The sequence below is a fragment of the Mesoplodon mirus genome (genome assembly GCF_964341445.2).
Source record: "Mesoplodon mirus genome assembly, chromosome: 2".
In the NCBI taxonomy this organism is placed as follows: domain Eukaryota; kingdom Metazoa; phylum Chordata; class Mammalia; order Artiodactyla; family Ziphiidae; genus Mesoplodon; species Mesoplodon mirus.
Genome location: NC_138977.1, coordinates 48,384,754 through 48,456,842, shown reverse-complemented (window position 1 = coordinate 48,456,842; position 72,089 = coordinate 48,384,754). Strand labels below are relative to the sequence as shown.

The following is a 72,089-nucleotide window of genomic DNA, read 5'->3' as shown; positions in this document are numbered from 1 at the left end:
GAACCCCCAAACTCCACTCAACTGGAGTTTACATGCGATTGAAAGTAAATAAATGAACCCAAGAATTATTTCACATTGAGGGGTTAAATTATTTTGGATGTTCAGAAAAGGCCTTGGTTACATGGTAATGATATTTGAGCTATGAATTGAAGCTATGCACAGCTCTGGGAACAGAGATTTCCAGGCAGAGCACAAGACCCTAAGAACTGAACTTGGCATGTTTGAGGATCAGAAAAAGGCCAACTGAGTGCCATCTGAGATGCAGAGGTGGGCTAGAGTTTGAGAACCCTGAGGGGCTATCATAAGAAGCCATTTAAAAGAGTACTTTATTCTAGTTACAGTAGGAAGTCATGGAAAGTTTTTAAGCAGGGCAGTGATGTGATTTGATTTACCTTTTAAATGATCACCCCTGCTGTTATATCCAGAGAAGAGAAGATGATGTTTGGACTAATGTAGTAGTGGTGAAGATGGAGAAATGCAGACAGGTTTGAGAAGCATTTTGAATGCAAAAGTAAGAGGACTTACTGATGGATAAAATGGCAGTGTGGCAAGAAAGAGAGGAATTGAGGATAGGTTCTTGGTTTTTGACTTGAGCAACTAGGTGGATAATGGTACCATTTAACAAACTGAGGAAGCCTTGGAGATGAGCCAAAGAGGGAGTGGAGGGAGTATCAGGAACTCTGTTTTGGTCAGATGATGCTGGAGAAATCTCCAAGCCTTCCAAGTGAAGAATTACTGCTGACACCTTCCATTTACAGACTATAATATATACTTAAAATTTTTTTATGTGTATAACTAATGGGTAGATTGTATGGGCAGATGGGGAGAGCTGGACAAGAAGGAGACAAGAGTGAAGAGAGGAGGGGCACAGAAGCGTGGAGGAGATGGTGCTCACTCATGTGATTGCTGTTGTTGACTGCCATGCCAGGCAATCCAGCCTTGGCTTTGCCATGTGCCCCTGAGAAGAAATTTACTCCTTTTACTCTCCCATGACTTCTTCAGACCATCTTGCTGGAGACTGAGATGACACATTTCTCAGAAGGAAAATAGCAATTGACTTAAATATTCTTTCTTTTACAATCTTCATTTGCCTTTGAAACTCTATCACACTTCTTGGTTTGTTATTCTAGTTGTCACATTGAGGCTTCATAATCTATGAACTCCTGGGCTCACTGCGTTGTAGGACCCAGGAAGAGAAAACACTTGCTCCTATTGAACAATAGTTCAGCATGTACCTCTTTGATATTTATATGTCAGTAAATATAAGTAACTCAAATGATTCACTTAAAGAAATGTTTTCTAAACCATAAATTAACACTGAAGACACATCTTATCAATGATTTGTTTTCTTTCATACACTCAGTTGCCAACTGAATTTTCAGAGGAATGTTTTTTTTAATTAGCAGATAATATTTATGTCAATGACTATTATACTTAAAATTTTTATTTCAAAATAGATTAATAGGAAATTGCAAAGATAGTACAGAGAAGTCCACTGTACACTTCACCTGGTAGCAACTATTATTTTTAAAAAATCTTAATATATTTGCCTTTAATTAATTTGAAAGGGCAGAGATTCTCTCACAAGTAATTGGGTCTGTGGTGAAAAAATATATATATATTTGCATTTCTGTTGTATATGTATTCAGAGTGAATTACTGGGTCAGAGAGTATGCATATGTTATTTATTTACTTTTTATTTATAAAAGTAATACATGTTCATTATATAACATTTTAATAATACAATAGCAAAAAAATTAAACTACCTATAATCCAAGAACTGAGATACAAGCAACAAAAACTTTGATGTATAAACGTTTCCTATGAGGGTGAGTGAAGAGTGTCCCAGGAAGTGGAACGAGCTTGTATAGAAGTCCAGTGACACAAAGAATGTGTGACTTTTCATAATGGAAAGAAGTTCAATGTGACTGGATCTTAGAGTATAAGCAGGCTGTGTAGGAGAAGACCGTGCAGAACTCTATAGGGGCTTGTTAATGGAGGGTCTTATACTCCCAAATTAGATTTAGTCTTTATTCTAAGAGCAATAGAAAAGCCATTGTAGAATTTTTTAGGGTGAGGAATAATATAATCGTTTTGTGATTTAGAAAGATCATTTCTAAAAAATAATCATTTCTGCCTGCAGTATAGAGAATGCAGTAGGGTGGAGCAAGATATGAAGCAAGAAACAAGACTTTCTAGTAATCTAGGTGAGGGATAATGGATATGTGGACTTGTGAAATGTCAGTGGAATAGAAGCTTTGGTTATTGATAGGATTTGGGGGGTTAAGAGAGAGGGACAAGTCAGGGAGAGATTCTAGTGTTCTTTCTTGGGCAACGCAGTAGCTGGTGGTTTCTTTCAGAAACAAGAGAAGAGGAGATCCAGTGTCAGGAGGGAGGTGATGCATTAGTTTGGGATTTACTTGGTTAGGGTGAACCATAAGCCATCCAAGTAGGTGTGTTCAAGAGACAATAGATGCATAGTTCTTCAATTTAGGAGAGAGGTCTGGCTTCAAAATATAGGTTGGGAGTTATTACCAAATAAATGGTTACTTGGGTATGGGAAATTCTACTGAAAAGAAAGACTTGAGAGAGAAATAGCAAAATTTTAAAACACGGAAGAGAAAGGGGACTCTGCAAAATAAACCGAGATAGAGTAAACAATAGAACCAGAATTGTCTAACACTGGGGAAGCCAATGGAAGAGATTTTCAGTAACAGGGGAGTAGGCCACAGGGTCAAGTGCTCCTGTGTGGGCACATGGAAAGAAAGAACTACTAGGTCTGTCTACACACCCACCCTACCTATTTTAATGTAAATATTCACAGATCTCTAGAAGTATAAGTTTCTCAAATGCTGAGAACAGTTTACTTACCATTATGTAGGTGGTGAGGATCTTGAATGACTTTTTATTAGAGAAAGAAGTCAACAGCATTTGGACACAGATTGTCTTCATGAGTGACTATTAGGATTGGAAGGGCCATGGGAAGGTGTCAGATGTGGGCTCGCTGGACCCAAAGCACTGCAGAGTAAGGGGCTAGAGAGGTGAGGGGTGTTTCTAACCTCTGATCTCTCCTTGAAGCCAACTCAGAGAACCCCTAAGGGAGACAAGGATGGATAGACTTCCGAGTTCATCTCCTGGGAGTGCTCATGGGCAGGAGGTGAATAGGAAAGCTGACGAATGAAGTTAAGGTGGTGGGAGGGTAACGTTCAGGAGGAGAAAACAGAAATGATTGCAAGATACATCCTGACATTTTAGACTGGTTTATTTGTGGGCTCTTATCATTATTAATCCTTGGGAAGAAAGGAAGAAAAGAAACACAGTGCTAACCCAATTTTTTTTTCCAGTAGTAAGCAGTACAAAAGGGAGTCTAGAGTGTTTTAGTGTATTACAGTTTTGTTTACATAATAATGTTTTGACTTAGTTCAAGTCAGAGTGTAAACAGCTTAAAGTTGGAACATTTCCCTGACTCTTTCGATGTCTTCCAGAGAAGGAGGTAGACTCATCCTCTATTCAGGATATTATTTAAAAAAATTATGAGAAACAGAAAACAACAAGAAAAGATCTAAGGATCTTAGAGACTAGACTAGGCCTGCTGGATCTTGCTGTCAACAGCACATTTGTTATTTTCTTCTTAATTATACTTGTTATCTTTTGTTCAATTCTGTGAACACGTGTTGTGCAAAGCATCATATTAAGCCATCATATGGAGGAACAGAGATGAAAGACATGGTTTTCTCTTCTTCAGGAGAAGACAGTCTCATGAAAGCAGGTCAAAGCCTATCATTTTTATTTTCATAGCTTCAGCACCTCATACATAGAAGGTGCTCACAAATATTTGCTTAATAATCATATGAGTGCTGCAATGAGGCTAGGCATACAACCAAGTAACTTTAATACAAATTCTTGTTTCCAGCTCTTTCAAAGCTGATTGCAGTGTACTGTGCATGATGTAGGGCCTCAACCAGTGTGATTTTTACAAACAAAATACATTTTAGTCCACAATCTGGATCTGAGTTTGCTAATTCCATCTTGTGGACGCTGTCATATTTACATGTTAAATGTGAAAGCTGCTACTTTGCAGGTGTCTCCATGCAATGTTTGATTTCATGTCTGAAGTACTGAGCTCTTCCATGGGAATTAAAGACATTCTCACAATATAAGCATTTTGTGTATATTTGATACTGAAATACAAGAGTGTCGGTGGGGAGACTTCACTGAACAATCAGTAGAAACCAAACACTTAAAACCAACAGCATGATATGACTGTGTGTGATGGCCTTTTAAAAGGTTATATTTATGAGCTGGTATACTTTATTTTTTTATAAAAGGTCAAGTCTTTTAAATTATAGACTTCTGTAAAAAGATGGAGAATTGAAGTGATTTCTGGCAATCCAATTAGGATTAAAATTTCATTGACATAACTTCACATAATCAAATTAGGAATAAAATTTCCCTGTAAAAGAAAAATTCTTAGGCAAGAAAGATAATTTAACAAACATTTCTATTAGTGATTTTAGAATTTGAATCACATTAAGGCAATCTGCTATAGAAAAAGAGGAGTGAGTGACAATCATTCTGTACCTGTCCTGTGCCAGCCCTGCCTCTGTCCCCAACACCATGGTCTTTGGATGTCTCTGCTTCTATTTCCTCATCCATTAACTGAGGAAGTTATGTGAGGATGGTTGTCTACAACCACACAGATCCAAACTCCTCTTTATTATTAGATACTTTATACTACTCCCTGCTATTTAAAAATGAAATTTGGAAGCAATATAATCTCTTTGCAGTTATAATTCAGTGGAACTTGATATGGTATTCTCTCCATAATATAGGGCAGAAACAGAGGGAAAGCAATTTATAATTAAATAATATGTGTTTTACATAAATGTCCAGGTATAGATACATCAGAAGACATAATGGAGCAGACAGAACCTTGTACGTATTTATAAGGAGTAAATTTACATTTGAGAGAAGTAAGTAGTTTATAAGCTGCTCCATACAAGAAGTGCACAGAAATGAAAGCCCAGGAGTCTGGGTGTGGACACTAGGATAAAAAATAATGTCAGGCCAGGCCAATTTATAGATGATAAAAGGAGAGAAATGGAGAACATAAGGAAGTATGACACTTCTCTGACAGCTTTATTGGCTGTTTCTTCATAAAAATGTTTATTTAATCCTGATGGTTTCACCGCTTAATTTGAAAAGAAAAAAAATTGTTGACAGAGTGAGCAAATTAGTAAATCAGATACCACGGGTAGGTAAGAGGAATAGAGAGTGCTAGGGAATTGCTGTGTTTTATAGTGTAGTTAGAAGACTTCTCTGAAGTGGGACGTTTGCATGGAGAATAGAAGAAAACAAAAAAAGATCATGCAAAGCAGAGGAAGAATCTGGGTGGGGCGCACTTAGAATGTGCCAGCAGCTGCAGGGAGGCCAGGGCAAGAAGGCAGAACACACAGGACAAAGCAGAGAAATGGCAGAGGATGAAGTCAGAGAGTGGGAGGAGGAGATAACATGGGGACTTGAAAGCCACTGAGGGACTTCTGACTTTCATCTTAGTGAGATGGGAAACCACTGGAGATACTGAGCCCAGCAGTAACATGTTGAGGCTTGTACTTTAACAAAAGCCTTTTGTTTCTTTTATTCATTCAGAATGAACATTTTTCAACTGAAAATAGAGTGTAGGGGTAGAAGGGAAGAGATAAATAAGCCAACTAGACCAATAGGAGGATATAGCCATACTTCAGGTGAGAGATGATGGTGGTCTGGACTTCGGTGACAGCAGAAGAAGAATTAAGAAGTAGATGAATTTTAGATATATGTTAAATAGAAAGCAGACAGGAGTTGTTGATGATTTGAATGTAGGTGTAGGATAAGGGAAGCAGAGATGACTAAAATCAAGTTTTAGCTTGAGCAACTTGGAGAATGGACTAGCTGTTTACTGAAAGGGGAACACTTAAGGAGAATCAGGGCTTTGTGTAGGAGAGAGAATGGAAGTTTCATTTTGGATATGCCTTTTTGAGATGCTTTTTAGATATGCAAATGGTGATTGCAAAGAAGCAATCGGATAAATGTGTAGGGAATATAGAAAGAGGTCTGGCCTAGACATATAAATTTTCCACGTTGGTGGATGTGGTGGTGGTTTTTCTGGATTCAAAATTTGAAGTACCACTCCTGACAAATTTTGTCTAATGTTTAAAATACAAGAAAAAATGACAAATTTCCAGTTTCCACTAACTTTGTGGTACTTAAACATCTCATATAATGCTCTGTCTTTTGAAGGACATTTTTACACTCTTGGAATCCTACAGATCAAATATTATATTCACATATTACTAAGGCATATGCTCATCATTTGATGATAAAATTTTGTTTAAATAAACATTATTTTACATAAGCAAATCATTTGTTAAGGCTTGAAAATCTTTGGACTGTACAGAGCTCTCTCTGTTTTCACATATGTACCTGGAGTGCGACCACTTTCTGACACATTCTCATGCAGACAATTTTCTATATCTTGCAATTTTGGAGTTGTAAAAATATACCTAGAATAACAGGCAAAGCTTTATGAGATAAGGAATGGTCATTAGCTCAATTTTATGTCTACTGCATTTAAGATTAGGACCCATAGCAAAATTAGTAGCATAAGTTTAAATTCTGGGTTCCCAACCTGCCTGTAATAAGAGTCATCTCTTATCCACTATCACTCAAACACTTTTTTTATTTTCAAGCCTGTGTAAAGAATATGAATCTTACACTACAAACTAAGTATATGGGAAAATTCACATTCATTAAAAAATATATTAAATTTGAGCTTACTTCATATTCCTCCAGAGTCATGAGAGATTTAATTTCACTAAATCATTAATAGGATTCCTTGGTTTCTACCACCCCACCTCCCAGATACTTCTAAGATCCCAGGAGACATATGAAAAAGAAAACATTTGGAGAATGTTCCTCTGGTCTTGAAATCCATGAGAGACCAATTTTACAAGCCCACATGGTTTGTTGAAACACAGAAGGGCATGCTCAGAGCACAGAAGTCTTTGCCAAGTTGGAAACTCCAGATCCCAGGTCTAACTTTCCTAGGTATAAAATCAACCATTTCCCCAGAGTCCTGTCACCTCTCTGGGGATCTGAGAGAAGTTCAGTGTTCTCCTTCTAGTGGAAACTCAAATCTTACTGTCTTTTCTAGTCTAGGATAATGTACCTTCTCTCCCCTTCTCAGGTCTCTTTCTCCTCAAAGACACTCTCCTCTTTCTCATCCCCCAGCAGGATTGCTGGAATAACCTTCTTAATTAGGCTTCTTTAGGCTTTTCCAAAAGAAGAAAATGTTAGTTTTTAGACATCTGCTTTAAAACAAATAAAGTTGGAGCTTCCCTGAGCCAAGAGAGTACAAAAAGCACAGGGAGCATAAAATATAGACTAATAATCCCATAAAGTATCCCACTGCACTTGGAAAGACCATCACCATGCTGATATGAACCTTGGCCCTGACTATCTACTATTCAGTTAGTTGTGTGCTGAGGGAGAGTAATAAATAGAGCACACTCTGAAATCCTCAGGTATTTTTAGCCTTATCAGTTACTCACTTCATCAGTACAATTCCTTATCTAATTAGAGCTTTGCCATTAAAACTCACTGTGGCATCCAGTTGCACATGGCAGGGCTAACAATGCACTCTCTCACTTGTGCCTGGAAGAAAACAACAGCAAACTCCCCAGGCCTGTTCTTGCATGACTGCAGTCAGTATAGCTTACTTTCGTAATACCCTACTGACCTACTAACATTCCTGAGGTTCTGAGCCCTGTCATAAGATCACCTAAATAACAGCTCCACAGGAGGTTAAGCCCCAAAGGAGGAGACGCATTTCTGCTTTACTGAGTTGTGCCGTGATCTCCATGTAATGGTACTCTGAATGAAGACAAAGGTAGTTCTGGGAAAGGAAAACCTCCTAATTCATGGGGCTCACAACATAAGCCTTATAACAAAGGGAACAATTCTTTTTGACTTTGTGAATAGACCCAAACAACTCCTTGGCTCTTGAGCTTCTTGGACTCTACTCATTTTTGAGCCCCATGACCTGCCTTGAGGACAGCCCTGTCAGCTCACCCTTTGTTTCCTCTTTCCATAGCCTTGGCAAGGAACAAGGCTATAAATCCAAATTTATTGACTTAATTTCACATCTATCACATCTACTTTCCCAAAGAAATTTCTGGAAATAAGAAGGAAATTTGTTGGTTCAATTTTTACACTAGTAAATTTGATTTCTATTGAGCCCATTCTTATTGCCCTTTGACATGATAACATCATAATAAATGATACAAGCAACTTCTTCATTAAGAATATGACAGAGTAGAAGAGAGAAAATGATGCTTGACACTCCAAGAATCCAACCTTAACAAGGGAGATGCACAGCAGGTGAGGGTCCTATTTCTTAACAAGGTCTTTTATTGAGTTAAATCTGAAATAACCCTGCCATTTGGTGTCATTTGGTGATTAAATGACTAGAGTCATTCATCAAACATTTACTCTGACCTGTGACAGACCAGTATAGTTTACACATATCCATTATTGAAACAGTCCAATTTTTTTTTTTTTTTTTTTTTTTTTTTTTTTTTGCGATTCATGGGCCTCTCACTGTTGTGGCCTCTCCCGTTGCGGAGCACAGGCTCCAGATGCGCAGGCTCAGCGGCCATGGCTCACAGGCCCAGCTGCTCCGCGGCATGTGGGACCTTCCCTGACCGCGGCACGAACCCATGTCCCCTGCATCAGCAGGCGGACTCTCAACCACTATGCCACCAGCGAAGCCCCAGTCCAATTTTTGAGCTTCCTGTTCATTAAAACAAAAATTCAAAAGCAAAACAAATCCAGACCTGTTTTAAAAAAATGAACTTCAATGTTTCTGAATGTACAATACCTGAAAACAGGGATCAGGTAGCTATTTTTAAAATGTCAAAAATTTATTTCCTGAACTTCCAGGGTAAAAGCAGAATGTTTGCCTTTGGCATACTCATTCACTGTCCTAAGTGGTATACCGTTTAGATAGTTAACCTCGCTCTGGGAATTGTTTATTCTTTCTCCTTGTGGTTGCTCAGCTACTTAGAAAATAGTCCAAAGGACTATCAGACTGGAATATTAAATGATATCCTACTTAACATTTTTAAAAGTTGTTTTATGGGAAAGAGTATATAAACATATTTTACATTTTATTTTCTTCTTATTTCTCCACTTGTTGTTCTTTCCTCCTTCTGTTCCCCCTTCTCGCCCCCCACCCCCACTTCTCTCTGTCCTCCTTCTCCTCTTCCTCCTCCTTCTTCTTCTCCTTCTTCTCCTTCTTCTCTTTCTTCTTCTTCTTCTTCTTCTTCTTCTTCTTCTTCTTCTTCTTCTTCTTCTTCTTCTTCTTCTTCTTCTTCTTCTTCTTCTTCTTCTTCTTCTCCTCCTCCTCCTCCTTCTTCTTCTACTACTACTTCTCCTTCTTCTTCTACTACTACTTCTCCTTTTTCTCCTTCTTCTTCTTCTTCTTCTTCTTCCTCCCTCCTTCCTTTCCCTTCTTTTTTTCTTCCTCTTCCTCTTACCCTTTTTCTTCTCCTTCCCTCTCCTCCTTCTCATTCTCCTTCTTCTTATTCTTGAGTTTATCAATTTGCCTTAGTCTGCAGGGCAATCTGGGATTCTGTGTAAGGTAGTGATGGTGGTGAGAGGGGTGTCCTTCACTTGGGGAAAAGAGTAGGTGGGATATGGGGCTTCGAATTAAGGAAAGAATTGTTAGTTTTATGGTTTTAGACTAAATTCTTCAGTGTTGGGGCTTTATTGCCAGAAGAAAGGGACTTATGTATGAATGTCTTTGATCATTCTTTCTGGTGAGCCAATGTACTACTTGGATTCTAGATCATGAACCGTACTGTCTTGAATTTCTGTTGTTTCCATATGGTGAAACTAGGTGCTAGGAGATGGGGGTACAAAGATGAATGGTCCATGATCCCAGCACTGAAGAACCTCATCATCTAGAATGGAAACTAAGAACAACTCAAGCTCTATTATAAAAGCTAAATAGTGATATAATAAATACTTTAATTGAATGCTCACAGAAAATTTTGAGGAAAGGCCATATGGAGATTAAATAGCTAGTCTAAGATCACACAGCACTACGGCTTGAGTCAGGACTTGAACCTACACAACTTATGAGACAACTCTTGAGGCAATGAAGAGTCACAGTGAAAGAAGGACCTGAGGCTAATGAAAACTTCTGAGGAGAACTTATGTTTCAGTTTAGCCTTGAAGGATGAATGGTAAACTAGGCATCCCAGGTGAACAAGACAGGTGAGGATATTTCATGTTCTCAAATATGCATATTTGAGAGATAGTCAAAGGGCCAAGAATAGCATAGAAACTCTTGATATCTAATAGAGCAAATCTTCTCTTGTTTCTCTTCTGTTGGTCAATTATCCATACATATGTTGATAATCTGTCACAATTAGATAATTGACCAAGGGGACAGAATTGAAGAAAAAAAAAAAGGAACCTCAGAAATAGACTTCTGCATGAACACTTAATATGAAAGAGGTAGTATTGCATATCAGTGGAGAAAACTGTTGGGACAATTGAGTATCTGTATGGGTAAAAATTAAATTGGACCCTATATTGGATGCTGTAATGCCTGCTCAGATCTCCCCTTCAGGATGGTAGCACTAATTCCCCAGCTTCCAGGAGTATTGTTAGCTCACAACTCAGAGCAAATCCTACCTCAGGAATTTCCTTTGGCCTAAAGAAGATACCGTTTTCAAAGCTGCGCCCTCTCCCTAAGGGTAGTCAAGCTCCAAAGACTGGTTGATGTGGCGGTAAAGATCTATCAATATGAGGCATCCTAGAAGGGCTATACCAGTTCCACAACTCCACATGGAATCTGCTGAGGCCTCTGCTGCATCTGTTCTACCATCGAGTTCAAGTTCAAGTTTTCCTTGTCCAACCCCACTTTCCTCACTCTCTGCTGGGTATTGTTCCTAAGAGCATTATCCAATAAACCACAGGTGTGTAAATTAGCATCTCAGAAGCTATTTCCTAGGGAGGTCCACCTATGACAGACCCCTAACCCACACCATACCCCCAAATCAACTCTAAGTAAATTAAAATACAGGTACAGAGAGATGAAGTAATTTGCACAAATTCACATATCTGAAAGTGATAGAGCTGGGATTTGAACCTGGGCAATCTGGCTCTAGACTCTCTGCTCTTAACCACTAATGGCAAAGAAAATAAACCAACTGGAACTGCATGGATTATCACAAATGAATCACACAAACATATTGTGGAGCAAAAAATATCAAGGCACAAAAATGCAAAGAGTATGATTCTATTTATATGAAGTACAAAACCAGGCAAAAGGAGCTGTATTGTTTAGGAATGCATGCATAATGAAAGGCAAGGCAAAGATTACTGAAAAGAACCAGGAAGTGGTTACCTGAGAGGAAGAGGAAAAGGTTGGAATTGGGAAGGATGTTCTAGGGGTGCTGGGAATGTATTATTTCCTGATCTGGGTGGTGGTTACTCATGTGCTCACTTTATAATAATGTTTTAAACTATAGTTTTGTATTCTTATCCACTTAATCTCATGTTTTTAAAAAATAGAGGGGGACTTCCCTGGTGGTCCAGTGGGTAACACTCCACACTCCCAATGCAGGGGACCAGGGTTCGATCCCTAGTCAGGGAACTAGATCCCGCATGCATGCTGCAACTAAGGATCCCACATGTCACAATGCAAAGATCCTGCGTGCCACAACTAAGGCCCAGTGCAGCCTAAATAAATAAATAAGTGTGATGCATATATTATCTCTTAAAAAAATAGAGGGAATAAAGAAAACCATATTGAAACAGAGCAGGTGACTGCAGGGGAGTACCCTTGAAGGGTCAGCCAAGGGTCAGGGTCACAGAATTCTGTGTGTGTTAATGTGCTTTTCAGCCACTAACCACGAAATTTTGCAAAAGCCTCCCCAAATTGTCTGGTTTTGAACAAGGAGCTCTGGAATCCTGGTGGTCCAGACTCTGTGTTGGTGTTGATTCTGATCTCTCTATAAAGCCATGGACAGCTGAACTATCCACCTCCTTCTGAGCTTTGAGGTCTGTGTTTTAATCTGCCTGGACAGCTTTCTCTCCTGCATGCCTTTAGGTGCCTCAGAATCAACGCATTTGAAACGAAACTCATCAGTAGCAGAATGAGCCTTTAAAATTCTTTTTCCTCTTGGGATTAAGTTCATACAGGCTAGATGACAAAGGGACACAGCCTAGAAGGTTGTTAATCTGAGTGGTGTAAAAGATTGGATTATCCTTCATGTCACATAGCTCTCGGTCTTCCTTCCCTCCTCTGATTCATCTGGGAAACAGCTGGAGAGGAAGGGCTGATAATGAGCTCAGCAGGGAGGGAACAACTAGAAGTCCCGAGAAAGGGGTGTAAAGGGACAAAGGGCCTTTGGGATAGGAGGAAGGGGTATGAGGTTCCTCAACCGACTTTAACTAGGTTCATCAGTTCAACTAGGTGAACTGAAGGTCAACAATTGTGACGTTGCTACAGTAAGAGAAATGTGTTACCTAGGCAGTGGAATGGGGCCCAGAAGCCACTTTGGACTCCCACCTATTCCCATCTTATATTTTCTTTGTAATTTTTTCAGCTATTTGTCAGATTAATGTTTAGGCCATGTGGGACAAGGACAGTGCTGTTCCCGCTTGTCTCAATAGAAACACAGTTCTGGAGGCTTCACATGTATTCAGTTTAGCAACTCTACAAGCATAGGTTAGACATCAAGTTTCTGAGCAGGGCTCTGAGAGCCACTGATAAGACAGTCCCTTCTGTCATGGATCTCACGCTATAGCTGAGGAGACAGGTCAAGGACGAGCACGGCACCAGACCTCAGGCTCTGGGTCAGACCCTAGGGATGATAGAAAGGAGTGCACATGACCCCTGTCTTTAAAGAGTATACCTAGAAAGTAAAATGACTGATCAAGACAGAGCGAGGGTGTTACATATTATGTGTAGCTCTCCAAGGGGAGTGTTGGACTTGGGGGAAGAATTGTGGAAGGGAATTCTGAAAGAAATAGTTGAAGACCTGAGTTTTGAAAATAAAGTTATTATGATTATTTTATATTTTATGTGTTTGAAAAAAGTTTTTTCTATTTATACTTTTTCTTCTCATAGCTTTCATAGTACAGTGCTTTGAACCCAGTATTGGAGAACATTTTGGGAAGGGACTGGGGTACAGTTTCAATGGTTAAGGCTTCCAGATGAGACAGCTACATCCAGGGTGTAAACATACATTTCTTTCAAGTATAATTTCTTGGAAAATTAATGGAATAACATTTTAATTAAAGTCTTTTTATTATAGAACAATGGGGCATGATTAAAAAAATGGCGAATTATGGTCCTGTCTTTCTTGAAACCTCAATGGATCTTTGGAAAAACTACAGCATAAAGTAGACCCATCTAGGAAGCTAACCCATCACACTGACATGTGTTAAGACACTTAATTTGTTTGGTTTTAAGAAAATCTTTTTTTCATTGTTAACACAAAGAGAAAATTTATATTTGTTCATTGAAGAGTTTCTAAAGTGTTGGAATCACAACAGTAAGAATTCATTTCTCAACTTTCATTTGTCACTTAAAGAGACATCAAATTGCTCATGAATTAATAAGCTGACAGATATTGTCATTTCCTGGTGGGAGACTTTCACAGTTTTAGGACAGGAGGAGATTTCATACAAGGTACTGTTTATCATGTGTCTTGGGGTGTTTCCAAAGGTCTGAAGTTTACATTAAATTTATAGGAACAAATGTAATTGAATTAAAAGAGAGAAACCTACATCTTAGAATAAGGTTGTGGAGTCAGATGGTGGTCCTAAGAGTGCCTGCTATGCTTAACCTTTAGCTATAACTTCTTTCTCATATGCACTGACTCAGTATATGCTGCTTCATGTTCTGTAGCTACTTGTCAGGCTTATGAATCAAGACACTGAAATATTAGCCAAAAGAAATGTTGCACAATTCAGCCTGTTCACTCATAGCACATATAATTTTGATTATAATCATCTGTAGCCTCAGATCTGGCAGGCTTGAGTCCACTAAGGGAAGCAGAAATGAAGCAAGAGATGACAGAATCTGACCTTGGCTGCAAAGGGTAACAAGATGCCATCAGACTCAAGGTCTTGCTCTTTTCGCCCTTTTATTGAAATGGCAGGTCTGTAACAAATTTATGCAAATACTACATGGAAAAAAATTTCTCGAAGGCAATTTCTTCATGCCAAACATTTTCTGGTTTTCTTTGCACTAGACTATGGATGATATTAGCTTACTTTAGAGTCTAGTTCTTCCAATTTTCCTCCAAGCTAGGGCCAAGGAGTGTTTATGTCACAAAAAGGCCAAGGCCCTACATGTAGGGCTGGGAGTGTGAGAGGCTCTGCTGCAGGATAAGAATACCAGGAGGTTTCACTGATGTTCTTTTCTTTCTCAACCATCTCTTCCCATCTCATGAGTGACTAGGGTTCAGTAAAAGGATAGTAATTATCATCTAAACCTGGGAACAGAGGTGCCTGGCACTTGAGGATGAAACCACATCACTTTATTCAAGATCCAACTCAAGAAAACTCTCTCCTCATGACTAATAGAACCTGATAATTGACTCCTTAAAGTGAAAATGCAGGGGCATTAATATATCAAAAGAAAGTTACATTAAAATAAAACAAATATCTACAAAAAGTAAGTATTCTACAACAGGAGAATTCTAGTCCATGGGTCCTATCGGAGCCCATTGTTAGTCAGCATGTTTCCAAGTGTCACTTATTTCCATCTGTCATACTGTATGAACATCCTGCCACTTGGGAACTCTGGCCTCCACCTGCACTCTTCTCTACTGGGTGGTTCCATTTTTTCCCTTAGCTTTCAATTTTCTAGTTTTACCCATCCAGGCATCTCTTGTGGCAGAGGATGCTTGTCCCAGGAGTTTGTCTTCATGGATTAATGGGTGAAGGTGGTTCTTTTGACAACAACCAAGGGTCTAGAAATGAAGTGTTAAAAGATCAAGAATTCATTGTTCATGGACATCCCTTCCCAAATGTCCTGGACTGGTAAGCACTCTGTGTGCCCAAATTATTGTGTGTAGATTCCAGGTACGTATTCTCAGTGACCAGCTCTGGGTCCACTTCTATTGTCCCCACCCCATTTCTACTGAAAATACTGTTTCATGCAATGACCAAAAAAATTCGTCATGCCCTGGGATAAGGTGTGTTAAATTATCCTAAGTGAAGGTGGAGAGAGATAGCATTTACAAGTGGAAGGGATCTAAAAAATAATCTACCCCAACTCTCTCAATTTTCTGATGAGCAAAGAGAGGTTTGAAGAGGTTACTCATTCAAAGTTACTTGGTGGTAGTCAAGTCCCTGATTTCCCCTTCTGGGCACTGTTACTTGTACCATGATGTCTACTATGTTCATTATTACAAGGGCCACAGCAAAGTGCATTCAATCCAACCAATGGTTATTGACTCCCCACCACGTACAGCTACAGCTCACTATATGTTAGTCACAGACCTAGGAGCTGGATGTACCCACAAAGGCCCTGCTCTACTGGAGCTCACATTTAACTGGAGAATAGATTGAAAGAAAAACACTATTTGTGTTATGATTATGATCTTTAGTTGTTACACTGCACAATGAGGTAATTTTAACTGGATGGCTGGCCTTAAAGTTGCTCTACAAAGGTTTGAACATGTTTGTCTTCCATGACATTCCCAAGTTATAACATTCCAGCTGTCTGAATGTTTGCCTAGCATTGGCTATCCTGTTCTCTGGTTCTGAGGTTGTAGTCACAACAATTGTAGCAAGAGGTGGGTGGGCTACTTAGAAGGCATGCTAGAAAGGCAGTCATTGGAGGAACGGCTACAAAAAGCCAAAGCGGAAGTTTACCCAAACAAATTGGGAAAATTTTTTTTACATTAATTACTATTTTTTTCCTTGCTGAGGAGTTATATTAACTCAGAGTTTCCTCTGAATATTTCTGTAAAAAATTCCTCTTTGATGAAATGAATTACCTCATGAAATCTAGATAAAGAAGAAGTTGGGAGAGCAGGAAAGAGACTCCATCAATGTGGCCACTGGGAAGTGGGCTTTCTGTGGAGAAGCCTCTCCCTGACCTACCTGAAAAAGCCCTCAAATCCTCCACTTCCTTTGCTTTTGATTCCAATCTTTTTTTCTTTTCTTTTTTTTTAACCAAAATCCTGCTGACTGAATTGCAGATTAGGACAATGACATTCTAAATTTTTTAAGGAAATGTTACCTATGCCCCTTTGTATAGACCAAATTGTTTGAATTCTCCTATTGTGTCTGTAAAAGCAACTTGGTAATTTAGACAAAAGTAATTTCTCAAAGTGAGGTTATACATATATTCAATATATGTCATGCTAGGTATTGTTTCCTCAAGAGGCAAGACCCAGTCCTTGCCCTAGAATAGTTTACAGTCCAGATGGGGAGACACCATGAGATGGGCAACTTCTGGTCAACTATTCTAAATTTAGCAGTAGTTCAGACTCAACACCAGATCCTGGCTATCTGGGATTTCATATAAAGTCATAATCGGAATCCCACTCATGTGAAATAGAATTCCCTCATTAAAACAACGTATATTGAGCACTACTATGTTTCAGCTACTAATATTGACAATTACAACTCCCCTGTAAACAAAACAGACCTAATTCCTCACTCTCGTAAGAATTTATATTTTAGCTGAAGCTTGGTTAGTTACTTTGATAGACCCCACGACAGCTCATTTCCCATGATGCTCCACAGCACTCAGACAGGCCACGTGTCTGCAGCAAAAGGGGTGAGTCACCAGAACTGTGAGGAAAACCCAGTCTGAGGAAGTAAGGACTGTGGTAGGAGAGCACGTATGACTTCCTCCTGCAATTTAAAACTCTTGTCTTAAGAGTTTCTATTGAAATTTTCTAAGCAAGGTAACAATCCACAGACTATGACACTTTCCCTTTATGAAAATTGCTAGGTAAAGAATGGATCACCCTGGTATTGGCTATGTGATAGGCCCTGAGGGAGGGAATGGAGAGCAGGCAGTCTGCTGAAACTGGGCCTGGAGCACTGGGCCCACCTCTTCAGCTGTGCCTTAGCAGCTTTGCAAAAGGCAATCAAGAGCTCAGAGCCTCAGTTTCCAATGATCTAAATGCAAACTATTTGCGAACTATAAATTGTTATACTCCTACGAGTGATTATAAATATGCATACCAATGTCTACATTATTGAACTTTGAGACTATAATAGAGCAAATGTTACAAAGAGGGTGAAAATTCAAATACACATTGAGAATCTGCATTGGGCTAGGTAATGTGCTGGGGTTTTTTAATGTGGTTCTAGTTACTTACCTTTCATACCACTCTTGTAAGGAAAGATTATTAGTTTATTTTATACCTAAAATAACTAGGATTCAGAGAGTTACCTAGAGTCCCACAGACAATGAGCAGAGGGTTGGGATTCTAATTCTGAACAATTGGACTTTATACTTGTGCTTTATCTAGGCTAAGTGGCTGCTCATACACAATAAATAATTCTATCATGGAATCTCCTAGAAAAGTGTTTCACTAAAATGCAATTTTCCTGAATGGAGAAATGATAGAACTTTTTGGTCAAAGGAGTCTTTTGAAACTACAAAAATATACAAGGGTCACGTCTTTTTTTTTTTAAACATTCTTCTGATGTGACATTTACCATCATCCTTTCTGAAAGTGGGAAACTACAGTAGAAAATTCCAGTGCAGGATTAAGGGGTTAATTCAAAATACTACCTTTATTTAGATTATAGTTTAGCAAAAATTCACACTGTCATTCACTTAAGAAGATTAATTGGATCTCTGACAACTTTCATAATAATAACTACCACATAATGGTATTTGTTGTATGTTCTGATATTAGCATAAGGCTTTACATTGATCTTAATTTTCCCAGCTCCCCTCTGAGTCTGAAGTGCCACTATTTCTCCATTTTATAGATAAGAAAAAGGAGACAGAGAAACACAGAGCTGGGTTTCCAGCCCAGGGAAGGCTACCTCAACTTCTGGGTTGACAGCAGACAGCAAAAGAGGGGAAAAAAAAATAGAAAGATTAGGCAAGATTTCTAGGGATTAGGTCCACTCTGACGAAGGTCTGGTCTTTCTGATTTATACCATTTCTTAAGTTAGTCCAAAATGTGCATCCTCATGTTTAGGCAAATAACATGACACCACTAACAAATATAAGAACATTCTGTTTTCTTGCCAGGATGCTGAACGGGGTTTGTGTAATTATGAAAAGGGAAATGAATTTTGACTAGGTTTGAGGAACAAGATTGCCCAAGCTATCAACAACTCTTGAATTCCAGCTGTGATCAGTGTCTTGACAAGTATCCTTTGCTTAGTCTCGGATGACAGAGGAGAGTTGTAAAAAATTGAAAGTTTAAAGTTTTTTAGTAAAAGAATCTTTTTTTCTTTCTTTCTTTTTCTTTCTTTCATTTTCTTTCTTTCTTTCCTTCTGAAAGGAAATAATATGTAAGGCTACATATACCAGATTATTCTTTGGACTAAATTTTAAAATTTCCTTCTGGTAATTTAGTTTCACTTATTTGTAGTAAGAATGAGTGCTTCTAATGATTTCGCACTAATTGTGCACTAAATTCTATTTGAGGACTTTACTTAGCTCCTTACTAACTTAATTCTTTACCATATTTGAAGTAGGGAATACTGGCATCACATTTTAGACTGCATAAGATGTGGAAAGGATGAGGTGTGTTCCAAGTCCACACTGGTGATCGTCTTTGGAAATGTGTCTTTAACCGAGTGTTATCTGACCTGTGTTTCTAAGCACTGTCTCTGAGTTTTAAGCAGCTCTTCCATTACTTCATGGAGACAGGTTTCCAGTCACACTGTTACATGTGGAGATCAAGACCCGTAGTAATAATAATGACAACACTTTTGTAGCACCTGTGTTAACACACCAAATTCTAACCACACTGTCAGGTAAGTACTCTTTTACCTCAACTTTATGGATTAGCAACTAAAACAAAGAGGTTAAGTAACTTGCCCAAGATCACCTATAGTAGTTAGTAGAACTGGGGTTCACATCTCAGGCATTCTGCCTCCAAAGCCATATGTTCTTATCCATAATTCTATTCTGTCTCTCCGAGTTGTTAATTTAATTAGTGTGAACTAAATATGTGTGCAGCTCTTAAAAAATATTCTGCATAATTAAAAAATTGATACACATATGCATTTCAGTACTTTATCAGTTCTCCAACTTTCACAATTGTCCCCTATGTCTTAATCACATAAAGAAGATGTTCCAAGCACTGATGAAACCTCTAATTCAATGAAATTTACTAGTTATAAACCTTTTCTTCCTGGAATTTAATTTGCATATGCCTACTGTTTCCTTAAAGCATTAAGAATGTGCATAAATAACATCTTGGGAAAGCAGGGTATGTGACATGAGTCTTGAGCTTGATAAGGGAGGGCAAGGGAAGGATTAAATCACCCGGTCCTGTGAGAAAAGAGCTCTGGTCCTGTCCTTCCTTTTCCCATATCAGAGATCCTAACATTTCTAAGAGAAGGCCATTAGCAGTTCCTTGTTCTCAGAGCTGTTGGTCTGCCAAGAAAATGACCATTTTTTTTATTTTGGACAAGTTATGTCTGAGATTCCTGTTGGTTCCCAAGTGAGATGTCAGGTGGACAATTGGATATTATTCAAATATGGAGTTACTTGGCACCAAGAAGAGTGAATGAATGAATGAATGAATATCAAAGGCTGATAGTACATAGTTGGGGAGCAATAAGAGGCAGACAGAACTTGGTTTTTAATTCCAGCTCTGTCATTCACACAGTGTGATCTAGGTCAAGGCTTTTAATCTCTTTGAGCCACAGTTTCTTTGGTTGTGAAATGGGGATTTATTCAACAAATATATATTGAATGCCCACAATGTGTCAGGTACTGTTATAGGTGCTGGACACAGCTGTGAAGAACACTTAAAAAAATCCTCACCCATGTTTGTATTCTGTTGTGTGTGTAGGAGGAGGGGACATTGTGTAGAGTCAAGTAATAAAGCAATGAAAAAGTGTAATACGTACTGTGTCAAATGCTTATAAGTCAAATGCTATCTCTTCTGACCCAAGTTCTTCATTTCTTAGTTGGAGATAAACAAGGCCAAATGATTTTCTTCTAATCGTATAACCAGATGACAGGAAAGGATTCGGGAGACATAGCCAAGCGTACCAGCTCTCTGCTCTTGTCTTGTGATGCCCATACACAACACCTAGTCTAGGCAGGTGAGCCTAGACTACTAAGGAATGCTCTCACCTGTGTCATCTGCAGATTTTCTGTAGACTAGACTGTTCGTCAGAAATGGCCATAAGGCTTTGCCTTGGAGGTGAATACAAAGATTGAACACAGATATTTTGAGTATTCTTGTGACTCATGGATTCAGTTTGCACAGGACACTGGGTTCTTCACGGTCTCAATCACTAAATAGGGTTCCACAAGCACATGTAAGATCTATGTGGGAGTGGGGGAGAGAGTGTACCCTATTCATGGGATCTGTGCTGTAGCACATGATAATTTAACAACCTTTGTGAAACATCCATCCTCTCAGAATGTAAAATTCTCTGAGAGCTGAGACTATGTTTATTGCTGCCAAAAAATATGAACCCTATCTAGTGTATACTTCGTATTCAATAAACATTTGCTCTATGAATGAATTGTTTCATTCTACCTGCATGACAAATCTCAATCCCATTGTTAGCTGAAGAGATGCCCATATAGACTATTTTTAACATCACCACTTTAGACCAAGGGATAGAGGAATGTGAATAATTCCTCTGGAAACTGTACAGCCGCATACTTTGAAATTCAGAATCTTCAACTAGGGGGACTGTTCAGTCTGCTGGACTGTATACTCTATGAGAGCAGGAACCATATTTATCTCACTCACCATTTTTTCCCAGAGGCTTCACAGTCCCTAGTGTATATTAATTGTTAATAATCAGTTTTTAAACAGTTAATTTATCAAAAAAGGTATTTGATGAATAGCAGTGATAAAAATGGACAGGATCAGCATTAAGTGCTAGAAGTAAAGACAGTTATGAGAGTCCTGTGGTGAGCTCCACTGGGTGAATTTCTCTTCATCACCCTTTTTTTTTGGTGTAATAAATAACTTTCTGGGACTGAGCACACAGCAGACACCAAAGAAATATTACTTTAAGGTAGATTTTGTTCAAAGAAAACTAGAGATGTCAGAAAAGATGGTCAATTAATAGAAAATGGTTTGATAGGACAGTTAATATGTTAACTGGTGTTCAGAATCTGATTATCTAAAAAAATTTTATTTAGTGCTATCCTGAATCTCTGTGCCAAATGTATTAAAAATGATTTTGTGAAACTCCAGCCATTTCAGCAATATCTTAAAATTCAAATACCAAATCTTTGTTGAATTAAATAATAATGTTCCACATAGTGGTTAGGTAAAGGCCAAGAACTGGTTAAGTCTTAATTCTCATTGTAGCAAGTAAGTAGTCTTATAATATATTTATAAAAAAAATTTTTTTTTCAGTATGCAGGCCCCTCACTACTGTGGCCTCTCCCGTTGTGGAGCACAGGCTCCAGACATGCAGGCCCAGTGGCAACGGCTCACTGGCCCAGCCACTCCGCGGCATGTGGGATCCTCCCGGACCGGGGCACGAACCCGCGTTCCCTACATAGGCAGGCGGACTCTCAACCACTGCGCCACCAGGGAAGCCCATAAAAATATTTTCATCTTCAATTATATCTGTATAGATATAAACAAAATTAGAACGGACAGTGGCCTCAACTGAGATATAACAAGGTCTCTCAAAGCTGAAGAAGCCCTGACATTAGTAATGATTTTTATTCATCCCCAGAAACTATGTATGGTTACATTTTGTTATGCCAATGTTTTCCTTAGAGCTGTGATGCCAGTTATGGGTAATTACCCAACAGAAACAGAAACAAATAATACGTTTTCATCATTCCTTCATCATCCATAAATAAGGCTGTATCTGCTATTCAACTGCATAAAGATAAAACATATTATTATGATTTTTTAATCTGGTAAGGGCAGTGATTCTTAATCATTATCTGGAACGAAAAAAGGTCAGTGAAGACCTGCTAAGTGGTCCAAAATTGGTCCATAATGCAAGCTAAGCTACACTTCAGTTTGGATGCATGCAGCTAAAGGAAACATGTTTTATTCTGAATGATTTTACTTTTAGAAACTTACCACCCACTTGCAATATGTAGAGGATTAAATGGAGATAAAAATCATTCAAAATATTTGGCACTGTGCCTAGTTCAAATAGGCACTTGGAAATGTTATTTCCTGCCACTCATCTCCCTCCTGCTTCACTTCTTGAGAGCTCTTAATCATGACTGTTCAGCTACATTATGTCTGAGCACCACGACTGTTAAGCTCCCTGAAAGAATGCCTTTTGATTTTGACTCTAAGTATCTCCTTACTCTTTCTTCCCCTATCTTCTCTTCTTCTTTCTTTACTACTTCAAATTAGGACATTCATTCAGGTAGTTGAAAGTAGATTAGTTACAATGTAATAAAACTTAGGCCACTAGACAGATGAGAGATGCTAAGTAACATTTAAGAAGAAAGAAAGAAAAAGAAAGAAAGAAAGAAAGAAAGAAAGAAAGAAAGAAAGAAAGAAAGAAAAAAGAAAGAAAGGGAGGGAGGAAGGAAGGAAAGAAGGAAGGAAAGGGAGAGAAAGAAAAGAAAGAAAAAAGCCCTAAGATGTTAAAGGCCCTTGCTAACCTGTGTTATTAGACCTAAGATATGCAAGGAGGATGACCCTTTCCTTTTGACCTTCCCAGAACCAGTCCTGAGCTAAGTGGATCTATGCTTCTCTTAGGAATGCAGCAAGGAAGATCTTTTGTTCCTCCAAAGTGATTCTTGGGCAATATGTCTTCATGAACTGTTACCCACAAAAGTAAGTTGTGGTGATCGGGTTGTGATTTGAAGCTTCAGGGTGACCTTGACCAGACAAGGCAAAAGCTACCTAATGACCCACTTCTACCTCCTGTATAGCCTTGCCTAAGTCTTTGGGCAGCTCGCTTTTGAATAAGAGACTCTGTCAAACTTCCCATAGTATCTTTAGTTTCATCTTTCTGGGCTTGATATATGTCTGTCTTTACTTGTGACTCCAGGTTTTGGTTTGGGGTTTAGATTTGTTTATCCTTTGGGTGCTAAATCTGACCCTCAACTCATTTTGCTCCTAAACTTAGTGTTGTTAGGTCTTGGTTTCAGGTATTTATCTAATTGCTTTATTTCCTGATTAGAGTTCTGACCTTTGCTTTTGGGGGATAATGTTTGACCTTCAAATTGTGTCCCTTAATCTGCTTCCTTATTCATGCCTTCTTTCAAATGATCCTACTTGTTGAAATTTTCCTCAATTTTCAAAATCTAGTTTAATTACATTCTCTTCCAAGAAACGTTTCCCAATCCTCTCAGTTAGAATAAACTTTTCTTCTCTTGGTTTCTGTGTTTTCTGTATCTCAACATTTCTCCAAGTTTGCCTTAAATGTGAAACTATCTTACAGCAAGGATCTTCTTCCAAGCCTATGCCTGTGAAATGCCCTGGACAAAGTAGTATCCTCAATTTACTGAATTGAAGTGCTGACCATTCCACCAGTGTGATGCTTTGTAGTGGTCAAAGTTTAAGGGCTGACCGTAGATGTCAGCCAGACTAGAGCTACAGGACATGTGGCATACAGGAACAGATCTGTTTAATATCAGGTTTTTTTGTGGTCAAGTCCCAAACTTGACCATTATTCCAAGGGGATAAAGGGGAAAAAAATGCTCTATGGGGTCAGATGCAAAGGATAGGACTCGAGTTTGGAGTGAATTTCTGAGAAGACTTGAAATCGAGTTGCATGCATTTGTGGATTTCATGGATAGAAAGACCATGGATTTGTTCTCCAGTTCCTATAAAATAAAGGTGAAGGGGGCATCAGCTAATATTAACAAGGGTTAAATGTCAAGAAACTTAAAGGAATTATGACTTTTTATAGTGAGTAATATACTTAATGAAGTCATTCTTCCAACCTGCTACTTTATAAGATGTTTCTATAAATTCAAAACTGCCTTTCTAGTATCCTTCAGCTGTGGTATGATAGAAAGAGAACAGGAATTAGGCAGTCTGATTTAGGAACTGGCTTTTCACTACCAGAAAAAGTAGCATGGTAAAGTCACTTAAATGCTCTGAATCTCATTTCCCCACTACCTCCTGCAAAAGGAGGATATAGTAGATCCTGCTGGTGCCCATCCATATCCTCTTTCTCCTGGGCTAGTGAATCTATCCTCTAGCTGCTAGAAATGCTGGCTAAAAGGGACTTATAGCTGCCCCCTTGCCAAGAGAAATGCCCTTGTATGGAGTGGTTATATACCCACATTCTTCCTCTGATAGCTCACAGCCAATGAGAAGCTGACATCAGTGATGGGGAGTAATAATGCCTATCTCACAGAGTAGTTAGGATGAAATAAGGTAGCATACATAAAAATGCCTAGGATGCTAAAGTAAATGTTAAAATAAAAAATAAAGAAAGAAAAGAAAAAGGGAAAATGGGGAACTAAGAAAATTGTAGCCATGTATTGCTAATCTATAAGGTTAGATTCATGATGTCAAAGAGTAGAGTCATGACCTTCTATACTTTCCAGGTCAGAATCCTGGGTAGAATGGTTGGCACATCTAAATGACATTTATGTTCTCGTATGAGGAACAAGCTTTCTAAATCATCATAAGAAATGCTGTCTCATGGCAGTGTCAATAACATGTGAGGTAAGAGGATGTTGTCCTCCATGTTAGACTGTCTTCCTTAACAACTTCCAGGAAAGTTACAAATATTCATACTTTCAAGTAAGTAGAATGTTTCACATGGCTACTCTTGACGCACTGGAAGCTGATTTAAGATCTCCTTTGATTTAGGTCTTCAAAGTGAGCAACTATAAGCAACTATATCTCAACAAATGACAGTCATAATAATTGAGCTATATATTGGGTGCCAATTGTGTGTTGATTATTCTACATACATACATCATATTGGGTAATCCTTCAAGGTACTTATAATTATCCCAAATTTGCACACTGGAACCAGAGACTCTGTCATTTAATGACTTGCTGAAGGTCATACCACTGGCAAGTGTGTCAGACTCAGGGTTGGAAGCCAGGATTGTCTGATCATACATTCTGTGCTATGTAGAGATAAATTAGGGCTACATGAAGATAAATTCATGACTATATTTTTATTTTATAAGTTAGACCCAAGCCCAAACACCAGAACACAGAAGAGGGGTAAATATAATGGTATGAACTAATTTTAGCTCAGATATTTACCAAAAAACAGCAAAGAGATAACTGAGAACCGTAAAAGGAGGGTCCTTGTCTACTGATGAATAATAACTGAGGAACTGAGTGGTATAATTATTTCATAAAACATGAGAATGAGGACTAAGGTGAGGGATTATTCTTTATTTTTTTTAACATCTTTATTGGAGTATAAATGCTTTTCAATAGTGTGTTACTTTCTGATTTATAACAAAGTGAATAAGCTATATATGTACATATGTCCCCATATGTCCTCCCTCTTGCATCTCCCTCTAACCCTCCCTATCCCACTCCTCTAGGTGGTCACAAAGCACTGAGCTGACCTCCCTGTGCTATGCAACTGCTTCCCACTAGCCATCTATTTTACATTTGGTACTGTATGCATGTCCATGCCACTCTCTCACTTCGTCCCATCTTACCCTTCCCCCTCCCCATGTCCTCAAGCCCATTCTCTATGTCTGAATTTTTATTCCTGTCCTGCCCATAGGTTCTTTAGAACCATTTTTTTTCTTTTTTATTCCATATATATGCATTAGCATACAATATTTGTTTTTCTATTTCTGACTTTCTTCACGCTGTATGACAGATTCTAGGTGCATCCATCTCACAGCAAATAACTCAATTTAATTTCTTTTTATGGCTGAGTAATATTCCATTGTATATATGTGCCACATCTTCTTCATCCATTCATCTGTTGATGGACACTCAGGTTGCTTCCTTGTGCTGGCTATAGTAAATAGAGCTGCAATGAACATCATGGTACATGACTCTTTTTGAATTATAGTTTTCTCAGGGTATATGTCCAGTAGTGGAATTTCTGGGTCATATGGTAATTCTATTTTTAGTTTTTTAAGGAAGCTCCATACTGTTCTCCATAGTGGCTGTATCAATTTACATTCCCACCCATGGTGCAAGAGGGTTCCATTTTCTCTACACCCTCTCCACCATTTGTTCTTTGGAGATTTTTTGATGATGGCCATTCTGACTGGTGTGAGGTGTTACCTCATTGTACTTTTGATCTGCATTTCTCTGATGATTAGTGATGTTGAACATACTTTCATGTGTTTGTTGCCAATCTGTATATCTTCTTTGGAGAAATGTCTGTTTAGGTCTTCTGTCAATTTTTGGATTGGGTTGTTTGTTTTTTTGATATTGAGCTACGTGAGATGCTTGCATGTTTTGGAGATTAATCCTTTCTCAGTTGCTTCCTTTGCCAATATTTTCTTTCATTCTGAGGTTTGTCTTTTTGTCTTGTTTATGGTTTCCTTTGCTGTGCAAAAGCTTTTACGTTTCATTAGGTCCCATTTGTTTACTTTTATTTTTCTTTCCATTTCTCTAGGAGGTGGGTCAAAAAGGATCTTGCTGTGATTTATGTCATAGAGTGTTCTGCCTATGTTTTCCTCTAAGAGTTTGATAGTGTCTGGCCTTCCATTACGTCTTTAATCCATTCTGAGTTTATTTTTGTGTATGGTGTTAGGGAGTGTTGTAATTTCATTCTTTTACATGTAGCTATCCGGTTTTCGCAGCACCACTTAACTGAAGAGGCTGTCTTTTCTCATTGTATATTCTTGCCTCCTTTGTCAAAGATAAGGTGACCATATGTGCGTGGGTTTATCTGTGGGCTTTCTATCCTATTCTATTGATCTATATTTCTGTTTTTGTGACAGTACCATACTGTCTTGATTACTGTAGCTTTGTAGTATAGTCTGAAGTCAGGGAGCCTGATTCCTCCAGCTCCGATTTTCTTTCTCAAGATTGCTTTAGCTATTTGGGGGTCTTTTGTGTTTCCATACAAATTGTGAAAATTTTTGTTCTAGTTCTGTGAAAAATGCCATTGGTAGTTTAATAGGGATTTCATTGAATCTGTAGATTGCTTTAGGTAGTAGAGTCATTTTCACAATGTTGATTCTTCCAATCCAGGAACATGGTATATCTCTCCATCTCTTTGTATCATCTTAAATTTCTTTCATGAGTGTCTTATAGTCTTCTGCATACAGGTCTTTTGTCTCCTTAGGTAGGTTTTTTCCTAGGTATTTTATTCTTTTTGTTACAATGGTAAATGGGAGTGTTTCCTTCATTTCTTTTTCAGATTTTTCATCATTAGTGTATAGGAATGCAAGAGATTTCTGTGCATTAACTTTGCATCCTGCTCTTTTACCAGATTCATTGATTAGCTCCAGTAGTTTTCTGGTAACATCTTTAGTATTCTCTATGTATAGTATCATGTCATCTGCAAACAGTGACAGTTTTACATCTTCTTTTCTGATTTGGATTCCTTTTATTTCCTTTTCTTCTCTGATTGCTGTGGCTAAAACTTCCAAAACTGTGTTGAATAATATTGGTGAGAGTGGACATCCTTGTCTTGTTCCTGATCTTAGTGGAAATGGTTTCAGTTTTTCACCATTGAGAATGATGTTGGCTGTGGGTTTGTCATATATGACCTTTATTATGTTGAGGTAAGTTCCCTCTATGCCTACTTTCTGGAGGGGTTTTATCATAAATGGGTGTTGAATTTTGTTGAAAGCATTTTCTGCATCTATTGAGATGATCATATGTTTTTTCTCCTTCAACTTGTTAATATGGTGTATCACATTGATCGATTTGTGTATATTGAAGAATCTTGGCATTCCTGGGATAAACCTTACTTGATCATGGTGTATAATTCTTTTAATGTGCTGTTGGATTCTGTTTGCTAGTATTTTGTTAAGGATTTTTGCATCTAAGTTCATCAGTGATATTGGCCTGTAGTTTTCTTGCTTTGTGACATCTTTGTCTGGTTTTGGTATCAGGGTGATGGTGGCCTCATAGAATGAGTTTGAGAGTGTTCCTCCCTCTGCTACGTTTTGGAAGAGTTTGGGAAAGATAGGTGTTAGCTCTTCTCTAAATATTTGATAGAATTTGCCTGTGAAGCCATCTGGTCCAGGGGTTTATTTGTTGGAAGATTTTGAATCTCAGTCTCAATTTCAGTGCTTGTGATTGGTCTGTTCATATTTTCTATTTCTTCCTAGTTCAGTCTCGGCAGTTTGTGCATTTCTAAGAATTTGTCCATTTCTTCCAGATTGTCCATTTTATTGGCATAGAGTTGCTTGTAGTAATCTCTCATGATCCTTTGTATTTCTGCAGTGTCAGTTGTTACTTCTCCTTTTTCATTTCTAATTCTATTGATTTGAGTTTTCTCCCTTTTTTTCTTGATGAGTCTAGCTAATGGTTTATGAAAAATTTGTTTATCTTTTCAAAGAACCAGCTTTTAGTTTTATTGATCTTTGCTATTGTTTCCTTCATTTCTTTTTCATTTATTTCTGATCTGATCTTTATGATTTCTTTCCTTCTGGTAACTTTGGGTTTTTTTTTTTTGTTGTTGTTGTTCTTTTTCTAATTGATTTAGTTGTAAGGTTAGGTTGTTTATTTGGGATGTTTCTTGTTTCTTGACATAGGATTGTGTTGCTATAAACTTCCCTCTTAGAACTGCTTTTGCTGCATCTGATAAGTTTTGGCTTGTCGTGTTTTCATTGTCATTTGTTTCTAGGTATTTTTTGATTTCCTCTTTGATTTCTTCAGTGATCTCTTGGTTATTTAATAGTGTATTGTTTAGCCTCCATGTGTTTGTATTTTTTAGTTTTTTTTTTTTTTACTGTAATTGATATCTAATCTCATAGCGTTGTTGCTGGAAAAGATACTTGATACAATTTTAATTTTCTGAAATTTACCAAGGCTTGATTTGTGACCCAAGATATGATCTATCCTGGAGAATCTTCCATGCGCACTCAAAAAGAAAGTGTATTCTGTTGTTTATGTGTGGAATATCCTATAAATATCAACTAAGTCCACCTGTTTAATGTATCATTGGAAGCTTGTGTTTCCTTATTTATTTTCGTTTTGGATGATCTGTCCATTGGTGATATTGGGGTGTTAAAGTCCCCTAATATTATTGTGTTACTGTCAATTTCCCCTTCTATGGCTGTTAGCATTTTCCTTATGTATTGAGGTGCTCCTATGTTGTGTGCATAAATATTCACCGTTGTTGTATCTTCTTCTTGGATTGATCCTTTGATCATTATGTAGTGTCCTTCTTTGGGTCTTGTAATAGTCTTTGTTTTAAAGTCTATTTTGTCTGATATGAAAATTGCTACTCCAGCTTTCTTCTGATTCCCATTTGCATGGAATATCTTTACCTATCCCCTCACTTTCAGTCTACATGTGTCCCTAAGTCTGAAGTGGGTCTCTTTTAGACAGCATCTATACGGGTCTTGCTTTTGTATCTATTCAGCCAGTCTATGTCCTTTTGTTGGAGCATTTAATCCACTTATATTTAAGGTAATTATTGATATGTATACTCCTATTACCATTTTCTTAATTTTTTTTTTTGTTATTGTAGGTCTTTTCCTTCTCTTGTGTTTCCTGCCTAGAGAAGTTTCTTTAGCATTTGTTGTAAAGCTGGTTTGGTGGTGCTGAATTCTCTTAGCTTTTGCTTGTTTGTGAAGTTTTTAGTTTCTCTTTTGAATCTGAATGAGTTCCTTGCTGGGTAGAGTAATCTTGGTTGTAGGTTTTTCCCTTTCATCACTTTAAATATGTCCTGCCACTCCCTTCTGTCCTGCCGAAGTTCTGCTGAGAAATCAGCTGTGTGGGTTCAGAAGGTGAGGGATTATGCTTAATATTCACATATTTCACAGCTTGGGAACGAAAATCATCCCAACCTAGGGTGCATTGTTGCTCAATTTTTTACTGTCATTGTGAGTACATGATTCAAAGTTTGAAGGAAGATGTGGGTAGCGAGAAGTTTGCAGACTCAGTCACTGCAAAAGATAAACACAAGCTACCAATAGTGGGATCGAGTTAACCTGAGTTCAGGAAGCTAGGTAAAAATGTTATTGCTAAACAGAAATGTTTCAAGTCTCCCATGAAATATTTTTGGCATGACCTCCTTTTTCAATAAATGCTCTCCAAAATTGGTTACTGTTTGAGAAATGTTGATCATTTTCTCCTTCAATGATGGCAGTCAAACAGTATGGTGCATACTAATGTGACTCTATTTTGAAAACATTTCAGAAGCATCAGTGTATGATGTATGAAAATTCTCTCCAGGTTCATTAATTGTATTCTTAACAATTGCTCAAAATTCAAGGTGCTAATGATGATTGCTTATTAAAATACATCTACTCTGGAAATTAATACAGGTAATATTTACTAGATAGATTCTAATCTTTCTTTTTTACACTTCCTTTGAAATAATTTATTTATTTCCCTAAAGATGCTCAAATTATCCCAAGCCAAGAGACGAGATGTCAAAATAACACACCAGTAAACTAAAGACTAGCTGACCTACTAGGGTAGTTCAAATAATTAACAATTTAGACTAGACATAGGTACAGATTACTGTAAACTTTCCTTGTAATGCTTGGTTATCCTTTAGAATAGCATATTCAAGCTTGGTTATATAAGAGCTCATATATGTTAAAGATACTATGATTTAAAATGAGCACACACATCAGATATGTGAATTCTTTTCTGAAATATACAAAATGTTACAGTTTTTTAAAGGAGAAAGATGACAAAAGCAAACTATATCATGGTGTGGTTATAGCTATACTTTGGGAAACTTCAACTTTTTGTGACTGATTGGATTTAGTAACTTAAAATATATGATATTTACTTCTCCTGACAGCTCCATCAAATGATAGCAACCCTGTTGAGGTTCCATGTGTAAACTCATCACAAGGACAACTGCAGAAAGGAATGATGAAGATGAGGCTAACCCCTTAGTTTAGTAGATGAAGTATCATGGCCAAAAGAGATGGAGTGGCTTTCCCAGGGTCACAGAGCAGACAAGCAGCTGAGCAAGAGCTCATAAACAAACCTCCTGATATCCTAGCCAGTGTAAACTGCCTGGAAAGTGCAGAGAAGGAGAAATTGTGTAAAAGCATTTAATGTGCTTAATTATCAGCCTTTGATATGTCAGGATAGACTTCATTATCTGAAGTTCGTCTGGTCTGGTGAGCATGCAACAGGATTTTAATAGCTGAGTCCTATAAATGTATTATTGTGAAAGAATCACCCAAATCTCTGAGTGAAAGGGAAATGATTTGTTTAGGTCAGTCCATTAGATGAAACCCCAAATACAAGTCAGAAGTCGTGACATATAGATTAGTTCTGGTGCCACAAATAATGTAGTCCCTTCTAATGTTTAGAGGTTTTGTCCCACTTTGTAGGTAGAAATCCCTTGCCCGTGAAAAAACATGGCCAAATATTTCTGACTCCCTGAATTGTAGCTGCATTTTAGGCTCTGGATGCACAATAAATGAAAAATAGAAAATATTATCTGCAATGTAGAATTTGGACTAGATGAACACTTATAGCTCTCAAATCCTAGGTTTGACTCTGGCCCATTGCTATCTCTTGTGTACAATGGGATTACATGAGGTAAATTTATCCATTCTGCTAAGATCAGCAAATGGGAGAAAAAGCATTCCACATTAATGATTATTTATTAGTGTTCTCAGTATTCCAGAATCCAAATACCATAGAACTTTAAAATAGCCTGAAAACAGAGAGGTTTAGATAAGCCTTTCTCAAATAATTATTGTAATAGTGAGAAACTTGGACACACAAGGCACACATCATCACCTTCATGGTTTCTTCATTATGCAGGTGTTGTAGATTGTGCAGTTTCTTTATTATGATGCTTCACTGTTCTGTCAGATGTGCATCAGGGGTGAATGCAAGAGACTTGTAGATTCTTAGTGTTGGAAGAGCATTGTAGCTCATGGTATGGGGTTAAGAAGGCAGGCTCTGGAATTTGATATCAGTTTGACTCTTACTCTGCTACTCAGTCCCTGTGGGACCTTGGAGAAGCTGCATATCCTCTTCTGCCTCAGAGACCCCATCCGCAAATTGATATCAGTAGTAGTACTGACCTCTTAGGGGTGTTGTAAGATTAAAGGACTTACTGCTTGGAAAGCCCAGAAGAAAGCTCCTGTCACATAGAAAATGCACAGTTCAGTAATCTTTGCTCTAACTGCCTAAGATTTTCATTTAGTAGATGAGGAAAGTGAAATCTATCAGGATCAAGTGATTTTCTTTATATTTCAGAGAATAGAGCTTTACCTGCTATAGATTTAAATACATGCAATTAATCCCAATGGTTTCTACCCTGTGTAATGTCATCTGGTAATGACTGCTCATTTTGGACTTTGAAAATCACTTTTTTTTAGAAAAAAAGTGAGTTCAATCTGATTCATGTGATCCATTATATGATTACTTCAAGTCTGGCCTTATAAGTCATTGGAATTTGTAATTGTCTGTGTGTTAGGAGAAATAGGAATGTCCTACGACAAAAATAATTTCCCTTCACCCAACTGACTGATGCTTGCAATTCTCTTTGGTTTAAGGATCTGTTCCTTGTTCAAACACACATTTTTTCTAATATGGAGAACACTTCAAGTTTTATTAATCACTTTTGTTATATTGTAAAAAGCAAATTAAAAGGGAGGTTTTGAAAAGGGGGAAAGAAGATGAAACAAAGATCCTGGGCCCTTGAAGTAGAGCATAGTATTGGGGTGGCTTGGGAACTTTGAGAGCAGACTTCTCCAGAATTTTACTTATAATCAACTCTCCACTTGAATATTCCTGAAATAGCATTTGTCCTGGAATTAATGAGTCTTACTCTGTTTGCAGTGCACTAAGCCACATGCTGGGCACAGTGGAAGAGGTAGACACAGTCTCTGTTCTCACAGAGTCACAATCTAATAGGAGACAGAAAACAAACACACATAAGTAACTACAAAAATTGTTAAGCACAGTAGAACATAAGGGTGTGAGTAGGAGTCAGAGGGAAACTGCAGTACACCAGCACTTCTCACTCCCGTGAACAGAGTAGCTCTAATGACACAGGAGAGCACAGAGGGAGCCTAGGGATTGGGGTCCAGATGTGGGAGCCTGATGACCCATACGAGTGAGAAATTCCTTTGAAAGCATTTGTTTTAACTTAAAGATGCAAGCAAAATTTCCTACTTAGCAATTTTCCCCTTGATTATTTTAATACATTATAAAAGTAATATTTTAATTTACACCCATTGAAATTGATGCTCCAGGGAGATGCCCACTTTGATCTGTGGCTTCTTGTACAATCTTGTACAATGCTGTGTAACTTTGAGGACCAGGATGCTCCAATCTGGTGCTCGGTGGTATGAAAGCATGAGGCCTAACACTGACAACATTTCCTGTGTTCCTGTCACCATTTGTCTTCTCCAGTTTCCTGTATAGTCCATCAAAAACTCTTGAGTCATGGCCAGGAGGGAAGCAAGTGTTAGAATGGCCTATGCTTTCTCTTCCACACACTAATTACAACCTGCTGGACATCCTAACACCATTTGGATCAATAACTAGCAGAGGGAGGGGAGGATCAGGGAAAAATTAAACTCGTGAAGCAGATTCATGGTGGTCATAACCCTTCAGAGTTCTTAGCACTGTCAAGTGTGCCTATTGTGTGTCTAGCTCTCCTATTTGTAACCCAATATTTATAGGTTTGTCTTTTTCTGTGCTAAGCAGCATAAAAAAGAAGATGCTAGTATATGGTCATTTGGGAAATAAATAAAGCTAAATTGAAGCATAGTATGAGCATAATCTACTCCCCCCACTCCCCTCCTGCCTTTGGACATTAGTCAGAGTTTTTTATAATGATGATACTACATTTTCTTCTGTTTATACAGTAAGGGAAATATATTATAATCTGTTATAATTTTCAGGCTGAACTAATATTGTGTAGTACAAAATATTCAGTTTTGAGGTTGAATTTTCTGAATGTAACTTTTGTGTTTAAAATAATATTGATACCACTAATTTTTAGATTCAGTGTTTAGACTTTTTTATTAAAAATGTAGTGGAAAGCATTAATAAATTTTAATAAAAATTCATTTGTACCGAACACCATGCTTAGCATTTAAGGGCTTTCAATAAATATTAATCCAATGGATGAATGAAAGAAACACATTAATGAACAAAATTAATCACAGAATCCCTTTTAAGAACATAGTGAAAGATGGAGGAAAGCACTGCCATAATTATATGCTAGATAAATTCTCGACATTTTCTGTTACTTGTGTATTTTGTCAAATTAATATATAAGGTTGAATCATCAAAATCTTCAATTAAATTGCTTTGTCAGTTTATATTGAAAATCATTTTTAAATTTTAAATGAGTCAAATGAATCATTCTATCATTCTGTAATTTTTGTTAACTGTCATTACAAACATTTCATGTATGTGTGTGTCTCCATGTATAGCTTTTAGAGTCTCTGAATTCCAGCTCAGGGTTGAATAATGTTGGTGATAGTTTTTCTTTGGGCTGAGACCTAGGACTGTCCACTTTCTGCTGGAGTGAGAGACTAGAACTCCTGAGTTTTTATTTACTGGTTATTGAATTACTATATATGCCTAGTAAGAGGATAGAACTCAAGAAAGAGCCACCTGAATTGTTCAAAGCAAATCTTGTTCTCCTATTTTAGGAGGGAGGGGAAAAGGTCCTTTCATGCCCATCCTTTATATTGTTTATAGGTAGAAATTAGTTGAAATGTGTCTGCATTGTTGGCTACCTTTATTTTTGTTGTTGATTAAGTATCATCTATAAGTCATCTAGTTAATTGTTGATCATCCATGAGTTATGTAACTGAATTGTCATTTTCCAGTTCAGCTTCCTATATGTGTTCACATACTAAGTAATTTGTGCCCTGCTTAGTATGGTGTTAATGAAGAAAGAAAGAAAGAAAAAAAAAAAAAACAGAATTGGGTGGCCCGATAAAGACTGAACAATAATTGCAAAAAAATTTGGGGAAAATAGGCACCCAAAATAGGGAGCTGGATACTCCTATTGCCTTGCTTCCTCTTTTCAGTACTGGGAAAGAAAGCTAGCTTCTAAGCCTGTCTAAAGCAAGCTTGCCTAAAGAAATTGAAATTTCTTTCAGAGGGTCGTCAAAAAGATGGAGCCAGCATGAATCATTTTATCTGTTGCTACTATAGAAACTATTTGCACTGTTTTATAGAAATTACTAATATACAAATTATTAGCTCATTTTAAAAGACTGTCTTAACACCTACAATTTTAACATGTAAAATTTAGGGAAGCAGCACTTTGGTTCCTAGCTTTATATGTTTATGAGACGTTGAATGAAGAGTTGTTTACCTTAATTTGGTAAATTTAGATTTATATTTGACAAGTCATCTGTTTGGTTAGTAGGGGAATGGATAGAACAGAATCTGTCCCAGGAAAGCTTTATTAAGTCACATTCAAAGGGAATTTAATTTCCATGGCATTATATTTTCCTTGACATCGAGTTTTGCCTTTCTTGCTCCCTACCCTCTACCAGAAAAACAAATAACCTGCAAACAGAAAAGATTTTTACAAAAAATTTAAGATAAACTTCATGTAGCTTCCTCTATATCTTTTTGTGACTCTTAACAGCAAAGTTAGAGACATTTACACAACTGATGATCTATCCACAGGAAAACAATGCTTTATTCTTACTTTTGAGGCATCTTGTGAGAGAAAATTCATTGAGGAAAGGGGATTTAAAGGGAGATTTCCAAAATCCTCAGGAAGTTCCACACATGATCAAAGGGCTCATACTCATGACTCCTGCAGCATGTCTGCAAAAGGCATTGCACAGGAATTTCTTCTGAGTCATGCCTCAGGAATTTATCACAGTGGCCTCTGCTGAGGAAATGTGGATGGTCACGGTTACAGCTCTGCTGCTGAGTCAGGACTCCTGGAAGGGTTCCTCTCTTCAGGAGTTGTTTTTAATGTGTTCAACATAGGCTAGGATCTTGGGGTTCATTTCAGACTCTTTTACACAGAAGTCACTGATCAGAAGGGAGAAGCAAAAGAAATCACTTACGATATGGTATATGAGGCTATAGCTGTGGGGATTAGAGTCTGTTCTCTGGATAGGTAACATGTGGGAACTTGTAGAAATGCGAAATCTCGGGCCCCGCAGACCTTCTGAGACAGAAACTCTAGGAGTAGAGTTACAAGATTTGTGTTTTACTGAGACTTCCAGGTGATTCTGCTGTTCCCACTAGGCTAGAGGTAGGCTCACATAATCAAGGGAGAGCAAATCAGGAGGCCCAAACCCAGACGGGGCAGGTTGCGGGCAAGTTGGAGAGGATCTTTGTAAAGGATCAGTATGTTTGCTGAGACTTTGCCTAGATCTTGTAAATGATCAGTGGGTTTGCTGAGGAAAAGGGTGGGCGGAGGGAGTGGAGAAATATGTTCCAGACAACATTCACTGGGCTCCAAGAGCCAAGAATGGAAGGACCGAAGCCAGAGGAGAGGAGACAGACAGATCCAGAAGCATTCAGTGGAGAAGGACTTTTCTCAAGCTGAGGGTGTGGATTTTATCTTGAAGATCATTGAAGATTAAAACCAGGAAAGACTTGGTTAGATTTGCATTTTAGAAAGTTCACTTGGCAGGAATGAATGGATGGTGAAGGAATGAAGATTGAGGTTAGACCAGTGAGGAGATTTCTGTGCTGATCCAGACCAAAGACAAGAGGGCTCAGCCCAGTGCAGTGGGTGGAGCTGGGGAGAGGGAGAAACCCCAAATAGAAGAGATGTTTGAAAAAGTGATTTGGAAAAACCACATGTTATAATAGATTATAAGTGCTAAAAAGCATGAGGTGTACTGACTGATAGTGAATGCCAACAAGAGAGTGGAAGGTGAGATAAATAGGACGGACAATTGTCTGTACAGTACAATACAAATTTTGAAATATATGCTCATAAAAACAGGCAATATTGGAATGTATATATAAAAGTCTTTATCTCTGGGTGGTGAGATTGCAGATAATTTTGGGTCTCTTCTTTATATTTTCTTTATTTCCCAAATTTTCTAACACTGACTGTGAATCATATTTATAATCAGGAATTATAAATGTTGAGGAGGAAGGAAGGAAAGAAGGAAGGAAGGGAGGGAGAGAGGAAGGGAGGAAGGGTCATATTTGAGGAATGAATGGGATAATGTATGGGAAGTCAGAATGGTTCCATAAACAGAGATAAATTATAATTCCTACAAGAGTCTTTTAAATTTAATCTGTCATAAAATTGCCTATAAAGCAGCCCTGACAGGCTATGGCACTGAACTCAGATATTCTATGGGGCACTGGGGGTTAGGAGGGGCAAGGGCAAGACTGGACATGAGGTAGGCACCAAGCTAGGGAAGTAAGTAGGCTGTGCCCTCCCTGACTGTCCACTGGGTTAGCCAGAGCTACAAAGTCACAAGAAGGGGATATGGGCCCAGAGAAGTCATTGTCTTTGAGTCTGACTTCTTGGATGGAGGCTGCCCTACCAAAGCTGTGCCGAGGACTGGCTGCCCAGACCCTACCCAAGCTCTCCCCCAACCCAGGCCCTGCCTCACAGATTTGGAGCATTTGCTGCTCTAGTTGTTGATATAAGTAGATAATTTGAACGTGTTGGAACAGAGTTATCCAAAAGGCTATTTTTGATTTCCTTGGCAGGTACTCTTCCCACCACCGCCCCCCGCCCCCCGCCCAGCCAATTTCCCTGCTGTGGGAAATGATACACAGCTCTAAACATCATCATCATAACAAAAATTCTACATAGCAACAAAGTGTGTTTGCCAGGGATCTAGCAACACAAGATAATGGTAGAAAGTTTTCACGCCATTCATGGAGAAGTAACAAGTGGCTAGAATTCCAGGAGATCATACTAGCAGTAATGGATCATTTATCACTCTGCTAAGCACTTTACAAGCATTATTATTTAAGCCTCACAACAGCCCTATGAGTTTGCTTTGAAGAAAAAAAAATGTATAGGTGAGATAAACTGAGGCCTCAGGCATATGATTCTAGCAAATATCAGAACCTCAGTTTGAACTAAGATAATTTTTATTCAGAAGTCAGTACTAAGAGTTCAGAAGATGGACGGTGTTGATGGCTGCACAACAATGAGAATGTACTTACTATCACTGAACTGTGCACTTACTTAACCATGGTTAGGATGGTAAATTTTACATTATGCTTATTTTACCACAATTTTTTGAAAAAGGCGGTACTACTGTACACTGCATTAGTACATATCCCAGAGCTGTTTTGATGTGACCATTTTAATATTCTTTGAAGTTAAGGTAATGCGTGCTTTTTGGAGAGAAAAACTGAGGTGTCTTAAAACCTTTGCTCATCTTCTTCTTATTCATCCTCTCCTCTCTCTCCTCCTTTCATCCCTCCCCACCCTGAACAAACAGACAGACAGATGGACTGTCCCCTTTCCGCAGCACACATGCACACAATCCACAGCCACAAACTCTCTGCCCAGCCACTGTTGCTGAGGCTACATGTTAATTCTCAAGGTGATTCCAAACTGAGACAATTCAGAGCAAATTCACTTGACCCAACACTGTAAATGGAAGAATAAGCAACTGGGAAGCCAAATTTCCCGGAGGTTTTGGAAATTCTGATGAAGATGAAACTAAGAGGAGGTACACATAGCAAATGACAAGCTCAGGTTTTTAAATGCAACAGCAAACACACATACACACACGCAGGAAATGAACCAGTGAACTGGTACAGTTCCAGAAAATGAGAAAAGCCAAGGAAAAGAGGATGACATGCTTGCCTAAAATGCTGGCTGCATTTCCTGAAACTCTCCGAGCCCCACCTTTTGGCAATTCTTTTGTAGACAAGAGGATGGGGCTGCTGCTTTCTGACCACAAGGTGGGGCTTGTATTGGGACAGACTGAACGGCTCTAGGATTCTTTGTGTTTGCCTTTTCCATCTACAAACCTTTCTACAGTGCCATCTAGATATGATTAAGGGCAACCAGTAGTACCTTACTACACACTAACTGACCAGGCTGCAGGATTCTGAAAGCACCCAGGGTGAAATTTATGCGCAGCTCAAGACCTGCATCAGGAACACTTATTTAACACAGGAAAGATAAAATATCTTATTTTTTCAGAATCCTTTTCCCTCAACATCATATATTTGTGAAGGTAGGTAATGCTTTGCTGTTCTGTAGGGTTCTTTCATGAATCCCCTGAAAGGTCAAGGTGAACCTGAGCCACTCCCTCTTTTTCTCTCTTTTTTTAGAATATGAATATATTGAAGAAGAGAAGGGGAGGAGAAGAAAGAAGAGGAAGAAGAAAAAGGAAAAGGCATATCAAAACGGGATTAAAAGACTTTTAAAAATAAACCAACAGTTTATATTTAATAAATTATACTCTTAAGATTGCACAAATATATTGCAATAGTCATGTTACTAAAAATATAAGCATTTCCTAGTTCATTCAGGCTCTGTGTCCAGGATGGGATAAACAGTTCAAAGCTGAACACTAAATATCTAATGTTTTCAATCCTGCCAATATATCTCTGTGACTGAGGGTGTGACCTTATTCAGTGATAACATTAAATACCAGCTTTAAGAGTTTTTGTGAATGCAAGACTCTGGACAAATATACTTCCATCCCTCATCCACACCCTGTTGATAAACTCTATTTATAAGCCACAGATGTTATTGAATAGATTTATGGATGTGGTAGTGATGGGGCACTTTTCGGTCTTCTAAGCAGCTTCAGACCTATCAGTAGCTTTTCCTGATGTTCTTATAACCCTTACTTTCTAGGCTTAAAAAGGTCTTTTGCATGATGGTTTTCAGAACTTAGGCCATCAAGATATAAACTCTATAGGTTGCTGGATCCACACCCAGCCTGGCCTTCTTTCTGTAGAGAGGAAAGGGCCCAGGCTTTGGGGTCACAGAGACTGGGGTTCAGATATGAATTCAGATTTGAGCCCAGCTGCTTGTTTGCTGTGTGTACACAATTTTTACTCTCTTAGACTCAGTTTTCTCACTTGTCAAATGAAAATAGCACCAAAACCATAAATTTGTGGTAAGAATTAAATACATTAACTTATAAAAAGAACTTAATATACTCAAAGCTAAATACAGATTCAATTCAGTCCCTATCAAAATTCCAATGGCAGTTTTTACAGAAATGGGAACAAATTCTAAAATTCATATAGCACTGCAAAAGACCCTGAATAGGCAAAGCAATCTTGAAAACAAAGAATTGAGTTGGAGATACCACAATTTCTGATTTCAAATTATATTACAAAGCCTTAGTAATCAAAACAATATGGTACTGGCATAAAAATAGACACATAGATCAATGGAACAGAATAGAGAGCCCAGAAATAAACCCAAGTATATACAGTCACCTAATTTTCAACAAAGGCACCAAGAACACACAATGGGGAAAGAATTGCCTTTTCAGGTAATGGTATAAGGAAAACTGGATATCCACATGTAAAAGAACGAAACTGGATCCTTATCTTACACCATACACAAAAATCAATTCAAAATGAATTAAAGACACAGATGTAGTACCTAAAACCATAAAACTCCTAGAAGAAAGCATAGGAAAAATAATCCAGGACATTGTCCGTGGCAATGATTTTTTGGATATGACACCAAAAGTGCAGACAACAAAAGGGAAAATAAACAAGTGAGACTATATCAAATTAAATTGCCATTGCACAGCAAAGGAAACCATCAACAAACTGAAAAGTCAACCCAGAGTTTGGGAGAAAATATTTTCAAACCATATAAGTGATAAGGGGCTAATATCCAAAATATAAAAAACTGATACAACTCAATAGCAAAACAACAGCAACAAAATCCAAAAACCCAACTTGATTTAAAAAAATGGGCAAAGGACTTGAATAGACATTTTTTCCAAAGAAGACATACAAGTGGCCAACAGATATATAAAAAGGTGCTCAACATCACTGATCATCTGGGAAAGGCAAACCACAATGAAACACCACCTACACCTGTTAGTACGGCTATTACAAAAAAAAAAGAAAAGAAAAGAAAAGAAAAAACATAAAAGATAGTAAGTGTTGGCCAGGATGTGGGGAAAGGGGAACTCTTGTACACTGCTGGTAAGAAAATAAATTGGTGTAGCCACTATGGAAAATAGTATGGAAGTTGCTTGTAAAACTAAAAATAGAATTACCATATGGTCCAAGAATCCTACTCCTAGACATATACCCTAAGAACTTGAAATCAGTACCTTGAAGAGATATCTGCACTCCATGTTCACTGTAGCATTATTCACAACAACCAAAATGTGGAAACGATCCAAGCATTCAATGGATGAGTGGATCAAATCAATACATTGTACACCTTAAACTTATACAATGTTATATATCAATTATATCTCAATAAAGCTGGAAGAAAAAAAGAAATTTCCATACATATATATATATATATATATATATATATATATATATACACACACACACACACACACACACATATAATTCAGACTTAGGAAAGGAGATCTTGCCATTTGCAACAACATGGATGGATGTGGAGGACATTATGCTAAGTGAAATAAGTCAGACACAGAAAGAAAAAAAAAAAAAAAAAACCCAACCTGCATGATCTCATTTATGTGTGGAATCAAAAAAGTTAAATACACAGAAGCAGAGAATAGAACAGTAGTTACCAGGGTTGGGAGGGTGGGGGAAATGGGGAGATGTTGGTTAAAGGGTACAAAGTTGCAGTTTTGTAGTATGGATGAGTCTAGAGATCTAATGTACAGCATGGTGACTATAGTTCATAACACTGTATGGAATACTGGAAATTTGCTGAGTAGATTTCAAGTGTTCTCATCACACAAAAAAATGGTAGGCAATGATATGTTAATTAGCTTGACTTAGTAATCACTTTACTATGTGCGTGTATATCAAATCATCATGCTGTACACTTTAAACATATGTAATTTTTATTTTTTAAAAAAGAACCTAGTACAGTGACTGGAATACAATAAATTTTAAACTATCCCTCACTTCCACCTCCTTCCTGCCTCAGTCTTCTTTGCACTACCAGCTATAGCCACCACTTCATGCAGCTATGGTTGTAATTAAGGAGCTCTACTCAGGATGCAGTTGGAAGACTCCTATTAAGCAAGAATTGCACCATACCTAAATAATTTGGCAACAGTAGTTTAGATGCTGCCTCAAGTGTCTAAGCTTGTGGAGACTCCATCCTTCCAAAAGCTTATATTTGAAATCTTCATCATCAACGACTTTTCTTTTTCTCATCTCTCATACCCAATCTCTCAGGATTTTGTGTTGCCTTTAAAATATCCAGGATCTGACCACTAGTTAGTTACCACCTCTGCTATTACCACTCTGGCCTGGTATAAACAATTATCATTGTGGCTTTCCACAGTAACCTCTAACTGGTCGTCTTTGCCTTCCCTACAAACTCTTCCCCCGCAATGCCTGCACCCTGCCCCACCTCCACCCAGCAGCTAGAGAGTCAGATCATGTCACTGATTTACTGCAGACCCTCCAATGGATCTCCATGCAGGATAAAAGCTGAAATCCTTATAATGACCTACAAAGCCCACCTGATATAGCCCCTTACTCTTTGTCCTCCTTTCCTGTTCATTGTTTCCTTTCCCTGCACCAGCCACGCTGGCCTCCTTACTATTCCTCAAGTACACAACCAAGCTCCCAACTCAAACTGTTACCTCCAGCTGGCCCTTTGCCTGGAATAGTCTCCCACATAGCCATTTAGCCAGTTCCTATATCTTTCACTTCTTAGTTCAAACTCAACCTCTCAGGGAGGCTTCCCTGGACTCCCCAGTCCTGTAATCTGCTCATCCCCTCACCCACCTGACAGCCTGATCACCCTGCCCTACTCTTTTCCTCATAACATTTATACAACTAAAACCCAGGGTAACCATTTGTATTCACGTTATCCACTAACATTTCCCCAGCAACTAGAAAAGTGTTTGAAATATAGAAGGTACTCTGTAAATATTTGTTAAATGGATGAATAATGGGAAAATGAATTCTCTTTTCATATATTTTCAAGTAATAGCCATTAAATTGGATGTTTTTGCTTTCCAACAAATCAGATGGGCTTTAGTTCTTTCAAAAAAAGTTTCCAACTCCAACCGCATCACTTGTTTCACAGTAAAGGGTCAGCAGCTGCAAATGATCTAAGAGTCATGAAGAAACCAAGTAAGAGGAAATGGTGTCAGGAGAGAGGGGAGCACAGGAAGCACTTCCTCTCATTCTTGGAAGGTGGGGGGAATAGGAGTCAGATGGTAAACACACCATCCCCGTGACCTCCAATTCTAGACTCTTTCTTCATTAAACCCATTAAAATTAAGGCTCTTCTCCTCTCAGTTGATGAGAACCATGCAAGTGACACTTTACAGTTAACTACATTTAAGGGCAAGTGCACATTCTCTTGAAGTTTTGAGAAGTCTCAGGTTTGGGCGAGTGCCCTCTCCTGGCACAAGTGGTCGAGTTTCCCAGGTACAGTTCTCCACCTATTACACATAACACTGTGCTTCTTAGAATAAAGCATCAGACAGTAGGGACCATATAGGCAAATTCCCTGATTTTACAAATGAAAGCCCAAGGCTTTAACAGGAGGAGGAACTAGTTCTTCTATTGGTTTATGGTGTCCCCCTCTCCCTCACTGAATCAAATTCCTCTTCTCCAGCCTTCTAAAACCTCTCAGGCAGGAGAGGGTGTGGGAAAGAAGGGAAATGTGCTCAAAACCAAGTCTGTGAGACTCACAGACACAGGAGAGAAACTTCCTTGTGGTGGCACAGAATCTCTGGACTTCTTGTTTAGGTTCAAATCCTAATTCTCTCTCCTACTTGCTGGCTGACCATCTGCAAATTGCTTAATCTCTTTGAGTCTGTTTCCTCATTTGTTAAATGGGAATAAATAATACAAAAATATAGGGTCGGGCTTCCCTGATGGCTCACTGGTTGAGAGTCCGCGTGCCGATGCAGGGGATGCGGGTTTGTGCCCCGGTCTGGTAAGATCCCACATGCCGCAGAGCAGCTGGGCCCGTGAGCCATGGCCGCTGAGCCTGCACGTCCAGAGCCTGTGCTCCACAACGGGAGAGGCCACAACAGTGAGAGGCCCGTATCGTAAAAATAAAATAAAATAAAATAAAATAATATAAGGTCATTGTGACTATTACAAAAAATAAAACATACGATGTACTAAGTTATAAGGTCCTGTTAGTACAATTATTCTTGAGGGAGGTATCTCTGCACTCATTGCTAATGCCTCAGTAAGTCAAGCTCAGAAAAGAAATGTGCCATTTTAATTCTCCCCATTAACCTTGGCTCTCCAATACCTGCTTCATTTTTCTTTGGGTCTCTTTAGTCTGTGTTTTCAAGGTCCTGCTTTTCTGTCTGGGTGTGTTATTTTTATCTATTTCTACTCTCTGCTGCCCATTTTGCTTTTATCTCCAACTTTGTAGAGCATGATGCCAGTGGTGTTTTCCAGATTCACCCCCACCCCCACAGTTGGGGAAAGGGAAGTACATGAAAAGTTCATCCAACAGGTCTGGAGTGGGCAGCTTTTCCTTTGTTTAAAACTCCACTAGATTCTGTGGGTGGTGGTTTCCTCCTTCCTGGTTTAGGGATCACGAAGAAGGATTTAATTTTGATGAGTAACAATGATATAGTCAAGAAAAAGCACACCCTAGATGTGGTAAATACTAAATTATGTTAGATGAGAAGATAAACTGCCTCGAGGCAAAAGCATCTCAAATCTGGAGATCAGATAATACAGAGCACCAGATTAAGGAGAGGTGGATAAAGAAGTTTTATATCCTTATTTTGCATAAATTTGGGGAATTCTGAGAGACTGGCTCACATCTCTAAACCCATACACAAGCTGAATTATTTTCTGATTTTGTTTTCTTTTTATGTGAAAACATCACATAGATTTTTCTTGAATTATATATCTATTTGGCGAGCTGAAGGGAATTATGAAAGGAATAAACTTTCACCCTCTATCTTAGTCGCCTTATGCCACTGGCACTGCCTTTTAGCAGACTAGCTAAGGAGATTGCATCAGTTGAAAGCAGTACTCACTTTTCATCTTTTTGGATGGATTTGGGCTTTCCTCTTGCGGGCAATAAGAAAACTAAAGGTCATTCATATCTTGAACTCATTGAATATGAAGATTCTCTTCCACCTTCTCACTCTTGTCCTTATCCATCTCCACCTTCTCTTTTGAGAACGTCAAGAATGTTTTCCTGAAGCCACTGTCCTGGACGTATGCAGGGACCACAAGCAGCAGGCAGAAAATATCATTTCTCTTTCAGCTGACTTAAAGACAGTAAACTCAGAACGCACTCATTATTCTCAAGTGTTCCACTTCCAATATACCCTTTATTGATTTTACTCCTTAAGAGTTTTTAACAGAGGTCAGTGAATTTCTGAAACTCGAGGCACAACTTTGTACATTTAGGCTTAGGTGGATTTAGGGGTAAGGAGAGGGCATGGAACTTTCATTATATTTTCAAAGGATTAAGTGGTTAAAATAAAAAAGGTTAAGAACCACTGCGGGTTATTAGGGACTGATTATGTGGTCGGAACAATGCACAGGAAAAGTTGTTCACTTTCTCCATTGGATGGCAATAACTGTTGTATGTATGATTAAAGAAAAGTTAGTCTTATTTTTATTCACAAGGGAAGTGAATCTGTTTAGTCTTAGCACATTTAAGGTTAATTAGACTAAATCTGTGGGTCACCATTCAAGTTCACTCACTGGCCTATGGAAAGACTGTCTGTGTGGTCTTCTGGACTCTCCGTGGTCTGTGAAACACAGCTGATGGGAAGAAGGAGGCAGCAGAGGCCTCCTCCATCAGTGGATGCTAGTCACCGATAGTCCCCACACACTGCTCTCCACCCCTCTCCCTGCCTGCTATGTTGTACCTCTTACCCCAGCCTGGGAGCAGCTTAGAAGCCTGCTTGGTTTGGTTTATTCACCAAATGAGGAAATTGCTGCCTGGCTGAACTTGTTAATATTTTATCTATCCATCACTAAATGAGAGCATGAACTAAAACTGTAGTTTCCATACTGGATCCTTCTGGGTTCATGAAAATAAAACAACGGTCCCTGAGGGAGAACAAAAATAGACAAAGATAAACATTTTTACTTCCTTTTGTTGATATTGCTCTTGGTGGGAAAACTTCTGAGAACTGGGGAAGTTTTACTTTCATTTCAGAAATGTTTATTGAGCACCTGTTTGTTGCAGACGCTGGGCTAGAAGCTGGCACACGGTGTACAGAAGGCAGATATGGTCTCTGACCTTGAGGAATTTCCAGTCAGGTAAGACTTATATCAACAACTGCACAGATGGGTTGACCTTGTTTTAACAGAATCTGACATGGACTTTTTTTTTTTTTTATTGGAGTATAATTCCTTTACAATGGTGTGTTAGTTTCTGCTGTATAAAAAAGTGAATCAGCTATATGTATACATATATCCCCATATCCCCTCCCTCTTGCATCTCCCTCCCTCCCACCCTCCCTATCCCACCCCTCTAGGTGGTCACAAAGCACTGAGCTGATCTCCCTGTGCTATGCAGCTGCTTCCCACTAGCTATCTATTTTACCTCTGGTAGTGTATATATGTCCATGCCACTCTCTCACTTCGTCCCAGCTTACATTTCCCCCTCCCCGTGTCCTCAAGTCCATTCTCTACATCTGTGTCTTTATTCCTGTCCTGCCCCTAGGTTCTTCAGAACCACTTTTTTTTTTTTTAGGTTCCATATATATGCATTAGTGTACGGTATTTGTTTTTCTCTTTCTGACTTACTTCACTCTGTAGGACAGACTCTACATCCATCCACCTCATTACAAATAACTCAATTTTGTTTCTTTTTATGGCTGAGTAATATTCCATTGTATATATGTGCCACATCTTCTTTATCCATTCATCTGTCGATGGACACTTAGGTTGCTTCCATGTCCTGGCTATTGTAAATAGAGCTGCAATGAACATTGTGGTACATGACTCTTTTTGAATTATGGTTTTCTCAGGGTATAAGCCCAGTAGTGGGATTGCTGGGTCATATGGTAATTCTATTTTTAGTTTTTTAAGGAAGCTCCATACTGTTCTCCATAGTGGCTGTATCAATTTACATTCCCACCAACAGTGCAAGAGGGTTCCCTTTTCTCCACACCCTCTCCAGCATTTGTTCTTTGTAGATTTTTTGATGATGGCCATTCTGACTGGTGTGAGGTGATACCTCACTGTAGTTTTGATTTGCATTTCTCTAATGATTAGTGATATTGAGAATCATTTCATGTGTTTGTTGCCCATCTGTATATCTTCTTTGGAGAAATGTCTATTTAGGTCTTCTGCCCATTTTTGGACTGGGTTTTTTGGTTTTTTCATATTGAGGTGCATGAGCTGCTTGTATATTTTGGAGATTAATCCATGGTCAGTTGCTTCATTTGCAAATATTTTCTCCCATTCTGAGTGTTGTCTTTGTCTTGTTTATGGTTTCCTTTGCTGTGCAGAAGCATTTAAGTTTCATTAGGTCCCATTTGTTTATTTCCATTTCTCTAGGAGGTGGGTCAGAAAGGATCTTGCTGTGATTTACTGACATGGACTTTGGATTCCAGTCAGATTGTGTCTTAAATACTTCAACAATCTCTAAGGGCAAACTGGGGAAAAGAACTAGTTAAGGTGAAGCTCACATTTTGAAATAAAAACTTCAAAACAATCAAAGTCTTATGAAAGGAGAATGGTGAAACTACAACATAAGATCTATTTTTCCTCTTTAGCTACTTTCTTCAAATTGCTAAGAGTTTCATCTCAACTCAGCTTTTAAAAATATCACTTGTCTATAAGAAAAAAAGATCAAAGTAATAAACTTTTAAGAAAAGAGGAAGAATAACCTTATAAAATTGTACAACCTTGAATCAGTATTTTTAAAACCTTTTTTTTTACCTCCTGTCCCTTGACTCAACTGCTTGTGTGTGTCTTGGTTACCTCAAGACATAATTAAATGCACACATAAGTCCAGTCATTTCTAATACAGCAACTTCTCTTTTTGCCATGTGATGTCATTTCCTATGATCTTTACTTCACATGAAAGAAATCCTAGTGGCAAATAACATATAATTGTTATTTTGAAGATATATATTTTATTATAAACACTGGAGTAAACAATCTCTAAAACTTTTTTCCAAAAATATAACAAAGAAATGACTACAAGTAAACAGTTACACTTAATGTTTTTTTTTTTCATATTGAAGACAGGCTGATCTTAGATCTCCCAAGTCCATAATAAATGTCTGTTTCCACAACCAGCCTCTTCCTCCAATCCCATCCTTTAAACTCCATCTCAAAATCTTCATTGATTTGGGAGATAGAATTAGAAACAATACTCAATCCCCTGTGTATATCAACAGTGTTTTTTTTAACACATAAACATGAATTAAATTTTTAGGCATAAAAAGAAAGCTCTATAATTAGAAGAAAAAAACAGCTTTAAGAGATCTGTTGTGTCAATACATCTTTACTTTTTGATTGGTAAATTTAAATATATATATATATATATATATATATATATATATATATATATATAGTTCTCCCACTCCAGGCAAGGTGAAGTGTAATTTAGGTGACAGACTAGAGGGAAAAAAATGAAATTTATTGAGTACTTTGTATCAAGAGCACCAGGCACCACTCTTGACATTTTCCATGTATTTCTTCACTTAACTCTCACTGTGATCCTGTGGAATCAGAGTTATCCTCATTTTACAGATGAGGAAACTGAGACAATGAGGTTAAAATAACTTCCCATGGTTGTTTGGTTAATAAGTGGTGGAGGGGTAGGTTTGAAGGCAGGTTGACCTAGTCCAACAGCCATGCATACCCTTGAATTTAAGTTACTCTGACTTGACATTGCTCAAAACCAAAGCATTTTGCTGTTTCTGTTCTCTAACTTGTCAAGACTTTGAAAAATGTCTTTTCTTTAAAATGTAGAACACTTTTAGCAGTATGGACCAAATTTTCTTAGTATATTTATGAATCGTTAACTGGAGACATTTGAATTTGGAGATGGAACTGAAATGTTCTGTAGCCCTGGAGGAGATTAAGTTATCATATAAACAAAGTACAGATAAATGTTTTTTATCTGTAAAAGGCAAGAACGTGTTTTAAATCTTTCAACTAACTCTTAGTTTTATTGACTAAAATTTCAGGGGGTAGGTATTTTATGTTTATGATCTTAGTATTAACAATATTGTAGGTCAAATTCAGTGATATGTGTTTAGCATTTGTCTATGGTTCTCTTAATCTCAAGGATTGTTGAGCTGAGACTAATTTCCTCAAAAGGTGAAAAAATTTCAGGTGCAAGTTGAGATTTTGCTACTGGTTTTGGGAAAGGTGGCTCAAATTTTAGCAGCAGCAGATGCAATGCCAGCATAGAATTGACTTGCTCTAGGTCTCTTGGTTAATCAGCAGTGGAAAGATTCAAACACAAGTTCATCTCACTTCAAAGTCCATGTTTGTACCACCACATTCTGCTTTATTATGTGAATACAACTTTGTTTACATTTACAAAAAATTCCTAATTCTACAATACCTATTTGAAGTGGGAGTGGGGTAGAGAGGTGGGGATGGGACATAAATTGTTTAACGCACTAAAAAGACATTCAGTTTTCTTGTGAGGAGTTTCATGGAAGAAGAAGAGTTACTTGGCAAGGTGGAAAAAGTAAATGCCTGTCTTTGTTTTGGCTCTTTCCTCAGCTCTTCCCTTTCTTGGATGATGGACTTGGTCCCATGGCTATGGTGAAGATCTCTGGATGCTCTTTGTTAAGTGCTGGTTGGAACTTAAATGAACAGATTACTGGCCAATAGTCCCATTCATTCCTACAGGGTGACAAAATATCACTTGTATTTATGTGCATCTTTGCTCTTCATTTAAACTTTTCATTCCAATCTGCTCTATTTTGAAGCAGCATTTCCTCAAACAGGCTAATTAGCCTTTTGTTTGTTTGTTTGTTTTTTACCTAACCCAATTTAGCCCTTTTACTTACTGTGCAATGACTCATAGGGTTACCTTTACAGAAGTGGGACAAGCCCAGAATTACTGCCCCCTCTAGTCACTTCGTCTTTGTCCAACCTTACCTCTGATGAAGAGAATCTAAGGACAAATGCATCAAGGTTACACTGGGAGAGATCAACAACATTTGCAAAGATGTCCCTTTGCTTTATAAATGAATGCTCCATTCCAAAAAAATTGTGAGCATCTAGGTTAAATGGAACTCATTAGCTCAACCTCTAAGGATGATGTCAGGATGCAGAGAAGAGGAAGGGAAGAGATAAGGAGATGGGATAGACAGGGAAAAGAGGTGCTTAGGTAAGTTGCAAAATTACTAAGGCAACCCTGAGGAAAAAGTAGAGGAATGTTTGCAATTCCTCAGAACTCTGAGTGTCTTAGTGGTACCACTAGTATAATTGGGTCCTAATGATGATGCCTTGAACCAGTCACCTCAGGGTCTTTCCATATAAGAATATGTCTTCGCTGAACAAACCAGCATTACTAAAGCAAAGAGACTGATAATTTTCTTAAAGATTCAGGTCTTGCTTACATATCTGGTCCCTACTTTTCTCTCCTCACTCCATGCATATTTTCCATTCAATGCTCAACAATTTCAGGAACACAGTTGGGCCATATTCTCTTACGTCTTACCACACTGTACTTGCTTTCCCCCACACTAGCAAAGCAGGACCCCCTTCTCCCCTCTCCACTGGTCTTAGTCCTACTCATGACCAAGACTAAGGCACTACATCACAGTCTTAAACTTGTTTCTTCAGACAACCCCATTCATCAAAACTGCATCAGAGGTCCCATTTGTTTGCTCCCTAAACTTCCTATAATTATACGTATTATAATACTCATCCACTGTATTGTACTTGCTTGTGTAACTAATTGTCCATATTCTATATTAGACTGGAAACTCCTCGAAGTCACAGACTATATATGATTTACAGAGTATTCACATCTCCTACTACAAGACCTGGCATTAGCAGATAATCAACATATATTAAATAAATAAGTGAACAATCAAGTTCCTAAAATAGATTTTAAAAGAGTAAGAACTGCATTGTACATAATAAACAGTTACTTTGTTACAGAAGTTGATGTAAGGTTCTATTTTTTCTTTTACTATTGTAAGCTCCCTTCCTTAGTGTTCCCTTTCCAAGGAAGTCCAGACTCATCTCTGAGGACCCACAAGGGACAGAGAAAGAAACTTCATTGAGTCATACAAAGGTGGATTTTGTTCCAGTGTCCTGAAGAAAAGTCTTTTCATCTCCCCTTTGTAAATGTGCTTTTAGACCAGGACTAAAGCTCTCAGCTCCACCACTACTTAGATATATGAACTTGGAGACATTATTGAGTTTCCTCATCTGTAAAATGAGGACATTATTACTTATCCCATTGTTGTGAGGATTAAAAAACACACACATAGTCCCTGATATCAAGTAAATTGAAGTTATATTTAAGAAGTTAGTTGGGGTCACTATACAAATCTTTCAGGAAAGGAAGTTCTCTCCCCAAACCACAAGTGTTCTCATTCTGAAACATCATTACTCTTGGCCTAATTTTCAATAATGTTTCTGTCAAAAATTTAATTTAAATCCTATATCAGTATTTAAACTAGGTGCTTCCTCAAGCATTCTAGAATTCCATAGATTTTAAGACTCTGTACTCCAGATTTTCTATCAGAAATGGTAATGAACTCTAATGCAATCAGATTTTGATCTGGAGCTTTAAATTCTAGCAAATCATAATTTACACTGATGTTGTTTCTATTTTATTATATTATTGCATTACATGCTGAAATCTGGCTCAACTTCGTATTTCAGAAACCAATCTTTTATCAAGAATTTTCTAAGGCAAACGAGATTTTTAATAAATAATTTTTGGTGGAATATCTTTGCAGTTTGGAAGTCAACCATCCGACAAAAATGAGAAATAAAAGCCATGGCTCTTGGGGTAGATGGAAATTCACCAGCTTAAAAGTTAAGCCAGGAAGTTTACATATATGAACTTTATGAGACAGGTGGATGTTATTAAAACCATTTTATAGATAGTGAAACTGGAAATCAGAAAGCTTAAAAGCCACACAAAAATTAGTGGCTGAACAAGGGTTTAAACCCAGATGCTCTTTCCACTAAGTATATACTGCTTACTTTTCCATTACACACCACCTCATCCCACCCCAACCAACTAAGCCCAGGGAACCACATCCTGGAACATAAACAATTCTTCCTTTTACCACTTGAGTGTCTTTGAACAGCATCCCTATCTAGAACATGCTGTTTCCCTTCACCCTCCTTTATTAGAGTCCTCTGTACTTCAATACTCTGCTCAAAATGCTTATGGAAGATTCTGCCCTTGTGCCCTTGTTGGAATAAATATCTTGGTACCACTTGTCTGTTCTGTAACATAGCCTGGTCCTTATATTGATTTCTTCTTCTGACAGACCAAACTCTTTAAAAACAAGTACTTAGTCTTATCCATCTATAGATTCCCACATTACTCAGAAGTTACTTGATAATATTTATGATACTGAACTGAAAGCTATCCCCTTTCACTCTGTCAGGCATGCATTAGAAAACCAAATCTTTTGAAAAGTTGTAACGTGCTCCCTGAAAGCCATAATCTTTCCTGGAAACTTTCCAAAGTGCTTAGAAATGGACTTCTTGTAAATTATGTCCCCAGTAAAAGTGGTTGGCTAGATTATCTTCTCTATCATTACAACATATATAATTTACCTAAAAAATGACTGTGTCATAAAAGAACAATAACAAAGGACCTTACTCTGACTACTGCAAGATAGGACTATGATAAAGTTATTTATAAATAAAAAGAACTACCACTGACAATAATGTATCAAACTGAGAAGTTTGAATATTTAAAAAAATATTTAAAAGAAACATGTTTTCAAAAAATCAATAAAATTATTTGAAAGATCAAATAAAACTTCAATCATGCTGAAAACTTAATAAGAAACAAATCACTAGGGGAGTCAGATGACTCAGGTCTGCTCTCAAAGGGAGGGCCGATGGTTGCATATTGTGGAATTTCCTCTGACATGATGCAAGCATGAGGGTGCACTTGTTTCCTACTCTTACTATAATATAAAAAGCCACGGGAGCTCCCCATTTTACACAGGTCCTCTGGGACAGCAGAGCTCACAACCGTCTAGGACAAGAGCCAGGAAGAAACCAGAAAGACAGCACCTTGTGTAAGGATGACTTCCAAGCTGGCTATTGCTCTCTTGGCAGCCTTCCTGCTTTCTGCAGCTCTGTGTAAAGGTAAGCACATCCTTCTGATCTACAGAAGTTTGCTGTGTCTAAATGTGATCCTCAGATAGAAAGATTATCCTTAATGCCTCGATAACAGACATCCTTTTATTCAGCAAGAGAAAGCCATCTTTGCAGTCATTTAATGTTAAATTGAAGTCTTTAATTTTTTTAGGTTGTATAAATATAATATTTAGAAAATTGTAAAGTTTGATTTATATAGAGTTCTATTCCTATCATTCATACTCTGTAGTATACATATATTTAACATAAATCTGTAATTTAGAGTATGTTTTATTGGAGGGCACATTTACCCATTTTATCTTTTAATACTGAGTAAAAACTCAGGTAATTTTACTCCATGTACTATTTAATTGACAAGCTTCAAACAACCATCAATTTCTCTTTGGCTTAAAGACAGATTATAAACCTTATTGGGATCCTTCTTATGAAATAAATACAGTTTAGAATGTTTATGGTATATATAAACATTTTATATGGTATATATATATGAGTGTGTATATATATATATATATATATATATATATATATATATATATATATACTCTTAAACATCAAAGATTTTGCTAAAATATAGGACAATCTCTGTGTAACTCACTTATATTTCTATTAATTCTTCCAAAGGCAATTTTCCTATTGGTGAATCTTGCCTACCATGAATATAACATTGTGGTATCACAGAAGATTATGCAGTGTCGAGTAGGAGAAAAAGTACCATGAGGATGTCAACATTGCCCAAAGACAACTCTAAGTGTTTATGTCATTCAATGTTGTCAGGAACGACTGTTTTTAAAACAAAGAGAAAAACTGAGGTCAGGGGCTAGGAGAATATCCATCCATCAATTTCAGGAATAAGTTTGCTAAAGATGTGCTGTTTCCCAAACACACAGTCACCAAATGATCACACTGGAATTAGCAAGGGTGAAGCTAGCTGAGCTATGCCTGTTAATAAAATCAATTCTTAATTACTTTTTTTTTTCACAGCTGCCGTTCTGTCAAGAATGAGTTCAGAACTTCGATGCCAATGCATAAATACACACTCCACACCTTTCCACCCCAAATTTATCAAAGAATTGCGAGTGATTGAGAGTGGACCACACTGTGAAAATTCAGAAATCATGTAAGTAATTTCAAAAGTGATTAGATATTTTACTTTAGTAAACCTAGAATTGAGGAAGGTGGAAGAATCCAGCAAAGTTCTAGGTACTAGGAATACATAGTAAGCAAAACAGAAAGGGAAAATTCTTTGTCTCCATGACATTTAAATATTGTACACTCTATGACTTATAGCTAAAAATTAGTTTGGACTTAGATTTTATGCCTGTACTTAAGGAACCATGATTTGAATGCCAAAGAGATGTTGGAAACCCATTAAATACTGATTTTAATCATCTCTCTCTTATTTCAGTGTTAAACTTGTCAATGGAAGAGTTGTCTGTTTAAACCCCAAGGAAAAGTGGGTGCAGAAGGTTGTGCAGATATTTTTGAAGAGGTAAGTTGTCTTTTTTTTTTTTAATTTAGATTCTTCATTTATCCTGTGATGTACAGTTCAGAAGTCAACTTATAAATTTCCTGCTGCTGCTGAAAATTTTCTTTTAAGTATCTTCCTCTTTGATTTAAAAAAATAGCAGCAATAGTGAGTTTGTTGTACTCATGACTGAGAGATCATATATCTCAGTTTGTCCAGGGAAGTGCGGGTATATGCCTGTGTCCTGTGTCATTAGTATGACTCTCTCTCAATCTCAGAAGTGTTCTGTTTTACATAACTTATCTGATCTCACTATTTATAGCTGAAAGTATAGAGTATTTCTAACACATAAATATCTAAGACTCTCTTAATTTCTATATTAAATATATTTTCAGGAGCCATACATTCCTCCTTATTTAGAACATTGCTAATTTTTAAACTTTTTATTTAATTTTATTTCTTTTCAGAGCTGAGAAGAAAGATCCATGAAAACAACAACAACCAAAAATCCATTTGTCCTTGGCTTCCAAGAATTCCTCAGTAAAGATACCAATGAAACTTCAAACAAATCTACTTCAATGCCTCATGTACTGTGTAGGTCTGGTGTAGGGTTGCCAGCTAAAATACAGGATGCCCAGTTATATTTGAATATTAAGTAAAACAATGAATATTTTTTCAATGTCCCATGTACATTGTTCCATGTAGGACACACTTATATTTTAGAAATTATTCATTGTGTACGGTAAATTCAAATTTAGCTGGAAATCCTGTTTGTCATTTTTGTTTTTTGTTAAATCTTGCAACCCTAGTCTGCTGGCCAGGATTCACGAGTCCTTGTTCAACTGAGCCTCAGTTCTTCTTCACTCCCAAACTGGAGAAAAACATCTCAGCCACTAACCTACCTCACAGAGCTGTGAGGGCATGTGGAAACACTTTAACTTTTATTCAGTTATGTAAATTATTTTGAAGTGTAACTTATTCACCTATTTATTATTTATATATTTATTTAAGCCTCAAATATAGTAATGTTTGTGCATGAATTTGGAGAAATGGGAAAGAAGCATTGTTGATCAGTATAATGATGGTAGTGAATTTATATTTATTTATACTTTATACTAAGTGATGTATTACAGAGCTACTTTGATCAAGGTTGTTATATTATGATCACAGTTGCCAGATTTAGCGAATTAATAGAAAATAAACAAAAAACACATCCAGTTGATTTTTCTTTCAGATAAACAATAAATAATTTTTTAGTATAAGTACATCATTATTTATCTGAAATTTTAATTGTGTTGGCAATCCTACTTTTAATATGCCTGGTCTGGTCTTGTCACTGCAAGTCTTATTATGCAGTGTTGTGTTAAATCACCTGAATCCTGAGTTATGACTATCTTTCTCAAAACAGCAAAAATTCACCAGGGAATATGAATAAAGTAATTTCTTGTTATTTCTTATTTATTTATTCTGAACAATTAGATTCTCATAATTTTATTTAAATTATTGTGTATTTTAACATCAACTTTATTTTTTACTTTAAGATGCTTTTATGTGTTCCCAAAGAGACTCTTTCTACTGTTTTTGATAGTATGAAAATATGAATGTAACTATAAGACATTTAAAATAAAATTAATTGTCAAAATCATCAGGGGTTTGTCTGTTTTTCTTTGGTAGTTTTAAGATTTATTGTATTATTCATTTATATTTAAAAATCATACTTTGATTTAGAAAACATAAGTGCTTTCCCTTAGTATTTTATATATCATGTGGAAAATTACCAACCTTTATTTGTAGAAAAACATAACTCCTTTCCAGAGATGGATTACAATCAGTAGTCTCTTCCATAGAATGATGGAAATATTCTCAACTCCCTACTGTATACCATTTTGCTAATAAGGGTGACTTCAGATTTTCAACAGATAGCCTAGGTGTCTGTACAGCTTAACACAGCTGGGCACTCAGTGAAAGCGGGAAGAGGGTATACATTATAAGGCACTTCTCAGCTAATTGAGGAAAACTGAACATCTGAGGCAAATAAGTTTGAAATATGATTAAAGACAGAGCATATTTGAAAACAAATCAAACAAAACTCTTAAAAGTAAAAACACAGTCTAACAAAAAACTCAGTGGCTGGGTTTTCTAACAGATTTGACACAGCTGAAAAGAAAACTGGAAATTAGAAAATAAACCCAAAGAACTTTATCTGAAATTTAAATCAGAGAGATAGAGTCAGTAAATTGGAAAGAAAAATAGAAAGAAAGACATAGAGGAAATAGTCAACATTTGAAGGCAATGGCTGAAAACTTCCCAGAAATAATAAAAAATAACAATCCACTGTTTTAAGAAATCCAATTTACCAATTCTTAACTTTACATTTCTAGTCAAAAAATAAGGATCTTAGAACTCTGACTGACATTTATCCACCTCCCAACTCATTTACTATTGCTGTTGGATATTTTAAGTCCATGTTTTTTTTTTTTAAAGCTCCACAATTTGGGGTGAGGAAGAGAGTGTGCTCTTATTTTCTCATTTGTTCATTCACATTGCAATCTACTTTTCCTATGCCATTTATCTCCTTACAATTGCTCTGGGTACCTGCAACTGCCGTTTTCTCTCTGAGTCAACTTTATCAGTGGTGTAGAGCAAAGCCTGTTCTCTTCTACTTCCCAGTGCATGTTAACACAAAGGTGTGCAGCATAATAGAATTAATAAAAGTTTTGAGAGTTATGCACAAACAGGAACCAACTGAAAATTCAACTCCTGTAGTTTCTGTTCCTAGAAACATTGCTTCCCTCTAGAGTTAATTTCTCCCTACTTATAGATCTTCTCTGGTCCCACTGTGGGACCTCTTCTTCCTCAGAGTTCTGCTTAAATTTCATTTCCATATTCTCTTCTTCAAATTCAGGTTCTCTTGTCCTACCCACTTTTGTAATCTTTTTGTGGATCTCATACACAGTGAATAAAAAAGATAACAAGCAAACAATTTTTAAAAAAATGATGATGGGAGAGATACAGGGCTCTTCAGAAGCAGATAGCAAGGAGTTATCTAACCTAGGTAGCTTAGGCTTCCCTGAGAAAATATAAACTAGAGTCTGAAGGATGAGTACAAGTTAGCCACACAAAGGGAAGAAGGACGTGTGGGGAAGAGTGATCTAGAAGGCAAGGGAGAAGTGATTTGTGTGATTTGAGAAGTGAAAGAATATCAGAGTGACAGGAGTTTGGCTTGAAACAGAACAAGTACTAACAGATAAAGCCATGCTAAATGGACTGTGGAAAGCTCTAAAGGGCTTAGATTTGGAATTGAAAAGTTCTACTGGATTCTGATTACCTTCATTTTAAATGGTGAGCATTATAAGCTATTCTTCTTCCTGGGTTCCCTTCCAAAAAGAAATGGGAAGCCATACAAAGCAACCCAAAAGTCTGATCTTGGGTTTTTTTTATGTCATTTGGGGGTTGAATCATCAGAAAACCCCCAACTTTAACAAAACCTCTTAATGTGTTAAGTACACATCCTTAATATGACCAATGTCCAACCCTGAAGGCAAAGTAAAGACATCTGCACCAATTTGGTGAATCTTAATGATACTTTAAAAAATCCACCTCTTAATTCCATTTTTATCACTTTTAAAATATGCCAAATGCTTTTCCTCACTCTCATCTATATTAGCACTATCTATAAGACAACAAAGCATTCCACTGAAAAGACAATTAAGTGGATCAAATTGAAGATTAGGCACCATGTAAACAAGCCAAAAAGAAAAAATGAAAAAGAGTAAAAGAGAGACGATGTGAGAACAAGAGTGTGAGAGAAGGAAAAGTCAGTAAATTTGTGGAATTGACAATTTTGTTTTATTTTGCTTCAACGATATTAGTAAAATATGTATATAGACACAAGTTTTATTTGTATAGACACAAAATTGAGCATGCAGTTTATTACCCTATACATTTAATCCATTTGTGTGGATTACAAAATACAAATCAAATTTTTCCAAGTAGAAACATGAATATAAATATAGAGATACACACAATAAAAAAGTATGGAGAGATAATAAAATGTTCACCTTAAAATTGAATTAAGTATAAAATACTATAACACATACATTGTACATACAACATACAAATCAAGTAATTTTCATAATTGCCCTTTTTTTGCTAGATAAGCATCAGAAAATAGATTCATAGCTTGAAGTTACCTAAGCAAAATCTTTTATTCTCAAGATTTTACTAAATAAGTATCAATAGATAATTATTTTTGCTGTAATAGATCTATTTTGACATTTTCTTCTTCAGAAGAAAAACTATTTTGATTTTTGCTTGTGGTAGTAATATAGCTAAAAAAATTACTTAAGATTGTATTAACCCTGCAATAACAAAAGAAAGTTTAGATAATGATTTCTCCATTACCCACTTAAAAAGATGGTCAGACAACAATTGCCTCAAGTTTGGTAACCATCTGCTGAGTTTGCAAGGATCACAGACAGCAAATAGGGAATTTTTCCATGTAACAGAGTAAATAGCAGGGTTATTACTTCCCACAAGATTTACAGATGGGACAATCAGAAATTCTCCAAAAGATTACTTAAGGGTCAAAGAACCTAACGCTTAATGAGTAGAGAAAGAGGGCTTTCTATGCTCTTTGCATTCCCATAGATAAAAATCAATTTGGATAAATATCATTGTTACAAGACTTTTAAACATTATTTGGTTAAATGATAGATGGACTTAAAATCATATCATGCTGAAAAATTAAGATGGGGAAACATTCATAGATATTTCCACTCAAAGTTTCCTTCAGACTTTATCTAGAGGAATATTCTAATAGCTTTGTAAAAGATCATGGTGCTGGGGCTGAAGATAAGCTTTTAATGTATCTAGCGATTCTATTTCATAGGGCATGGTTTAGCTCATGTTTTAATCATGTTTTGTTGTGATTGTTTCTACTCTCTGCATCCTAAATTAATCTTCTGCCATTCTTCCCATGCTTTTCAAAATGCTTTCACATTTATATTTTCAGTGTTCCTCTAAATAAAAAGTTTATGGGAAAGCATTCTAAATGTAGATACCTCTGCCTAGATTTACTTCTTTATGCTTCCACAGGTATTCACCATGACCCTTTACAGGAAGCCCACGTAGAGACATGTTTTATTAAAGTGACTTGTTTCTTCTCAGGTCTCAGAGGTCTCCTCAGGTCTAAGAGGTCTCTTATAAACTTATAAGTCAAAGTTTATAAGAGCAAAAACCTCAGACAGTTTTCCAAATAGAGAGTCTTGTATTTTCTTCTGCCTAAAGTAAGTTGATTGGCTAAAAGCTATAAAAGAGAGGATGCTCCCCTAGGTAGGCTAACAGAATTATTAGAGAGGACAGTTCTACTTCTTCTGAATTTTCTGGGAAACCTTGTTATTTGCAGCATGTGCATGAGACTTGTATCTCTATGACCTTATGTTGGCATGTCCACCCTAGTTAAACCAGGTCTGCACTGTTTCCCTCATGATTTCTTTCTCTCCCTCTTTTGACACAGTTTGCTCACCTGGATGTTGGCTCAGGATCATGGCTGTGTAATAACTTTTAAATACTCGGATATCAGAGAGCAGAGGAGGGCAAGAACAATGAAAGCAATCACAAATAGCAAATATTGTTAAAAGTTTAATAAAAAAAAATAGTATGTCGGGCTTCCCTGGTGGCACAGTGGTTGAGAGTCTGCCTGCCGATGCAGGCATGTAAATGTTAAGGTTCCAAATAGTGGTATTGTATCTATCATCTGGAAACATGCATTTCAGTAAAGTTTCTGTAGATGAAAATTTAATAAGTAGTCAATCTAAGAAAGAAATGGAAAATTTTATTCAAGCCAACCTGAGGATTTTCATCCAGGAGACAGTCTTTCAGAAAACTCTGAGGACTGTTCTGAAGAGATAAGAGGGTTGGCCGGTATGTATTGATTTTGATGAAGGTATACGTGCAATCAAGCACACAACTTGGTAGAAGGTTACTGCTGTTTTAATGCTGTTTGTAAGGAACAGATATCTTAGTTAATGGTTTTAGTGTTTTTCTAAGTATGGGAAGATGCAAGAAATTGGTTTCATAAAATTTTCTCCTGAAAATATCTAACTATTTCAGGGCCAGTTCTGCCAGTTTTCCTAGAACACAAAGTGCCTCATACTGATCTTTACCATGAATCCCTTTCAGGGTTACTGTAGGCCATCAACCGCAGTGGCTAGTGACTTGATTCTTGTAGAACTCGATGGTGGGCAACATTCTTTATTTTACAATCCCCTCCCTTTTGATCTTAATTTCAACCAAAATTTGGGAGGCATTTTGTGACCAATTTTGTCCCATGGTGTTAGGAATGCTCATTCCCGGGTCGGGCGAGGATTTCATTGATAGGCCACTCAACGTGTTATTACTGGATGAAGACTTTTTAACCATAACCAAAAGCCTCTGGACTGCCTGTCTTACCAGTCTGCTGTGGTCCAGGAAATGGTTCCCTCTTGTTTCTTCTTCCCATATCTAGAGTTTCACTATTACAATCATTGATGTTTTAGGATATATATTTGATCAATCATTTCAAGTCACCTAATCATCGTTAATTTTATCTGAGGCTTAGTCACACATTTGGTAATGCAAGAAACAATAATCTTAAAAAACAGGCATGATACTAATAATATAGCTAGTAACATTAATAAGGTCATAAGTAAGTATTTAAGCTAAGAACTTCCATTATGTGTGATCCAGTATCTCCCCAGGTCATCTGACCAGCCTGTTCACCAATCATTATCTTTAAAGGAAATGATAACTTGACTGTTCACCAAAGTTCACCAAAGATATCTGCATATAAAGGGCAAGTGGTGGGTCATTGTGACCCCTGGCAGTATTGAGAAAGAAATGTTATCGTCTAAGGAGTTACACAGCTGGCACCAGAAGAAGAAAAATTGATCTTTATGACTGAGCAGGTGTTTCTGCCATTGGGGAGGTCTGGTTAATGCACAATGCAGATACACAAAGCACACTAGAGGAGAGGGAGGAGGCAGAAACGGGCAGAGAAAAGTTTATGTTAAGTTTTTCTTGTCTTGCCTTAAAATATGAATTTTATTTCATCAGTTCAGAACATTAATGAGAATGGCACTATCATAGGAATTTGGCAGTGAAGGGGGAAAAGGATTGGCCAGTGGGGCTTTAGTATATATATCATTTTTTACATTAAAAAAGACCTGAAGCAAATATAATAAAATGTTAATACTGCTTAATTTCAGAAGTGGATAAATAGGTAATTGTTATATGTATATATATTTTACTTTCATGCTTAAAAGGTTTTATAATTGAATGTGAAAAGGCTGAATCCTTGTGGAATTTTTTTTTCTTAATAGGGAAAAATAAGGGAATTTAAACATTTCCTTCATCAAAAATCCCTTTGAGCTTTTATTTGCCAGACTTCCTTCTTCCTTGTTATGAGGTTTAGTAACCTCAAACTATATTTACTTCTGTGGTTTCACTCTGAAAAAGGTTTGGCTCATTTAGAAAAAGTCTTCTGTGAACCTAGATTCTAAGCTAGAGGTTCTCAGGGGAAATTATTTTCTATGGCAGAGCTAAAGAGAAAAGCCAAAACATTTTGATGTTGACACAACTTCTGGTGAAATGCCATAAAGGTCACCAAGTCTGTGATCCTTCATGGGATCCACAATGTGGGCCTAGAAACTAGCCCTGCTCCAACCATCACTTGGAGTAGAATGGAAACATTCTGAGAACATGCATGATGCTCTCCTGGGATTCATTCTTCTTTAATACACTGCTTTTACTTGTTTCCAAATTTTTCAAAATTGTTTTCAGACTTTTACTTTGAGTGGCTATCTCACTGTTTACGTGACAAAGGAAGTCAGCCAGCTGAGATTGCTGATGGTACAGTGCATGCTAGCTTATGTTTTTCGGCTTATATGATAAAGTTATATTTTATAAAATGGGTATTTTCTTAAAGGTATAAGGGTGTCAAAGTGTGCACTTTGAGGTGGGAAACAAAGCCTTTTTCTCCATCTATGAAATCCTATATTCCATACAATGTCTCATGACTTTAATGAGATTGAATAAAGCTCATCTGTACTTATCATGAGAGTTTTATTAAACAAACATAAGAAGTCTGATTTTACAGATATAAAAAATGACATCTAATCTGTATTATTTGAAGTACTTGTAATCCAAAGAAAACCTTCTTGAAAAGTATTTTTCAGCTTGATATATTTTTGCATAAAGTCTCTAGAAATTGGATGTAGTTGATTTTGTTAACTACTATAGTAAATCATTGAAAAATAAAAGATTAGAAATAGAGCAGTGCTTGACAATTTGTTTTAAATCACTAGAGAAACATTAAAAGCATACTACTTTTGCTTTTTGGATATACTTAATTTTAAGTAATACATGTTGAGCCAAAACAAATAAAACTTTTGCTTCTGAATAGTATTTTAAGTTTAAGGGGGAAAAAGTCATAAATGATGACATGTTTTCATTTTTCTATGTTTTATATTTATAAAAGTTTATTTTAATAATGATATACAGCCAAGAAGTACTTTAGAAAAATTAGTCTTTATTTTCTTTTTTTTGCTTCCTGACTGTATATCATGTCATTTCTTTAAAACATGACAAGTTTAAGAACCCTTAAAAATTATTTTATTCAGATTATGGTTTTCAGAAGAGAGGGCTCTGTATTAGTCATCTTTGAAATTTTCATAGCATTTGTTAAGCTTCCCTTGTTGAAATGAAAATTTCAGACAGGCTTGATATCATCTGGGCCTCAGAAACAGCAAATGATGAAGCAAAGTGGTGGAAATTGCCCCACAGTTTATGGATGACTGAATGAATGAATCAGCTAAGGATACTGCAGCACTCCCTGCAAGAATCTGTAAATCTGCTGAAATTCCAATCAGAGCAACAGATGGTCTGAACAATATTCATGGCTCCAAAAGGGTGTTGGCTTCTTCCCCATACTTAAGACCTGTAATTTTGAGGTGAAGATGACACAATTTCCCATTTGGGACAAATCCTAGGAGTTGCCATACTGATGTTCCATTTGAATAAGGATATGAAAAAGCAGAAAATCCAGATTATCTTACACACTGTAAAAAGCATCCTTTTAAACTATAGTTTTTGATGAGTTTTAACAAAGATATCGACCTATCTAGGCACTAATGATCTTGAGCACCTTTTCACGTGCTTATTGGCCAATTACATACTTTCTTCTATGAAGTACATGTTCAAAAATTGTCCCTATTTATTATTAAATGGTTTGTCTTATTATTGAGCTGTATTAGTTGTTATATATTTCAATTATAAATCTTATCAGATACATGCATCACAAATGTTTTTTTCCCTTTTTGTGACTTGACTTTTCATTTTCTTAGAAGTGTTTGAAAAGCAGATTCAAATTTTGATGGGGTCAAATTGAGTAATTTTTTCAAAGTACTTATAAGTCCTTTTACAATCTTGTCTAAAAACCCTTTGCCTACCACAAGGTCTGAAAATTTTTCTTCTGTGTTTTCTTCTAGAAATTTGATCATTTTAGTTTTTATGTTTAGGTATATGATACATTTTATGTTAATTTTGGAGTTTGGTGTAAAGCAAAGACCAAGATTCGTTTTAGTCCATGTGTATATTCAGTTGTTCCAGCACCATTTATTGAAAAGACTGTATTTTCCCCATGGAATTACCTTGACATCTTTGTAGAAGATCAGTTGGCCATATATGTGTGTTCTAAAGGTTATTGATTAAGAACTCACGCTCCAGAATTAGACCTTCTGAGTTTAAATCCCATCTCAACTCTATAGCATGGTGACCTTGAGTGAGCTTATTCTTCTTATTCCAGGCATAAATATGGGAAAGAGCTAAGGCCAAAAGGCCTTTAGTAATGTGACTTGCCCAAGGTTAGACATGTAAGTTAGTGGCAGAGCTGAGACTTGAACCCAAATCATTTGACCTTCTGTTCATAACTCATTGAACTCTAGTACAATGACTTTCTTATTTTTTCCAGCTTTATTGAGATATAATTGACATATAACTTTTAAGGTGTAAAGAGTGTATATATGATATACATATATATTGCAAGATGATCACCACCATAGCATTAGCTAACACCTCCATCCTGTCACGCAATGACTATTTCTTTTTGTGGTGAGAAAATTTAAGATCTACACCCTTGGTAATTTTCAAGTGTATAGTACAGTATTATTAACTAAAATTACCATACTATACATTAGATCCCCAGAACTTATTCACCTTATAACTAGAAGTTTGTACCCTTTGACAAAAATCTTCTCATTTCCCCCACCCCCAGCCCCTGATAACTACCACTCTATTCTCTGATTCTATGAGTTTGGCTTTTTGAGATTCCACATATAAATAATATCATACAATATTTGTATTTCTTTACCTGATTTATTTCACTTATCATAATGCCCTCAAGGTTTATCCACGTTGTTGTAAATGGCAGGATTTCCTTCTTTCTCATGGCTGAATTCCATTATATATGTGCCTCATCTTCTTTATTTATTCATCCCTTGACACTTAGGTTGTTTCCATATTTTGGCTATTGTGAATAATCCTGAAATGAGCATGGGAGGGCAGGTACCTTTTAGAGATCCTGTTTTCATTTCCTTTGGATATACACCCAGAAGTAGGATTGCTGGATAATATAATAGTTCTATTTTTAATTTTTTGAGGAAACTCCAATTTATATCTCTACCAACAGTGCAAAGAGAATTTCCTTTTCTCCAGACCCTTGCCAACATGTTATCTCTTGTATTTTTGATGATAACCATATTAATATGTATAAGGTGATATTTCATTCTGGTTTTGGTTTGCATTTCCCTGATGATTAATGATGTTGAGAACATTTTCATGTACCTGTTGGTCATTTGTATGGCCATATGTCTTCTTTGGAAAAATGTCTGTTCAGGTCCTTTGCCCATTTTTTAAAAGGAATGTTTTGTTGTTGTCATTTAATTGTATGAGTTCTGTATACATTTTGGATATTAACCCCTTATCAGATATAGGATTTGCAAGTATTTTCTCCCATTCCGTAGGTTACTTTTAGGGTTTTGTTTGTTTGTTTTTGTTTTGCTGTTCAGGAACTTTTAAATTTGATGTAGTCTCACTTTTTTGTTTTTGTTTTTGTTGCTGGTGCTTTCAGCATCACACTAAAAAAAAAAAAATCATCACCAAGACCAATGTCATAGGGTTTTTCCCCTATCTTTTTATATGTTGTGTTTCTGTTTTCATTTGATTCAAGACTTTGATTTTTCTTTTTATTTCTTCTTTGACCCATTGTTTGTTCAAAAGTGTGTTGTTTAACTTCCCCATACTTGTGAATTTTTCAGATTTCTTCTTGTTATTGAATTTTAGTTTCATACCATTGCAGTTGGAAAAGATACTTGGTATGATTTCAATCTTCTTAAAATTTCTAAGACTTCTTTTGTGACTTATCAATATGATCTATCTTGGAAGACGTTCTGTGTGAGTTTGAAAAGAATATGTATTCTCTTGCTGTTTGATAGAACGTTCTGTATATATCTGTTTGGCTCATTTGGTCTAAAGTATAATTCAAGTCCAATGTTTCTCTGTTGATTTTCTGTCTGGATGACTTATCCATTGCTAAAAGTGGGGTATTACAGTTCACAATATTATTGTATTGTTGTCTATTTCTCCCTTCAGATTTATTTGTTCAATATATTTAGGTGCTCTGATACTAAGTGCATATGTATTTACAATTGTCATATCTTCTTGATGATATCTGCTTTGTCATCATATAATTAACTTTGTCTCTTGTTACTATTTTTGGCTTAAAGCTTATTTTGTCTGATACAAGTATGGCTATTCCTGCTCTCTTTTGGTTTCCACTTGAATGGAATATCTTTTTCCATCCCCTTACTTTAAGCCTATGTGTGTCCTTAAAACTGACGTGAATTTTCTGTAAGCAGCATGTAACTTGAGTCTTGTTTTTATCCATCTAGCCACACTGTGACTTTTGAATGAATAATTTAATTCATTTACATCTAGAGTAATTATTGATGGCTAAAACTTACTAATTTCATCTTATTAATTGCTTTCAGATTGTTTTGTAGGTTCCTTGTTCCTTTCTTCCTCTCTTGCTGCTCTCCTTTGTGAATTGATGATTTCCATAGTGCTATGTGCTTTGATTCCTTCTCTTTATCTTTCTTTAATCCACTCTGTATCTTCTTTTATCTACTGTAGTGTTTTGCTTTAACATGAGGCTTATGTAAAATATCTTATAAATAGGAATCTATTTTATGTTGATAACAACTGAGCTTCAATCGCATACAGGGACCAGAGCAGGCAGCAGTAGTGGCTGGAGCCAGTGGTGTGCTGCAGATGCCTGTGTAGTGATGGGGCGGTTGCAAACACACATGTAGCGGTGGAAGCCAGAGCACGCAGTAAAGTCCCAGGTCAACTGTGGGTGCACTGGCAGAGACCGGGGCCATGACTGTCAGTAAGCAGTACCATGGCTGCTGGGTCTCACCATGGGTGCATGGCAGTGAAGACCAATGATGAGGGTCAAGCTAAGGGCATGCAGGTACACAGTTGGAGTGGTTAGCTGAAGGTGAGCACTGTGATGCAGGCCAAGGACAGAAGATAGGGCTTGATCCAGGTCCAAAAGCAGCTCAGGGACCCTAGCTGTTGGCATGCTCTCACATGGCTGTATGGTCTCTCCCCAGGCATGCACGTGGCAGTGGAATCTGATGATAGGAGTCAGGCCAGTGGTGTGTAAGCGCACAGCTGTAGGGGCCAGCCCTGAGTGCATGCACAGTAGTGGGAGTCAGTCATGGGGGTCTAGGCTGGTGTCTTCCACTCTCACAGATGCAGAGGACTCAGTTGACTGCCAGTGTGGTTTCTGAGCTCCAGTGGGGGCAGTGGGGAGAGAGCAGGAAGGGACTGAGGTGGCTGGTATCAGTGAACACAAATACCTGTGGGTCAAAAGCTGGTAAAATCTAAAGGGGGGTCCAAAGCAGTTCTGCTGGCCATTGGTTGTTTTTCAACGGTTAATGATGCTGACTTTGTCTGCAAAGCAGGTCACTGTGAACTATGATTGCTCCTTCTATGTGGCTGCTACGGGTAGCCTCGCTTTTCTTCCTGTTCCTAGCTATCTCTATATGTCTCAGCTTTACAGTGGAGTAAAAACAAAGTGGGACCTTTGTGCAAGGCCCCAAATGCTGGGAAGTTGGTTGCTCAGTGTGCTCTTTCCTGATGAGGGGAATTTCTCTAACTGGGGAGTTCCCTCTAGGCACTGAGCAATGTCAGCTTGAGAGATGGGGAAAAGCAGGCAAAACAAAGTGGTCTTCCTTCTTTTTTGTGTGCATTATTCACAGATTTTTTTGTTCCACTGTGTTGCTGAAGGTTTTTTTTCAAATTTAATTTTATCTATTTTTTTATACACCAGGTTTTTATTAGCTATCCATTTTACACATATTAGTGTATACATGTCAATCTCAATCTCACAATTCATCACACCACCACCACCATCCTTGCCACTTTCCCCCCTTGATGCCATATGTTTGTTCTCTGCATCTGTGTCTCAATTTCTGCCCTGAAAACTGGTTCTTCTGTACCATTTTCCTGGGTTCCACATATATGCATTTACATACAATATTTGTTTTTCTCTTTCTGACTTACTTCACTCTGTGTGACAGTCTCTAAATCCATCCAAGTCTATATAAATGACCCAATTTTGTTCCTTTTCATGGCTGAGTAATATTCCATTGTATATATGTACCACAACTTCTTTATCCATTCATCTGTCGATGGACATTTAGGTTGTTTTCACATCCTGGCTATTGTAAAGAGTGCTGCAATGAACATTGGGGTGCATGTGTTTTTTTGAATTATGGTTTTCTCCATGTATATGCCCAGTAGTGGGATTGCTGGGTCATATGGTAATTCTATTTTTTGTTTTTAAAGGAACTTCCACACTGTTCTCCATAGTGGCTGTATCAATTTACATCCCCACCAACAGTGCAAGAGGGTTCTCTTTTCTCCACACCCTCTCCAGAATTTGTTTGTAGATTTTCTAATGATGCCATTCTAACTGGCGTGAGGTGATACCTCACTGTAGTTTTGATTTGCATTTCTCTAATAATTAGTGATATTGAGCAGCTTTTCATGTGCTTCTTGGCCATCTGTATGTCTTCTTTGGAGAAATGTCTATTTAGGTCTTCTGCCTATTTTTGGATTGGGTTGTTTGTTTTCTTAATATTGAGCTGCATGAGCTACTTATATATTTTGTCTGTTGATTCGTTTGCAAATATTTTCTCCCATTCTGAGGGTTGCCTTTTCATCTTGTTTGTAGTTTCCTTTGCTTTGCAAAAACTTTTAAGTTTCATTAGGTCCTGTTTGTTTATTTTTGTTTTTATTTCCATTACTCTAGGAGGTAGAACAAAAAAGATCTTGCTGTGATTTATGTCAAAGAGAGTTCTTCCTATGTTTTCATCTAAGAGTTTTATAGTGTCTGGTCTTACATTTAGGTCTTTAATCCATTTTCAGTTTATTTTTGTGTATGGTGTTAGGGAGTGTTCTAATTTCCTTCTTTTATATGTAGCTGTCCAGTTCTCCCAGCATCACTTATTGAAGAGACTGTCTTTTCTCCATTGTATATCCTTGCCTCCTTTGTCATAGATTAGTTGACTATAGGTGCGTGGGTTTATCTCTGGGCTTTCTATCCTGTTCCATTGATCTATATTCTTGTTTTTGTGCCAGTACCATATTGTCTTGATTACTGTAGCTTTGTAGTATAGTCTGAAGTCAGGGAGTCTGATTCCTCCAGCTCCAGTTTTTTCCCTCAAGACTGCTTTGGCTATTTGGGGTCTTTTGTGTCTCCATACAAATTTTAAGATTTTTTTGTTCTAGTTCTGTAAAAAATGTCATTGGTAGTTTGTTAGGGATTGCAATGAACCTGTAGATTGCTTTGGGTAGTAGAGTCATTTTCACAATGCTGATTCTTCCAAGCCAAGAACATGGTATATCTCTCCATCTGTTGGTATCATCTTTAATTTCTTTCATCAGTGTATTATAGTTTCCTGCATACAGGTCTTTTGTCTCCCTAAGTAAGTTTATTCCTAGGTATTTTATTCTTTTTGTTGCAATGGTAAATGGGAGTGTTTCCTTAATTTCTCTTTCAGATTTTTCATCATTAATGTATTGGAATGCAAGAGATTTCTGTGCATTAATTTTGTACCCTGCAACTTTACCAAATTCATTGATTAGGTCTAGTAGATTTCTGCTGGCATCTTTAGGATTCACTATGTATAGTATCATGTCATTGCAAACAGAGACAGTTTTACTTCTTCTTTTCTGATTTGGATTCCTTTTATTTCTTTTTCTTCTCTGATTGCCATGGCTAGGACTTCCTAAACTATGTTGAATAACAGTGGTGAGAGTGGACATCCTTGTCTTGTTCCTGATCCTAGAGGAAATGCTTTCAGTTTTTCACCATTGAGAATGATTGTTGGGGGTTTGTCATATGTGGCCTTTATTATGTTGAGGTAGGTTCCCTCTATGCCCACTTTCTGGAAAGTTTTTATCATAAATGTGTGTTGAATTTTGTCAAAAGATTTTTCTGCATCTATTGAGATGCTCATATGGTTTTTCTTCTTCAATTTGTTAATGTGGTGTATCACATTGATTGATTTGCATATATTGAAGAATCCTTGCATCCCTGGGATAAATCTCACTTGATCATGGTGTATGATCATTTTAACGTGTTGTTGGATTCTGTGTGCTAAGATTTTGTTGAGGATTTTTACATCTATAATCTTCAGTGATATTGGCCTGTAATTTTCTTTTTTTGTAGTATCTTTGTCTGGTTTTGGTATCAGGGTGATGGTGGCCTCATAGAATGAGTTTGGGAGTGTTCCTTCCTCTGCAATTTTTTGGAAGAGTTTGAGAAGGATGGGTGTTAGCTCTTCTCTAAATGTTTGATAGAATTCACCTGTGAATAGAATTCATCTGGTCCTGGACTTTTGTTTTTTGGAAGATATTCAATCACAGTTTCTATTTCATTACTTGTGATTTTTCTGTTCATGTTTTCTATTTCTTCTGGTTCAGTCTTGGAAGGTGATACCTTTCCAAGAATTTGTCCATTTCTTCCAGGTTGTCCATTTTATTGGCATAGAGTTGCTTGCAGTAGTCTCTTAGGATGCTTTGTATTTTGCAGTGTCTGTTGTAACTTATCCCTTTTCATTTCTAATTTTAATGATATGAATCCTCTCTCTTTTTTTCTTGATGAGTCTAGCTAATGGTTTACTGATTTTGTTTATCTTCTCAAAGAAGCAGCTTTTAGTTTTATTGATTTTTGCTATTGTTTTCTTTGTTTCTATTTCATTTATTTCTGCTCTGATCTTTATATTTCTTTCCTTCTGCTAACTTTGGGTTTTGTTTGTTCTTCTTTCTCTAGTTCTTTTTGGTGTAAGGTTAGACTGTTTGTTTGAGATGTTTGTTGTCTCTTGAGGTAGGATTGTACTGCTATAAACTTCCCTCTTAGAACTGCTTTTGCTGCATCCCATAGGTTTTGGATTGTTGTGTTTTCATTGTCATTTGTTTCAAGGTATTTTTTTATTTCCTCTTTGATTTCTTCAGTGATCTCTTGGTTATTCAGTAACGTATTGTTTAGCCTCCATGTGTTTGACTTTTTTACATTTTTTCCCTGTAATTGATTTCTAATCTCTTAGCGTTGTCATCAGAAATGATGATTGATATGATTTGAATGTTCTTAAATTTACTGAGGATTGATTTGTGACCAAAGATGTGATCAATCCTGAAGAATGTTCCGTGTGCACTTGAGAAGAAAGTGTAATCTGCTGTTTTTGGGTGGAATGTCCTATAAATATCAATTAAATCTATCTGGTCTATTGTGTCATTTAAAGCTTGTGTTTCCTTATTAATTTTCTGTTTGGATGATCTGTCCATTGGTGTAAGTCAGGTGTTAGTCCCCCACTATTATTTTGTTACTGTCGATTTCCTCTTTTATAGTTGTT

At 37.2% G+C, this 72,089-nt stretch overlaps 1 protein-coding gene across 2 annotated transcripts; it reads left to right on the top strand.

Moving 5' to 3' along the window:
- Positions 1-53,452: 53,452 nt before the first annotated feature.
- CXCL8 (C-X-C motif chemokine ligand 8) lies at positions 53,453-56,765 on the top strand. Of its 2 annotated transcripts, XM_082644529.1 has the most exons (4): positions 53,453-53,591; positions 54,585-54,720; positions 55,009-55,092; positions 55,536-56,765. In XM_082644529.1, exons 1-4 carry the CDS (start codon positions 53,528-53,530, stop codon positions 55,555-55,557), a joined length of 306 nt encoding a protein of 101 aa, XP_082500655.1. In that variant the 5' UTR covers positions 53,453-53,527; the 3' UTR covers positions 55,558-56,765. The 2 variants fall into 2 exon arrangements, with proteins under 2 accessions (XP_082500655.1, XP_082500656.1); XM_082644530.1 differs by lacking the exon at positions 55,536-56,765 and having other exon boundaries at positions 55,009-55,500.
- Positions 56,766-72,089: the final 15,324 nt, after the last annotated feature.

Bases quoted from the DNA above. Each gene is read 5' to 3' on its own strand.
- CXCL8 (XM_082644529.1), top strand. From the start codon at position 53,528: ATGACTTCCAAGCTGGCTATTGCTCTCTTGGCAGCCTTCCTGCTTTCT. The intron at 53,592-54,584 runs GTAAGCACATCC...TTTTTTTCACAG, and splicing joins TTCTGCAGCTCTGTGTAAAG to CTGCCGTTCTGTCAAGAATG. The intron at 55,093-55,535 runs GTAAGTTGTCTT...ATTTCTTTTCAG, and splicing joins GTGCAGATATTTTTGAAGAG to AGCTGAGAAGAAAGATCCAT.